Here is a 71,718-nt window from a genome sequence, read left to right as displayed (position 1 = left end):
TTTATCATGCACTACATACAATTACACATCTCTAATCCGCAAATCCTCCCCCGACACCAGCACACGTGCCAAGCCTTTACTTTCCGCTGCCGCCGCATTAAAGGTCTTTTTCTTTCCAGGCTCCTCGCGCCACGGCATGGGATGCCCTCCGGTCCCCAGCAGCTGCTATGCTCAGACCCCAAAGCAGCTCCCACCCCAAGCACCAGGACAAAACCCTTGCAGCGAGGTCCCGGAGAGGCTCCTGCCCCCATGCCGGGTGCAGGGTGCTCAGCTCAGCACCTCTCAGGTAGCGACGGCATCTTGCCCATCTCCCACAGCGCGTAAACTCACCAGGCAGAGACGAGCTCAGCAAAAAGCGGCAGGCAAATGATCTAATTAATAATCAGCACTAGCAGTGGCTCCCGCTTTTCGCAGGCAGCCAAGTACGTGGAGGCTTCTGGGCGAAGCGGGGTCCTCGCTGCACGGCGAGACGAGGTCGGAGGGTGCAGGTGCTGCTGGTGATCGGCACCCAGGGCACCTCCTGCAAGGCTTCGGTGGCCCTCGTGACACCCGGCCAGGCTGGGGCTCCCCAGGGAGCTCAGCTGGCCCAGATGCTGCTTTCCCCTTTCCAAAAGGCAGGAGGAGAGGAGCTAAGGGCTAGCCCCACGCGCACACCACCTATAGGGTCTCACCTGCAAGCACCAAGCCCTGGAGAGGACCTGGGTCCTTCTGGCACCCAGCCCCACGGCAGCACCCATGGGTGGGGGCTACTGAGGGCTTTTTGAGCAGAAAGACAAACAGCCAGGGGGGAAACAAGCCAACAAGCAACTCGGAGCCACCAGGATTTGCCCCCAGCACAGCCCTGGTCCTCTGCAATCAGCAGTGCCACTTGGGGAGCCGCACGGGGAGGGTAAAAGGGGACGGCAGAGCAGAAGCAATGCCCCCAGGAGCAATACCGTCACCAGCAGAACCCTTCCAGCTGCTCACTCCCAAAGCAGGGGCTGTCAGAGGCAGTGCTTCATCTCCCTTTATCTGCATCTCGCTTCCCTCTCTTCTCCCACCTCTGCCTGTGGCTCCCTTTCCTCCCCTGCCACCCGGTGCTCGGATCCCATCTGCAAACCACCAGGAGGCCACGGACATCACCAATCACCCCCCGGAGACAGCATTATCTCCTCCCCACAGCAGGAAAAGGGGAAAGAGAAACCAGCTGGGGCTTTATCCGGGGCCAGGCCACCGCTGCCAGGGGAGCTGCGACGCCAGCAGCTCCTCCCGACCCCGCGCAGGTGAAGGAAATAAGAGAGACATCAATTTCCAGAGCTCAGCGCCAAAATCCAGCCTTCGCCTTTGAAAGTATAATTTATTCAAGCTGCTTTATTATTGCCGAGCCCAGCATAGACGGGGGATTATGGAGAGGTCACAGCTGGAGCAATAACAATAATAATAAAAAATATTTAAGTCGGAGGAGAATCTTGTACGAGTTCATCATCCATTGGGGAGATGCCTTTTTTCTAGCCAAGGTGTTTCAAAGAAAATGAAGAGAGAAGGCAAGGGAGGGTGCTTGTGAGCAAGGACAGGGGAAAAAAAGTCATCCCACGGCTCCTGAAGGCATCCTGAACTAAATTCTTGCTCAACCAGCACACGCACATCCAGGCTCGTGTACTCAGCTCCCCTCTTTTTGCCCTTTTTCCCCCCTTTTTTAAGCAAACTCTCTTCGCACGGAGAAGATGCCAAGGCTCAGCTCCACGCACAGCCAAAACCCAGCCAGCTGCGGACAGCACAAACCCCCTCCAGGCTTCGATTTCCCCCTTTTCGGCTCCTTTCCAAGCTTGCTGCTAATTTTGCCCCCCGAGAGCGCAGCCCGAGCGTGCTGGCCGGGCGGGGGGAGCAGCAGGATGCGGCCAGCCCCAGCTCACAGCACGCCAAAAAACTTCACCACCAGCTCCCCAAACTCACCCAACTTAAAGATTTGCTCAGTGCCACTTCTGTGTTCTTATTTTTAGGGGGGGGACCCAGGCTTCGCACCCCCTCTGCTCATGAACCCAATTAGGCATATGCTGAGGGAAGGGTGCATGTATATTAGATTTTAATTAAGCAGTGTTAATTATAATCTATGAGATGTGCTTACTGCTTATCTGATAATTATGAGAAAGCCAATTTGGCTGCTGGCTTGTGACTAATTAAGTGGAATTAGTAATGATAATTATAGATTTAATTTTTGTTTGCCTTTATTGGCGATGGGGGTAAAGCAGCTTGGAGGGTGGCGCAGGGCGGGTGGGGAAGGGGGAGAAAACACCCCAGAAAAAGGGCATTGCACCATGGGTTTGGCCCAAAGACCCACCTAGGATTTCCCAAGAAAAGTGGAATTTCAGCAGAAAAATAGAATAATTTGGGGGGAAAAAAAAAGTTTTGTGGAAAGCACTTGATGCGCAAAGAGCCTGCTGCTAAAAGGCAGCCGTTCCTGGGAGAAATTGGGCTGTTTTTTTGCCAGCCTGTAGGCAGGCTGCTGGGGTCTCAAAGAAAGCTTGAAAATTTGGGTAACCAGGGGAAAAATCTGGTCTTCCCAGCCCCACAAAGGGAAATTCCCCACAGCCCCTCTGGGACAAGGCAATGGGGAGCTCCACTGCACCAGGGGAAGCTGCAGCAGAAACCCCGGGTTTGGGTGGGAATTGCCCTTTCTCAGCAAAATGTCAGCGTCTCCCGTTTCTGTCCTGAATCATCAGCAGGCAGTTTTGGGAAATGTCAGAACTCAGACTTTAGGGATTACCGAGGGAGGTGAGAAGAAGAGGCTGCAGCTCCGAGCTCCCCTCCATCCCACACTGCCCCGGCTCCTGCTCACAAGCTGCCAGGAAGACGACGACAATTTGGGGGTGCTTCTGACGTTTTCCCGTGGTGTAACTGATAGGATGCAAAATAAAACATTAAATATCACTGCCTGGCTGCAAGGCTCCTCGAAATGCATCTTCTTCCCCCTTCAAACACGCTGCCAAAGTGGCCCAAAACGTTATACGATAGCAAAGCTTTTGTAAGAGGCAAAGAATTAAATCACAAGGAAATGGGGGAAAAAAAATCACTGCAGCTGGATTTTTTTAAAAGGCCCAGCTAAACTTGCAGCTGCACGACACCACGTGGAGCTGTGCAAGCTAAGCTAATGATAATTAAATCTCCTGCTGCAGGGGTGAGCAGCAATTTCTGGCCGGGCTCTGCCACACACGGGGTGGCAGCAAGCCTGGGATGCGCGGCAGGATCGGGGCCGTTCAATTCCCTATTGCTGGGGACGCTGTGCCCTGCACCCAGTCCTTCACAGGAGCTGTTTCTATTCCCTAACAGCGAGCTAAATAACACAGGACAACGCCAGGGATGAATTATAGGCAGCAGCAGAGGGAAGGCAGCGCTGGCTGAGCGCATTAAGGTGGTTGCAGCGTGGCTCATTTGCAAGTGCTGCTGCAAAAAGCGGCGACCACAGGGCTGCTGGCTGCACGCAGGACAAATCCCCACTGCTGATTGCCGTAGCCCAAAATCAGCATTGCACCCAGCTAAATTCAGTGCCCAGAATGAACCAGATCACTCGTGACACATCAGGAGCCTTCAGCAGGGACGCAGCATCCCAAGGATGACATGGGGGTGACGCTGCCTCTCCAGGGGCATCACAAGACAAAAGCCACGTCCTGGCCCCTCGTGAGCACTGAAGATTATTTGCAAGACAGGCTATCACACCGGGCTCGGCGGCGGGTTATTAGGAGCAGCACAAGTGATTAAGTGACAGCAAACTCATGATGTTTTTTTCATTTCATTCCAGCAGCAGCTTGAAAATAGCCTTGTTTGCGAAGGAACGCGGCTCTCAGACAGAAAAATAGACTGAAATGACCATAACACGCTGCTCGAAGGGATGAAATTTGACTTCGTGCCTAATCGAAAAATGACCAGCCATGAGCTTGTTGCTACAGACACAAACCCAGTGGTGGAAGCCAGTGCCCCTTTCCCCAGGCTTTTCCAAAAAGGCCAGGAAAGCCGATGCTCGGGGCTGGTTTCCACCTGAAGCTGTGGCCCAGCAGCACAGCGTGACCCCTCACAACAGGGCTGAGCATCAACTTCAAGTGTATTTGCTGAATCACGTCTTCAGAGCCCTGCACTTAATTCCTGCACAAGGCGTTTAGTGCCTTCGTTCTGTCCTAAAGAGCTCTGGGACTCACTGCATGGAGAGCGCAAACAGCTTCGGCTCTGACCTCGCGCTCAGCTTTGCAAGGAAATCATTCATTTGGATTTCCCTGATGAGCATTAAGGTAAAGCAGGTCAGTACCCAGCCCTGCAGACATAAATAATAGTTCGGGGACGAAGCAGCTCCATGCCGGAGCATCCAGAGGCTGGGATCTCTTGCTGAATGCTCCTACACGTGGCTGGCGGAGGATGCATTGCTGGGTGCTCACCTGCCCCTCTGAAAAGAGGAGAAATGGAGTTTTGAGAGAATAATGCTTCATAATACCAGACAGGCTGTTGGATAAAGAAAAGGCAAGGCAGGAGCTGGTAAAAGCTACAGCTTGTAATTTCATTGCACCTTCTCTGCTCGATAAATGGGTTTCAGGCAGAGCATCTCTTCCACCCGACCCAAAAAGGAGCTGAAGGGGGAGTTGATTGCATCGATCGTGCACACATTTGCCTGGCAGGGAAAGTGGCCCCGTCCATGGCAGCTCCCAGCCGAGGAACTGTTGTATTGCAAGAACATCACCAGCAGCTCCAGGGCCAGGGAGTGGGACACTGCAGGGAATTCATGGCTCCCCGAGGGGTAGGAACACGGAGAGAGGGGCAGAGCAGCAGGGCATGGCACCAGAGGAGGCTCAGCCTTTTCCCCATCACTGCTGCTATGAGTTTTGGCAGCCCCATGGGATCCTTCTCACCCCGTTGCTGTTAAACCTTCTGAGAGTGGCGTGGAGCAGTGTGCCTGCAGGAATTGCAGGGTGGATCTCCAAAATGAACAGTCCCCACATAGCTCCTGCCCAAACCCTGACCAGCATCTCCTTTTACACCACCATCAGATGCCTGATGTACCTGCTGATCCTCCTCTTCGCCTAGCAAAAGACACTTTCATCATACCCGCATCCCTGCTCCCAGCTGCGACAACGCTCAGGCATCCAACCCCACAGCTAAAACATCTCTTTTCTGCTCCCACAGTCCCCACTGCCAGTGTCCTATCCCCATCCCCATCCCTAAATCCCTACCTCTCCTCCTGGAGGGTGTAGGAAACAGTGTGAGGAACTGCTGCTATTCCCAGCTGGCCCCAGCTCACTCTCGTTGCCTTATCTTCCTTGCCTGCAGAGCAGACACGGGGCAGGAGATGCACGAGAAGCACGGCAGGTCCTGGTCCCAAATGTGGACACAGCTCGGTGAGCTCAGCACCCACAGGTACACACAGGCTGGATGTCACTGCTGCCATCACCTAGCCTAAAACCGCCACCCCGGGGGGGCTAGCTGCCAAAAAGATAGCTCTGAGCCCAAACTGGGCGTCAAACCCCAAAAGAAGAGCAGAGGGCTGAGCACCCGGTCTCCCACACCCTTTGCTTCCACTGCCCGGTCACGGCACCTGCAGGAGGTGACAAGATGCAGCCGGGGGTGGCAGACGGGCACAGGAGATGGGAAGGGATGGGGACATCCCCAGCCTGGGTAGGAGCTGAGGCAGGGGCTGGCACTTTGCTGGTCACCCCCGAGGAAATCCCTGGCAGCAGCAGCAGCAGCAGCAGCGCGCTCCTTCCGAGCCACCTCTGCCTTCCCTGCAAGAGGCTGAGCCGAGCCTGCTGTGGTGTCTTCGAAGGAGAAGGCTATCAGCTCCACACAGCCGAGACCTTTAGCTCAAATCCATTAATCCTCTTTATTAAACCCAGGTCACCTCTGAGTCCTGGCAAATTAACCAGCGTCTCCCCACTGCAAGTACATCAAGAGGAAACGCGCTGTACAGCGCCTGTAATTTTCATGGACCAGGGCTCCGGGGTCAGAGGGCTTCCCGGGCTCCTTTCTCTGCCTTTGTCAATTTAAAAGGGAACATCGGCTCGCTCTTGTATAAATTACGGGAGAGGCAGAGCTGGGGCCGGGGCAGCCACGGGGCGCCCTGTTGCCTCCAACCACACCAGTGCCCTGCTCCAGCCTGGGATAGGAGCAGGACACAACAAGGCCACGAGCACCAAATCCTCCAGGGGATTAAATAAAAGGGCTCGGGGACATCCCCCGAGCACAGCCAGCCACAGCTCCTCCAAGCCCAGCGGTGGCTGGGCAGCCTGGCACCCGCCAAGGCTCCCTTGGCCACCTGCCTCCTCGCTGCCGCTACGAAATGCCACGTCCCCCGTGCCAGCCCAGCTGGGGAGCGAGAGAAAGAGGCTGGAAGGGCTTTGCTCCAGCTCCGAAGTGGGTGGAAAATCGGCCCCTTGTTCCCTGGAACGTCTCCATTCGGAACTTCTCCCCCTTTCTGCAGCGCCCTGGTGGAGCCACTCTACTCTGAGTGCTCGCCAGGCCAGCGCCGCTCTACTTCTGAAGAGCTGCAGACATTTAGCTGGGCTAGGGAGGATTTGGGGCCAAATCCCTTAAAAACCCTAATTATACACCCGGTAGGAGAGCTGCAGCCGCTCGCCCGGCCTGGTGAGAGACTTTCTGGGCTGAGGATCAAGGGCAGAGTGGGATGGGAAGCCTGGGACAGGTCTCCTCCTGCTCCTCGAAAGCGCGTCCTCCAGCCAAGCAAACTTCCCAGAGCCCAGCAACTTTTGCCAGCAGAGTACTCAGTGCTGATACGTTCGCTGAGCGAAGAAATACACATTTTTCAAGGAAAAAAAATAGTGGGAAAACTTCCAAGCAGCGCTGTAAGAGCTCTAAGCTTCACATCCCTTCCCCTAAAACACACCGTCGTACAACGCAGCGATCACCAACACCTTGGCAAGGCACAGGGCTGGAAACCCATCAGATTTAGCTGAAATTCTCCAGTTTTACACCCAGAGGAGATGGCGGGGCTGAGGATCTGCCCTTTGCTCAGCCTGACAGCGCTGGGGTTGGAGTCAGGGGCAGGATCGGAGCACGGCACTTTGCATCTCCTCTCCACCAGCTTGCGTCGCAGCTTCAGCCTCGTTTCCTCCTGTTATTAATCACCGCAAGGTCATTTCGGTGACAGTTGTCAGCATCCCAGCCACGGAACCGGAGGAGCCGAGCCCCGTCCCGCTGACCAGATAAAAGGACGGGGTGCTGGGCCTCATTTCCTTGTTTTCAATTGCGAGGTGCCCACCTCCCTGTGCGGACAGAGGTGTGGGTGGGCCGGTGTCAGCGCCCCGCGGGCTGCGCGGGGAAGCTGCCGTTGTCTCTGCTCATCAGGAGCCCCGAGGAGAGAAATTGCATCGTTCCCTCGGCGGCCCTCTGCCCACCTTGAACCAATTTCGCCTCCTTTTAATTCAATTCAGCTCCTCCTGACCTTGGCTGGCTGGCGTTGCGGAGTTTCTCTCAACAGATAGCACCAATTACAGAGGTGTGAAAATGGAAGGCTTTCAATTCGGAGAACAAACCCAAGGAGCGGCAACTTCACTGAACTGCGAAACAGGGGGTGGGGAAAGGGGGGAGCAGATCAGGGCACGGGCTCAGCAACACCCCCAATTTTCACATCAGACACCAAATGCTTGGACTAACCCCTCTGGGGGGGGAGAGAAAGGCTTTAGGGCAGGGCTGTCCCAAAGAAGGGGGCTGCGGGAGGCTCGTGCCGCATTCAACCCAGAGTGAATCGAGCCTGCAGCCTTCCAGCCCAACCCATACCATTACACAGAGGCACTTTTCACTCCAGAAGTTCCCTCCCAGCCTCTGCGCTGCCTCTTTGGAGTATCACTGCTTTCTTTCCCCCCCCCCGTCACCGCTGCCAGACCAAGGCTGTGGAAACGCCAGCCCCGAGTAGCAGCAGGAGCCCGGTTAGATCTGGGCAGGAGGGCTGCTGCGGCTCGCGGAGCTGCCTGCCTCGGCAGAGATCAACGCAGGGCTGGCCTTTGTAAGAACTGCCTTCCTGCTGCCCCACACAGCTCGCCGTGATCACAGAGCCCCCGCACAAAGGCAGGGACGTGCAGCTCGCAGGAACAAGGCACGGAGAGCAGCGCCTGGCCAGGGCGCACTGAAGCTCTGTGCCCAGCATACAGCAATCCCGAAAAAATAAAAAAGAAAACAAGTCCTGGATATTACCAGCTATTTCATGGGCTGAAAGGGTAGAAAAAAGCCTTGCTCGGACCTGAAAGCTCCTCTCTCCATCCACCTCCACCCAGCTGGTGGCACCACGTCGATCAGCGCAATGCCCACGTGCCAACCAAGCCAAGTCCTGCTTTGATGCAGATGCGACCCTTCCCCACTGCATCACCAAGGACAACCTCACGCTGCACAGCTCCAGGCTGCCAGACCCCAAAATCCCAAAGGTGCCAGACCCCAAAGCTGCCAGACCCCTGCACAAAGAGCAATCAGGCTCTCCCAGCCTGGATTCTGGGCACCAGCCCGGCTGGCTGGCACATCTGAGCGGCTCAGCATCCTTTTTCGGAGGCTTCCTCCCAAACCTCAGACCCTGGGGCCAACAAAGCGCCAGGGCAGCTCGCTTCGGCCTCTCTCTCAAGAGCTGCCACGTCCCTGCAGGACTCTCAGGGCTCAGAGGCCTGTGGGTTTTTGTGGTTTTGCAGCCAGTGCACAGCACCTCCCGGATCCCTGGCCAAGCCGCGACCGCAGCTCCCCCCAACGCCTGCCCATAAATCCTCCAAGTCAGTAAACAGCCAAATTACAGCTCCCCGCCATTGCTTAGCTGCTTTTGACACTAATTGCTCTGCGGAGTGTGTGCAACTGGCAACACCTTATTAAAAGTGAAATATATTACGCTGTCCACTTATTGCTACTTTATAAAGATAAAGTGCCCTGGCCGCAGGGAGAGGCTGGCGAAGGCACCGAGGAGCGGCCCCGAGGCAGCCGGCGGACACTTGAGCACACAAAGCAGAAGCACGACAGGCACTGCCGGGACAAACGTGTGCTCTCGGTTAAATTGCAGAGAGTATTTCCATTTTGAGCCCAAGGGTTGGGTGAAGAGCATGCTTGAGATTTCTTCTGCATTCACCTCCCGGTTTCGGCTCCGAGATCGGCGCTTTCAAAGCTTCGGGAACAGCGGACGGAGGCAAGGCACGGAAGGACGGGGGGATCAAGGACATGCTGCCCTCCTGGTGACATCAAGGGGAGAAAAGGATGCCCGTTGACCCGAAAAAAACACCGATTGCCTGCTGCTCATCAGCTCCTGCTCGCCTACCTCCAGACATCGCCTCTCCTGCTGGTGGCACTGACCAGGGCATCGCCGGCTCTGATGGTTCCCAAAGCGCAAGCCCAGGAGCCCCTTCGTGCCCCAGCTCCATATTATCACAGCACAGGAGCCTTGGGCTCCAGCGCACTGATCTCGCAGCCTTTTCTCTCGTGGTTCTCAAAGGAGGAAGCCGCAGCTCGCTGTTTCACAGGGAAACACGTGTAGCAGCCTCCTGTAGATTTGAAGCTACAGCAAGGACGCATCTTTCAACATGTGTCTCCATGCATGCCTTAGGCAAGTCATTTTCCCTCTTTATTCCTCGGCTTCCCTGTCTGCAAACACGGGGACCATGAAATTTCTCTTCTTTGTGAAGTGTTTTAAGAGCTACGGGAACAGCCGCTATACACAAGCAAGACCTGGTACCACCACGTTTTAGAAATGCTTCAATCCAGTCCCTCAAGCCTTCTCTTTCCACCCGATTTGGAGAGAAGTTTCGTTTCTTATTTGGAATTAAAATGAGATTTCTGGTTGGAAAAATCACAGCCAGCAGAAGACAAACATGGGGGATGCCATCAAAGACTTTGCAGCCTGCAGTTCTCACAGAGAGACGAGGGCACAGAAAGCCATGGGCGGGGGAGAAATAAATCAGCTTCTGGACACTCATTTTCTGCAAAATGGAGACATTCCTCACGTACATCACGAAAGTCATTACATCCCCATCCCTCCCGTACTTCGGGGAGTGCAGATGCTATTATTTACCACTTTCTGGTTATTTCCCACGGGGCAGAGACAACAGCCCCCCTCCCACCGGTAGTACCGCGGGGTGCAGGAGCTGCGCTTTGATTCCTGAAGGAAACGGCACGTCCTGAGCCACGCGCCTGAAATACCCGGGCTCTTTGGTTCAACAAGTTCAAATCCAAGCAGGATCAATACCTTCTCACTCCTGAGGTATCAGCAGGTAATTGGGTATCACGCAGTGATGAGCAACCTAGTTTGCTCAGAAGCTGCAAACTTTAATCTTCATCCGTTCCTGGTACACAGAATGGAGAGGGAGGAACAGATCAAAGGAGAACAGATCAAATTCAGCTGCATTTGGGCCCAGATTGCAGAAAAAAGGGCTCATTCTTAAGCAAAACGGCTCGGGCTTCTAAGGTTCAACATCTTGAGAGGACTCGAGTATGACATATCCCGGAGTTACTGCCTCTCCTGCAGCCACCTGCAAGCTCAGTACCACCTCCCTTTGTTTGGGGCTGATCCTGACACCCAGCTCTGCAGCCAGCACAGTCTGCACCACAGCATTCAACCACCTCTGCAGCAAACCTCTACATTTACTGACTTCCTCCTCATGCCACAGCGGTGGTACCATCCCCAAACCATGGTGGTGTGCATTAGGGGCATCCCATTTCATCGCTCCAGCAGCACTGGGGAGGGCAAGGAGATGCTGGCCCCGGCTCTGTAGGTCGCCACCTGGCCCTTCAAGATCTCCACCTTGGCCACAGAAAGGAGAGGTGGCAAGGTAGATGGATGGGCAGAGACAGACAGAAGAACGCCCCAGGCAGCAGAACGACCTCTTTGACAGATCACCCCGCTGATCAAAGCTAACTTTGCTCCGAGGTTTCGACACCTGATTAATTACGCCGCGCCGGCTCACTCCAAAGGTCCCCTTTCGGCAGCCCTCACCTTCCAGCCTTGTGGCCGAGCCTGCTCCACAGTGCCTGCAGGATGGCAGGAGGGTGGCTTTGGCAAATGTCCCATCCCTGGGTGCCCCAAGATAAGGAGGGGAGGGGACAGCCGGGGAGGGAGCCCCTTTGTGTGCCGTGCCGCTTGTGGCAGGCAGATAGGAGGCGGCTGCCTTGCACTGACATTTCGGTGCCCAAATTAACATGCACCACCGCGGAGACTAAATGTCATTAGCCTCATTAGAGGCGATCACGTTAAAATAAATAATATGTAAAAAAAAAAAAAATTAAAGTGGAAATTAGCCAAAGCCATTAAATAAAATAAATAAACGGGCAGATCCAGCCAGGAGCGGGCGGCCAACACCGGCTGCCAGCGCCTGGGACTGCAGGAGGGAAGGGGCAGCGTGGAGGTCTCCAGGGGCTCTGCTGCCACCCAGGAGAGGGGAAAAACAGAGGTGTAGGGTCAGGCCCAGCCAAAATTTGCCCCAAAGCGTGTGCCAGCACAGCCAAACGTGGCCAGGCTGCTACGTGGGGTATGTCTGCATGCGGCTCTGTCAGGGACTGTGGGTTTTTTATAGCAGCATCCAACTCCAGGTCTCTCTCCGATGCTTCCCGTTCAATTACCGGCCACCACCGCCCGCGCTGTGCTTATGTGCAGTGACAGGACTGCTGCACAAGGTGGAAGGCTTGGTGCAAGGAGCGCTGTTTTGTCCTTGTGAAGAGAGGAATTTTTCCTGTAACCCCTCTTGCTATGCAAACACCATTTCCTTTGGGGAGGGAGAAGTCATCAGAAGGCCCTCGCAAGAACCTGCTTATGACAGAGCAGATTTGAAAGCCCAGAGATCTCCTTCCCCCTCCTTCCCTTCTGTCAAAATTTATAATCATCATTTTCCAGCTTGCTGAACAATCAAAGTGTGGCCTATATTCGCCGGCGCTCCTTCCACACGCTGCATGCATAGCAACAAGTACGGGAGACAAAAGCCAGAAGTGAACAGTTGCGGGAGGAGAGGTGATGGGCGGGCAGCTGGACGGCACACCAAGGCTCCTGGGGGAGCACACAGGGCACACATGGCCTGGTTCCTCCCAGTCCCACCAGTTGGTGCTGTTCTGGGAGCCCCACACGAAGACCTCGTCGTCCTTCCATGGTCTGCAAGGAGGGGATGAAATATGCCTGGGCCATTTTGTGGAAATGGCAATGCTCTTGCCATCTTCCTAGAAGTCCTCCTGCTGCAGGCTTGCTTGGTCCCCAAGCGGCTGAGGACTTTGTCTCCATAGCGTGAGCCAGGCAGGACCCCACAGCCACACCAAACACAGGTAACCCCACCTGCACCTCAGAAAGCTTCTATCCCCTATTAAATCCCACCAACACCCCAGCTCTGGCTCACCGAGTGGACATTCCCCATGGTTTTGCTCTCCAGACAGGTGAGGTCCAGGCTCAGCATCCCACCCGAGCTGTGGGACCCTGCTGGGGGAGGTGCTGGGCTGCCCCTTCCCCACGGTGCGCAGAGCGCTTCCATCTCCGGAGCTGTCAATCCAGCACTTCTCGCTAGCGCTGAATTCACAGAAAAGTAAACCTAAAAATAACTCCTCTTTTCCCCCTTTCCCTTGCCTCATCTCACACGTGTCCTGCAGGCACACGGCAGTGCTGCACAACACCAAGTTCCCATCCCCTGCATCCCCAACACGGCTGCCAACCCCACTGGGACATGGATGTGCCAAGGTCGCTGCACCCTGATGCCCGAGGTTGGGGTGCCCTTTTGGGAAGCTCAGCCCACGGAGACAGATCCAGGACACAAGATGTGAGAGGCACCACGTGCCCTTTCCAGCCTGCTCCTTGTTTTAGATGAACGTGATCAAACACCTCCTCCGCTCACCACGCATCCCTGACCCTGCCAGAGGAGCATCACCTCCACACAACCCCAATCAATGCCCTACACCACCACCCTCCACCACCCCACTAAATTAGGGAAAGCCACCAGCCCCAAGGTGCTGCTCAGAGCCCACCAAACCCAAATTCACCATCAGGTCACAACAGCACAAGTGACAGCAGCACATCCCCTGCCGTGCTGACCTCTCTAGACCTAGCAAGCCACCTCACCTGGTCACCTTTGGAGGGTGACAACCCCGTCCCAGCACTTCTGGGAAGCAGGAGCGAAGTATTTCCTTCCTCCGAGTCAGAAGCAAAGAGGAGTTCCCTGAAAATCCCACCCATCAAGCAGCAAGTGTCAAAGCCACCTCTGTACGCGCAGTTGCTGCGTTGGTAATTATAAGCACCGTGCCTTCATTACGGAAAGGGAGAGATGACTGGAGGGAAGGAGCTTTGCAGCAGAGCTGTTATTATTTTCAAGTTTAAACAAAAAATAAAAAAAGAAGTGTGACAGCCGAGATCACAGCAACTGGGAGCATCTCAGGGGAGAGTTGGGACCAGGGTCCGGCACCGCCAGAGAGGGGTGGGAAAAGGAGAGGGCTGCAAAGCCCAGGTTGGCCACAGGCAGCAGGGAAAGCAGCCAGCTTTGCACCCAGACAACCCTCTAGGATGCTACGGGGGAGAAACAAACCAAAAAAACACCCACACACAAGCATTTGGCTTTGGGGATAAGGTGGGGAGTGTCCTGCTCGGAGCGCCTGGAGGTCTCCCCTCTCCCCGCAAACGCACCAGGGTTCGTGCTCTAACCCACGAGCACTAACTTCAAATTGCAAATTCAAGTATAAAATACGAACACGGCTGTTTATGCAGCTTGAAATTCACCATAACCAAATATTCAGGCCTTTGGGGAAGATTTTCAAAGGCACCAGTTAAGGTACCCAGCTCCCACTGGTGCCTTTGAAAGGTTTCTCAGCCCCATCAGCTTTTCCCAGGGACTCACAGCAGCAGAAGGCTCCTCCACCCAGCTGCCTGCAACCAGCAAACGCACAGAGGGGGCACTAAGGGAACCTGCTGGAAAAGGCAAGGCCAGATTCACCAGCTTGGTGCGTCCTGGAAAGCGGCCGCTGGAGAGAGCAGCCCCAAAGCCCCTGGAATTAATTCTTATGAAAATTTGCACTGCGGGGATTTGCACGGAGCAAAACCCCGGTTAGGAGTTCTCCCATCATGTTCCCTCCTGCTGTCATCTGGAAAGGGAAGAAAATGGGAACCGACCAGTGCTGGGACCTCTCCCCAGCATCTCCAAGTGACGGAGGGCAGATGGCAGCAGCTCCTTACCCACTACCAACCCTGGCCTTGGGGAGAGCACAGAAAATCCCTTTAAGTCCCTCTCACTCACACTGGAATGACACTAAGGTGGAACTAATGTGCTCCAGGTACTTATCCTCGGGTTTAGTTGCAGGGATCAGCAGCCCTCCACCAGTCCTGCATCTCCCGCTGCAGAGGGGTGGCAGCCAGGGGGGTGCAGAGGGGACCAGGAGGCAATTTTGGGGCCAGGCTCAGCCCCGTTTCCTGGCTGCCTGCCTGCTCCATGGCACTGCTTGGGGACAAGCAGACTGCAGCTCCGGAGAGGACAACAAAGCCATCACTCAGCCTCCAAGGGAAGCAGCTCCCGAGCCCAGCCACCTCTGCTGAACAGGGAGGGAGAGGCATTTTTAACTCCTGCAGTGTAAATTCCTTAATTTTAGACCGAATTTACAATCAGCACCAAAGCTACGCTGCCCATGAGGGGCTGCAGGGTCACCAGGGGGTGCAGAAAGCAGGTCCTGGGTGCAGGGGGTGACAGCAGAGCCCTGGGACAGCTCTGCAAGCCTCACCGGGCTGCCAGATGCCCAGGAGGACGTCTCGCAGCCTGCACTGCCACGCTTGTGAGCCTGCGGGGCAGCACAGGCAGCAATATAAATGTCTAAAGAGCCTGATGTGCATTGATTTTTGCCACCTGTAGAGCCATGATGTCACACCACGAGTGCAGAATAACCAAAATATCCCACCCCACATCGTTCCCCAGCACAACCCACCCCAGTACAACTCCCTGCTCAGCACCCAGGGCACCCCAGCAGCTCAAAGCTTGGCAATCACATTGCCCACTGCACCTCCCCGTCCTGCAGCTCCTTAAAAACCCTCAGCATCCTCCCCATCAGCAAGAGCCCACCTCAAAGAGCAAGCGATGCCCAGAACCCGCCTCCCCCAAGGCATCGGATGCCAGCAGCATTAGGCTGCGGAATTATTTTGGATGGGAGCTTGTCTTACAACGAAATAAAAAGGCGCAGAGCAAGGCGCTGTCTGTGACCGGAGGGGTCAGGGTTTCATTACTGCATTAACCTTTCGTGTCTTTAGATTCCAGAGGAGTGAATTGGTAACGAGACGACACGAGCCCCGGTGGGAAAAACGCATCTTTCCTACCAAAAGTAAGAGGGGAAAAAAAGGGAAAAGAAAAGAACAGGGGTGGGAGAGAGAGAGGGAAAAAAACCTGGCAAATAAGCTATTACAGCTAATAATAACTTTGCAATGCTATTTTCTGCAGGAGCCTTCAAGTTGTGATGTTTCCCTTCACTCTAATTACACCTTCTAAAAGCAGGTTCCCTTCTCACTTTAACCACCCCGTGCGAAACTCCCGCAGGATTCACACAAAAATGGCGAGGAAAAGAGTTCACACTTCACAAACAGCCTCTGCATATCCCAGGGGAGCGTCACCTGCACAAGACACGTGGGATTACGCCTGCAACTAATAAACAGCCCTAAAAGCCTCCGGGAAGGTGCGGGCCCCACGGGTCGGGAAAGGACCGAGGAGGCAGCCTGGCACGCTGGAATATTTTCCTTCCTCTAACGCAGGCAGCAGGTTTCGGCTTGATGGATTAACAACTGAGCCCAGCTGGGCAAATTCCTAGGCTGGTTTGGCTCAGGGGACATTCAGAGCCCAAGCTGATCTTGCTGCTTAATATAAATAAGAAGGGAAAGCTACAAATGCAAAGTGCAGATCAAGGAACCTCTCCCAAGTTGCCGGAGGATTAAACGCGCGGTCCTTTTTCCTCCCTGCTGTGCGCAGATGGCAAAGCCAGCACGAGCTTCGGGCCAGGCACCCGGGTCCCAAGAGAACTGCAGCAGGGCACCCAAACCCCAAGCACTCCTTGCCAGGTCCCTGCCAGCTCCTGCAGGTTCAGCTCACCTTGATGGCAGCCCACCACGTGCCATTCGCCCTGCCTCTGCCTGGTCCACCATTTGAGCTACCTTGCATCCGTTTCTTTGCCATTTTGACCCAACTGGAAAGAGGGTGGAAGAGCTGGTGCCCTGCTCAGCACAGCTCTGGGGAGGCAAGCTGCCCCCACGCCAGGAAAACCTGCTGCCTTATGTTGCTCAAGGTAAGGCATTGTCCTATTTTCCATCAGACCCCCTTGATTTCTCCAAAAACGAGCAGCTCACGCAGCCACGTCATCCTCACGCTCTCCGCTAAACCACGGGTGCACCATTTTGGCTCCAGGAGCTGCTGGAGAGCCGGAGGCAGCACGTGAAAGGCTCTGCCACGGGAGGTCCTGCAGCCCACGTGTGCCCTCTGAGGGCTGGTACACATCAACCCCGCTGCCATCATGCCAAACATCACTGGGACCTGGCCCCTGGCTCTTTCCCATGCTGACAGCTCGGGTTTTAGCGTGGCACCGCTCTGCCCCGGGACCCCTGGATGTGGATGGTCCCGCGGCACGAGCCTCCAGATGCAAGTCACAGGCTGAGTGCCCCCGTGCTCATCAGAGCCACGACACTGCCAACCTCTCCCCCTCCAGCCTCATCTTCCCACACACGCCAGCCCCGCACAGCCAAGCGCTGGATCCAAACCACGGGAAGCTGCTGAAATTACAGCCGTGCCTCGTCCCTGCCCTTCCCAGCCCGACATCATTCTCGCTGGCAGTCGTGGAAAACACACGTTGGGTCGAGAACGGGTCTGAGCCTCACCACACAGCCCCTGTCTGTTCGAACAAGGACTGCCATCTATTCAGCTGCCAGAAGTGCACATCGCTGCCCAGAAATGCCAGAGACTTCTCCCCCCGGTGCACAGCCACGCTCCCCTCCCCTGGATGCAGCACGGGGCTGCGCTCGCTGCCCCACCACCAAGCATCAGCACAGAGCCAGTGCTCGCTCCAAAGCCCAGCATCTCCCCCTCGTCCTCCCTGGCCTGGAGGGAAGCAGGGTTGAGACCAGCCCACGTTTTGGGAGCCACCTGCTCAGCTCACAGAGGTTGCGGCACCTCCGGCGCAGCCAGACGAGGTTCCTGCAGGTGCCCGCAGCAGCGGGGGCTTCGTTTGCACTTTGCAGAGGGGAGCGAGGGGCAGAGGCAGGCTGGCACCCGGCTTTGCAGGCAGCAATCAGCAGGGATGCAGGGGGAGCACGGGGAATAGCACAGGAGGGAGGAAGGCACACAGGAGGTGCCCAACTTGGAAGGGGAAAAAAGCCGCACGACCCCATCGTACGCAGCCAGAGGGGACCGGCTCCCCACAGCCAGGGTCTGTGCATGCCGTGCGCTGCCAGCCAGCCCCCGCTGCGAGTAGCAGCACTGCCGGGACCCGGCACCCACCCGGGAGGCCAGCCCCGTGCTCTGAGCCCCGCTGGAAGCGCTTGGCAATCCCTGCTGCAGAGCAACTCGCTGCCTGCGGGCGTCCGTGCGCTATGGGCATGAAGTCCGGGTCCCCTCGGCACGCACCGCCCGGCTCTCCCACCCTCTGTGCCGCTTCCCTCGCAGCCCCCCTGGAGAAAAAAAAAGCTTTTCGCACTACCTGGGATGAAGAGCAGGGCAGTTGTGGCGGTGAAGACGATCCAGCAGGCAGGATGGTACATCTTGGAGCTGCGCTAGGCTAGCGGCTGATTTGCTTGCTGCTTGCTGCTGCCGCCGCCGCCGCTGCTGCTGCTTTCGTCTGCGCTGAATTCTGAGCAGGTTTAAATCCAATGTTTGCAGAGGGAGGGAGACTGAGTTAGCGAGCTGGAGAGAGAGAGAGAGATGGGAGCAGGCAGTCAGCGTCTCCGGTTTTGCCTCGCACACACGCGCACAGCTAGCAGAAGGAGCACCAGGCTCCGTCGGTGCAGCGGGGACGCAGACCTCCTACCAGGCACCCATTGGTTCGGGTTGCTGACTGACGCGCACGCTCTCGCTCTTCTCCGGGGCTCCCTCTGCCACCGGGGACCTAAATGTGGGCATCGACCCCCGGGCACCCCCCTCCTGGCACTGTGATGGGGATGGGGACGTGCTCGTCCCGCCGGTGCCCTCGCTCCTGCAGCCTGGTGCCGCGCTCTGCGGCGCGCACCGGGGGTTTGAGAGCTCTTTGCCCCTCGGCTCGCCCCTCCGCAGGGTGCCCTCCCCGGGGACACGCCGGCAGCTCTGCCTTTCAGCCGAGGGAGGAGAGTGCTCCCGGCTTTTTTAGCGTGAGTGGGTGGTTTTTGCAGAAAAATCTCTGGAAGCAAGGAGCCGTCTCCGAGCATCCCAAGCAGAGCTGTTTTTCCCCTCCCATGGGCTCACCGAGCACCAAAAGGACACCGAGCCCGGGCTATCTGCTCTCCCTGACCCCAGCCCACTACCACCCAGCCTCCACCAAGAAACAGGAGAGTTTTGTCAAGCTTTTTAACACAATCCTCTCCTTCCCAAGCCTCCCTGATCCCTGCTTTCCCCCAGACCCTCTTCAGCACGTTCCCACATCGAGCACCCCCAGCGCACAGCACCGGCCGCGGCCGTCCATCTCCCTGCCGCGTGCCATAGCTCCCCGACTGCATCCACAGCTTCCTCACGGGGGCTGAGTGACATTTTCCAGCTGAAATGTCCCCCCCCCCACCTCGCACAGCCACCCCCAACTCAAAGCATTTACAGGCTAGGGATTGGTTTTGCTGCACTGCCAAAAAAAAAAAAAAAAAAAAGGCTCCAAGTAAAAAAAAAAAAAATCCAAAAGGAATACTTATTTTTTGACATTTTTTAAAAAACAGAGTTTCTTATTTCATATTCATCGCAGCTTTGTTAAAAATATATTGTAAGCATTTTAAAATGCTTAAAGGCAAACTAAGATGGTTGGTTTTGCTCAAAAACCATCTCTTTCCCCATTTCCTTGGGGCTAAGGGTCTCTTTTTGTTGTTGCAGGTCTGCCCAAGCGTGCTTTTAGGCCAAGATTTTGTAATTTCAGCTGCAAACCCACCAGAGTTTTTTGGCACCAGTGGTGGTGAACTCCTCCACCTCATCCTCCCCCATCCCAGGGCTTTGTTCTGCTCCTCCCCTTGGGTCCCTGTGCTCATCAGCCTGGGCATCCTTCCACCACCCCTGGCCCTCAAAGACACACAGATGACTGTTCCCTGGGCTATTCTCCCTCTAGACCCCTTTTTGCATTAAATTCATTAGCTGAAGAAGAAAAAAACACCCCAAAACCAGAAATGTTAGCCCAGAGCAGCACCCCGAGGAGCAGGATGGGCGCACCCCATGTCCAAAGCCACCCCGAGGATGCTCACCCAGCGAGGGCTGGGAGCCACCCGGCCAAACTTTCCCCTGTCTTTAGCCCTAAATCTCCATTCATTTGCTGCTCTCCATGAATAAACCACAAGTTTTAAAAAAGCTTTTAACTCAGCCTTGTTCCCACATCATCTGCTGAAGGCAGGCACCCCGTCTCCCACATCTTTCGGTGGGTTGGAGCATGCTGAAGCAAACGTGCCCAGGGACTTTTCCTTTCAGCAGGAGTAAAGCTACATTGTTCGCGGCAGCCTTGACCTCTGGAAGAGCTAAATCACTGCACCGAGGGAAAAAACAAGCAGCCTTGTTCAGCGTGAGACGAGCATGGCAACACTTCTCTGCTGAATTGTCCCCTCGCTGACACCCAACGGGCTTGGATAATCCAACCCAGTGAATTTCCCCTCATCTCTGTGTGCACCACGGGAGCGAGCCCAAGAGGCTCAGCACCCCTCGTCCCAATGCGAGAGGTATTTGGGGGCACAGAGCAAAATCCCTCAGGTGAAGCAGCTTCCCCCAGCTCCTTCCAGACCCCAAAGGCATCACAAGGGGGTCGGGGAGCCAGCTTCTTGCAGCACGGAGGTGTTTGGGATTTCCACGGCTCCACTTTGAGCCCGCGGCTCCGAAACCTGCAGCGGGAGCTCGGAACCACCCGAGGCAAAAGGAAATATTGTTATCCTCCAGGAACCAAAGGAAACGAACAAAGAGCTCATTTCTAATTAACAGCAATGTTTGATGGGCTCAGAACAAACATGTTGCTCTGCTTTCAAAAACCGGAGTTGAAAAGCTATATTTGGGCAAATTTCAAAACAACACATTCTTACTTTTTTTCCCCTCCCACAGCATTTCTCCCGCATGCTTTTTTTTTTTTTTTTTTTTTTTTTTCCACCTTGCAGTGACTATTAAACAAACCCAAGGCACATTTAGCTCGTCTCCTTGTATCTGTTTTGGCCAATTAGGCTGGCACCTAAATTACTGAGCACAGCACCAAGGATGACCTCGGACCAGACCCTCAGCACATCGACGCCTTCCCACCTGCAAAACCAGGGCTCAGCGGGGCACTGGGCTGTTTTGTCTGATTTCCAAGACAAAAGATGGATAAATATGTACTTAGCTGGCGGAGCTCTTCTGAATATTTGGGGATGTTCGGCCTTGTTTGGGTTGTGCTAACAAGCAGGGGATCTGAAAGGTACACTCAGATTTGACAGGGTCTGAAAGGAGGCATTATGGGCTGCTGGGCACATTTCAGCACGGTTTGGGTGCGTATTTTCAGTGTTTTTTTCCAAGCTGGGTGCACATTTCCACCCAGGCCCACCCCAATTTGGGGGTAAACACCTCACCAGCTTAAAACCCTTTCCCAAAGCTCTTTTCCCCTCACCTCTCACCGCCTCACCACCAGCTGCCCCTGCTCCTTCCACACCTCGCCCTGCCCACAGCCCCCACGGCTGCCTCCATGGGCATGGGGCGAAGGGATTACCCCAAAACCTGCCTGCCCATGGGCTGAGGGTCCCTCTCCCCATGGCAATGCCCCACAAAGGCACTGCAGCAGCTGCAGCCCCATGGCCTCAGCCCCAGGAGCAGCCGGGCTCCCCCCGGTCCCCCCCTTTCTTCCTGTGCCCTCGCTGCTCCCTCCTCCCCTTCCCCCGTGTTTGTGTCTCTCCCCGAATGAAAGGCTACCCTTTTCTCCTTGACATCTTGTTAGAATGTGAATACGACATCTATTGATTTGCATTTCATGCAAGGAAAGACGAAAAAAAAAAAAAAAAGTAGTTTAAAAAAAAAAAAAAAGGCTCTCTGAACTCAGAGCTACTGAAGGAGTAAACAGAAAATGCAGGCAGAGGCAGCTGAGCTGAGGACTCGGCTCTCTGCACCCAGCCCAGAGGACGAAATTTCAGCTGGGATACCCCACGGAGAACAAGGATCTGCCAAAAATTCCTGCGGCTCCACCGCTGTCCCCAGCCACGGTCCCCAGCAGGTCCCCATCCCCTCGTCCTGCTTCGGCTCCAGCCACGGCCAAGGCCAGGACAATTCAAGGTTTCCTTGTTTCCTACAGGTGCCACCACAGGAATAACCCATCCTGCCGGCCTGCCCGAGAGGCTCCTGCTCCCCAAAATCCAGGTGAGCAAAGCAGCGAGGGGGGACACCCGAGAAACCCCACGGCGCGGCGGGGATCGACACCGGCACCACGGATGAAGGTGAGCATCTCCTCGCCTCCCGCAGCGGGGTGCTGGGAGGATTAATTAGGGCTCGTAATAAAGCACTTTGAAGATAAGGGCGGCCGGAGGAGCGAGGTGGGGACGGGGGAAGCCGGGCTCCTTATCGGCCGCTCAAGCTGCAGCCCCGGCTGGGCCAGCACCATGCGGGCTCGGATGAAAGGGAGAAGGGGAAAATTTCCGCAGCGTGAAGGAAGGGGAAAAAAAAGAGAAAAATCAAGCACGTGCTGCTTGGGGAAAGTGAGAGAGAGAGAGATGAAAAGACTGGATCTAAGTCTCTAAAAGCTGGAGAGACCTGCTATTGATTCTGGCTTGGGAAGAAGGGGCCTGAACAAGAGCTGGTGTGTTGTTAAGTGCACTTATCTCCTTTTGTTAGATGGCAGAATGGGGCCAGACGAACAGGGTACTAATTCCCGTCACGAATCATTACCACAAGCACTGGATGAGGCACCTCCAAAGGACCAAGGAGCTTCCAAACGAGCAAGGAGCAGCGGCACAGCGAGGACAGGAACCCACAGCAGATCCCAGCACTGTGCCCATCGCCTCCCACAGCCAGCCTGGAGCTGCTCATGTCCCCAAACCATCAGCATGTCCCCAAAGCATGGGCACAGCCCCGCCTGAGCACCTTTCACACCTTTCCACAACCCCAATGAAGACTTTCATGGGGTAAAGCCATATTCACATTAGAGCAGGTCGCCCAGGACCACATCACTCCTGGGTATTTCCAAGGATGGAGACTCCACAACGCCCCTGAGCATAGCTTTGATCAAAATGACTCAACTTCAGGGAAAAAATTGAGGGGAAAGAATAAAAAAGCAGGAACAGTACGTACTGATCCATTAGGTGGCTGAAAGATAACTCAGGTATCAATTACTGGTTGTGTACTTGGGGTGGGGAGAGTGGGGGGCAAGGGGAGTGTTTGTATTTTTGAATAAGAAGGGGAAAAAACGCATTTTTATTTTTTTAAGCTCTGCCCCTTTCATTTCTCCCTGTGCTCAGTGGCTGTCCTTGTCAGTCCTCCGCAGCTCAGGTAAGAACAGAGGGCTCCAGATTAAAGGGAAACATGGCAGCAAACTGAAAACCATCAAGGTAACAGAGGACAAAGTCAGGAAAGATGAAGAAGAGAAGTCTGCGTTCTGCAAGATTCCCACTTCGGGCTTTTCTCTGGGTTAACCCAGAAATGGGGACCAAGGCGCACATTTCAGACCCCAACCTCTCGGGCCAGACACGTGAATGCAGAATAAAGCAGATCAGGAGCCCCAGCAGCAGGACTCAGCCTGTCCTGGGCTCACAGACATTTAATAATCCCTGGATTTTTATAGACATTTAGGTGGGTGGACAGACAGACAGCACGCTAGACTGACAGCTCCAAATACCTCTCTGCACGAGCGTGGGTAGCGCAGAGCTCACGTCCCAAGCACGCCCCGCCGCTGCAAACCCAGCCCTGCAGCATGCCCCAGCCCTCGCTGCTGCACTGAGGCACCCAGCAGGGCTGGGGACACAAAATTTGGGGACATCAAGCTGAAATCCCGACCTCCGGCATGGCTCAGGTGCCCTGCTCCAAGGGCACAACCCCGGTCAGGATGCGACCCTGCGAGCGCACCGCAAAGCGAGCAGGTGCCGGGAGAGGGGGCACGGCTCCCTCGCGCAGCACAGAAAGTATTTTCCATATGCTGCCTGATCACTTATACGTTTCTTAAAATGCTATTGCACAGATATTTCAGAGGCATCATGTAGTGCCATCTGGTATGTTATATATTGCGCTGAGCCCGGCCAATTCTGAGATTCTGTAATTTTATCTCCTCCATTTCGTATGCGGCACATTGCGAGGCAAGTTGACGGGGAATGGGAATTTGCAGAGGGATGGAGCGCGAGTAAATCAAAAGGCGAGGCCCGCAAACGAGCGGCAAGAGCCCAGCAGTGCCAGCTCTCACCCATCCCTAACGCCAGAGCGGAGATTTGGGGCTGGATTTGGCCATTTTTGGAGGGCCACCTTGCAGCAACGCCTGCATTGCCCTGGCAGAGCGCTCCTTCCCCCAGCAATCCCACTGCCTCCCTGCCTCTGACAGCAACGCCGCAGGGAGGAGAGACGCCTCCAGCATCTCCCAGATGGCCCTTTCCCTGCCTCCCCCAGCTTTTCCTGGCGGCACCACAGTCCCCCCACTCCCCAGCACACCAACAAACGGCGCCGGAGCTCCTCTCGCCGTGCAAACCCTCCCAGCAAGGGAAGCTGCTATGGCAAGAAACTACCTGGAGCCCGTGAACAGGGCAAAGAGAGCAAGCCCTGCCCCTCTAGGATAAGAAATCACAAAGTTTCACCATTTAAAGCGTGTGCACCCATGGCACCAGTCGGGCGCAGTCTCCAGATTTTTACCAGCTCCTTCACAAGTGCCAGACGCCGCGTGCGCAAAGCTTGGTGCCGCTCCGATCCATTTATCCTCATTTTATTAGGAAAAGAGACGTTAAAAAGTGAAATCTTTCAGATTTCCTGTGTTTGGCTGGCTCCCTCCTCTGGCACTCGGAAATATTTTTATTTTGTAATTGGTTTGGCCATGAAGTAAAGGAAAATACATCCGGCATCCTCCTTGGCCCCACTCTTCGAGGCGACGGAGCCTTGCTCTGACTCACCGCGTGCCGTCACTGTCTGTTTTTAAAAGCTGCTTTTTCTGTCCCGGCTACAGCAATTAAAAGGAAAGGACAATTCACCACAAATATTATCCCTGCCTCTAATGCTAAAAAAGGAGCCCTACACTCGGAGAAATGGGATTGCAAGCACCTGACCACATCCCTGCTGCATTTCTTACCGCCACCCACTCTGAATGCTGTGGAGGAAGATGCAAAGAACCCCACAGCCAACCCCCAGGGCATTTCCTACCCAGAAAAATCTCCTCCTGACCCTCATTAATAAGGCAGCACCTCAGTTCCCCAAGCCCCAGGGCTTGTTTTTCCTCACCCCGGAGGCACCTGCCCAGGTGCTGCAGCCCGGGGCCATTCCCAGCATTTCCAGGGCAGCCTGTGGCCACGCAGCAAGCGCAGGAGCTGGGAGCGGGGGCAGATTTGGGGCCTGTTTTTGTTTTTAAAAAGAGACACAACCAGCTCCTGGGGAGATCTGTATTCTGGCTCAAGCATTTTCACAAAGGTTTTGGCACCAGGCTTATTTTTCTGCTTTCCACTGTATTTTATTTTTATTTTTTTTCTTAGTTCATTAATAAGCATTAATACCTTGTTTTTGTGCGTGCTTAATATTCTTCCCAGCACTTCGATTTTTCATTTGAAAGGGACACTTCAAGGGCTTTTTAAACATTATTTTGTTATTGTTCACAAAACACTTCTGATGGAAAAACAGCATTTCCATTCTGTTTTAAAACTTGTAAACAACCTTTCCCCTTTATAAAGAAATAAAACATGTTTATCCATCTCCCAAATACTAACAAGCCGAGAGCTACAGGGAGCCTGTTAGCTCCAGGAGCTCGGGGTGGTAGGTGTTCAGAAATAATAAATAACGTTTGCTTCTCCAGCTTTCCTCTAAAGTTTCAAGGACTCTTGGCTCCTCTGCCAAACTCGAGCGTGCAGCCCCCAGCCAGCGTCCCCGTACCCTGGTGCTGAGCCCTTGATTTTCCTTTGCTGCCAAATCCAGGCCACCATCACACAAAGGGGGGACCCCAGGCTCGCCTGCTTCCACCCAAAAAAAACCTGCTCCAGTGGCACCAGCATCTCCAAGAAGCTGGGGAGGCAGGGAGGGACTCCATTTCCGCACATTCCCAGTAACACCATGAGAAAGATCCAACATTTCCATGGCAAGTTGGCACTGCAGGTGTAGCACCCACTTAAAACAGCTTCTGTATTAAAGCGTGGTCTTAGTTTGGGGCCACGCATCCCTCCTGCATGAGCGTGCACCCAAATAACCTCAGCCAGGGCTGGCACAAGAAGATGGAGCAGCTAAACCCGCGCTCTCCAAAATATCAGGAGCTCACAGCAAGCACATGGTCTCCTGGCTAAAGCCTTTCCCAGAGGAAAACTCGTGATAGCCCTCCGGAGAGGGGATGGAGAAAAGGAAGGCGAGCTGCTGCTCCAAGGCATGGCAAAGTCTCTTGAGCCGATCCTGGAGAGTTTCCTCTGAGCATCAGGCATTGCCCACGCTGCTTGGGAACACCCAGCCCCGTACACACTACATAAATATTGGCAGGGTGCGTTATTAAATAAATACATCTGTGCACGCGTTCAATATTGACCACCTGGAGAAGGCGGAACAAGGCCTGGGGGACAGCGGTTTTCAGCCAGCCCCAAATCAGATAAGCATACACGTGGCCGGTGCCCCGAGTAGGGCCATTTGCTCGTGCCCTGAGCACCAGCTGTGAGAGGAAAGGGAGCGGAGGCCCTGGAGAGACAGCGAGGTGAAATTTAAGCCTGGCAGTGATGCCTTGACAAGCCATTTGTTTGTCTGAGCCTGTTCCCTTCTGGTCAAGTAACTCAAAAATTCAATAGCGCGCACGGAGAGCTGGGGCAGGGAAGGAAGGGAAGGGAAATGTATTCCTCTGGGGACAATCAGTCGCAGAAGGAGGGCCCCTGGCTGCTCACATGCACTAATGGATGGGATTAGAGAGCTCCTTCTGGGGATCAAAGGGAAGCTCTCCCCCAGGAGCACGCTGCTGCCTTCAGCAGCCCAAGTCCCAGCGGACTCCTCCTGCAGGAGCTCCACAAGTGTTTGCTTTGGGGGTCACAGTCCCCCGAGCCTCATTAAGGGCTGGGAAAGGAAACAAATCTCCGAGCAGGACTTAATTTGAAGGAACCGTGCTTCATCCAGTTTCAAGCCAAAATTACACGCAGATGCCTGCGTGGTGCTGTTTCCTTGCAAACCTTGGGTCTCGAGCCCTAACCCCATCGCTTCCCAAAAGGCGACCGCTGGCACGTCCCCTCCACCCCCGTGCTAATTAAACTGGAAGCCACCACTCTGCGTGGCTTCAGCTCCTGTGCAGCACTCATCTCTCTCATACCAACCCATAAAAAAATAATAACTACAACTGAGGCTTGCTAGGGAAAAATCAGCTTTACAAGTCATCTGGTTTGGATCACAGGAGATCAAAACCAGGAGTGGCAGCAGCCTTGCAGCTCGTGGCCCCGGTAATAGGAACTTGCCTATTTCATGAACTCAGAAAGCAATCCAAAGGAGAATCATTCTTTATAATTGTTTTTCAACTTCTCCTCCAGCTGGAGGAATAATGACTGCACAATTCTCTTAACAACATGATCATAATCTATCAGTTCTATGAACTATAGAATGAACCCAAAGAGATAATTGGTGCAGGCACTGAATGATAAACATGTCAAGATTATGATTTCTTTGCTTAAAAACGAAACGAAGATATGATTGGAAATGCCATGCTTGGGGAGTATGAGCAATATTCCCATGCTCCATCATCTAAATTAGTTTATAATTTGCATACACTTGTATTTTTAGGCATTGTTCGAAGGCAGGGGAGCTGTAAAACATTAAGATCCAAACATTGTCAGGCTTTGTCCTTCAGTGGCACCTTCCAGGGCACATCTCAGTGAGCACCAGAGCCCCACCGGCTGCACAGGGGGGCAGAGGTGCGGGTCTGCTGGGGAGCCTCTGGGTTTATCACCTCCTCTCCACGGGGTTTACAACCTCGAGGACCTGCCTGAAGGGCAGGGTTCACACCCACGCCAGCGCCAGGCAATGAATTTCACTGCTGCACCTTTCCGTCTGCCGCTCCCCGCCGCTCCCAGAAGGCCAACAAATCCAGGCTGACATTCAAATCACAGCGAAACCTAAAACACTGCAAAAATCACCCGCTTCCCTGGCTGGTAACGCATGCTGGGTTGGCTTTACCAGCACGTGCACGGCTGGTCCAAGTGCTGCTGCACCGTGCACATCATCACCCCGTGCAGAGCTGCTACCGGGAGGTGATGCTTCACCCCAAAAGCTCCTGCCAGGTGCAAAGAGAACTGGGAGAAAGAGCAAGGCCCTGCAACCTCTGCCAGCCCCAAAAGCACAGCAGGGTTTTGCTAACCCCTCTGCTTTACATCCCCTTCAACAGGTGCCCTCTGCTTGCAGGCAAGTCCTGCCTGAAGTCCTGCACACCAAGGGACAGCTTGGCACTGGAATAAGGACCATGGGAAGGGACATTTCTGCTCTTGGACAGGTTGCATGATCCATAAGGAAAGGGGAAAATCATAAAGGAAGCAAGAAGGAAACAAAAATGAAGCAAGAACCGAGCCCGTCCTTTCTGTGCTAAAATAGAAAGTCCCTTAAAGCAAGCCTAGTGAATTAAAGAGGAATCCCTCGAGAGCCTCCGTGCTCATGAACAAATTCAATTTGCCATCTCATTTTGAACTTCGGAAAAGCAAAGCTCTCTAAACAAGAGGCTGAGCACCGCGCTCTGCCTCCTGCCACCGGGGAGCAGCCCCATAGCCAACCAAACCCCACCTCGCTGGGCACCCCTACAGCTGGGGCAAGGAGGGAATTTGCATTAAGTCTTGCTTATTTTATTTTTTTTTCTTTTTTCCTCCCTTCTTTTCACTTCATGCTGCTTTTATCCCGCATCACAGTGATGCAGTGACTGGGGGGCTGGCCGGCAGCTGCATAGGCACTGCTCCCTCACCCACCGCCTGCCAACAAATCCACCTTTTACATTAAAGCACATCAAAATCCATCCCAAAAGAGGACCCTGCACAGACACAAACCCCAGCCCTGTCCCTGTTAGGGCACAGACAACATGTTTGGGGTCGTGCACAGGCAGCAGCAGGGTGGCTGGGGCCAAGCCAACCTGCAGGCATCCTCCCCTCCCTCAGCATCTTCACCCCAGCCCTAAGAGTGGCCATAAAAGCCCCGTTATTTGGGACACATCTTAATGTGTGCTGTGCCCCTCGTGTGCTGGGAAGGCAAACTGCACAGCCCTGCTGACTGCTCGGGAACCAGCACCGAGGCACACCACAAACTCAAGCCGATTGCGTTACGTGCCGCAAGTAATTCATTCAAGAAACACCGACGTTCTTGTCAAATTACTCACTTTTTTTTTTTTTTTTTTTTTTTTTTTAACTTTCTGACTAGCTCATCATGGGATAACACTCAGGAAGAGATCAGGATGATTTTTTTTTTCCTTTTTCCCTATCACTGCCACCAAACGAAGCTATTTGAGTACACGTGCTGGAAACCAAGCCACATGCGCAGAGTCTGTTCTCAGGGAGGCGAAGCTGCCGGCACCAGGTAGGGGCAGCCCCGTGTGGGGTCAGCTCGGTGCTCAAAAGGAGCTTGGGGAGAGCACAAGGGGAAGGCAGCAGGGCAATGCTCTGATGGCACAGCCCCAATAACGAGGGGAAAGCCATAACACGCAGGGACAAGGTGGCTGCTGTGGTAAGATGCAGGCTTTTTTGGAGTCTCCTTGTCCCAGCGCAACCCATTACTGTGTCATTAGCAACAAGGTAATATTCTAGCAGTTGATCATCTGACTAATAAGCCTTTGTGACAAAGGCAAAGAGAAGACAAAAGGCGCTGCTCGAACTGGCAATTTGTCCCCACAAACTCCCGAGCAGGAGACAACAGCGGGAAGCATCCGCCCAGGACGGTGCAGGAGCTGCTCCCCGCCAGCAACTATTTATACCTGCATCACACGCCGCACCTCCAGCAGTTATAAAAAATGGGAATTCTTTGTTAAGCACACCCACACAGCCCGTGCACCACCCCTACCCTCGTGGTCCAGAGCCAGAGGAGGATGCTGGACGTGAAGGCACAGCTCCATGGCGTGGCACGAGGGGACCAGGGCCAGCAGCAAGGGACACAGCTCGGGTGGGAGCCACGAGCCACCCCGAGGCTCAGCAGGGCCCTTTCCTGGGTTTAAAAAGCTTTCTGCTCATGAAATCTTCTCCCCAAGAGGATGCCTGGAATAAATTGTCATCTGATAATAGCTACCAGGTGGTGAGCGAAGAAAAAAGCAGACATGCACAGAATGTTTTGACTTCAAACTCATGTGGATTGTCAGAGAGGGAGTGTATTTTGTGTCCCTTCCTCTTCTCTTCCTCCCCCTCACCATTTTCACCCCTTCACAGATATTTTATTTCTTGGCTCTCTCCATGCAAACCCTCGGGGCAGCGGCTGAGGGCCAAAGGCAGAGCCTCACCAAACCCTCACCACCTTCCAAAGGGCCAGGGGTGGCCACGTCAGGGCCACCAGGCCAGCTCCTCGTCACCTCTGTAATTAAGAAAGAAGCTGAAGGAAACCTCCACAGCCACCACTGCTCCTCTCACTGCCTCATCTCCCACTGTCCCTACCCTCTGCCCCCTTCTCGCTGCAGCCCTCGCGCTCCGTCACCCCGTAACCTCTCCCATTAACACCAGCTTGGGCAGGGGGAAAGCTGCCTGAGCTGAAGGCAGCTGCTTTTCATCTGTTAGAAACCGAGACTTCCTTGGCCTCGGGCAAGGAACAGTCACACAGCTCCCTCCCGTCCAGCCGGAGAAACCAAGACGACGTTTCCGAGCAGGGCAGCACAGGGCATCCTCCACGCGAGCTTCAGAGAAGAACAAAAGGCAAAGGCAGCTCTCCCTGCCTGCTCTGGGGAAATGCACGGCCCTTTCTTCCTCTCCCAGCAATAGGCTGCCTCTGCACGAGCCCGCGGACGCGCCCGCACGGAGATTACATCTTGTTCTTACCAGGGAGGGATATTGACTTGGAAAATATCAAAACCGCCTCCGAGCCCGCAGCACCTCTCCTTGCTAAACAAGAAAAGGCAGCGTGAGACAGAGGCTGAATCGAAGCAGGAAAGGCGTTTTGCTAGCCAGATGATGTGAAGAAATTAGCTCCCGTAATAAGGAGGTGAGCGCAGAGAGCGAGGAGGAACTTTTTGAGGGCATCCTGTGCGTTCGGAGGTGCTTCCTTCCTCGTGGCTGCCCCTGTGGGAAGCGGCAGGAGCCAGCTCTGTCCCCAGCACGGGGGACACATGGCTGGTGGCACAGCACAGAGGTGTCCCTGCACACCCTGACCCCCACAGCCCCGTCCCTGCTCCAGGAAAACAAAACCAGCCACGGGCAAGCTCTAACGACGACAGCCAATGTAAGGACCCACGTAACGCAGCCGGCTCCGTTGCAAATGTAATTGCAATCCTAATGCAATCAATGCCGATGGAAACACCGTATTTATACAGGGCCTTTCATCACTCACATGTAATGCAGTCAGTGCCAGTGCAAATATGCCAGCGTCTGAAATAAAATATTTGCCATACATCTCGCGTGCATGCAGACCAAACACCGCGTTCCGGAGAGCCTCGCAAATCCGCTCATCAGGGGCTCGGGGAGGTTTCCGTGCATCCTAAAAACTCATTGCAAAAATAAATTCAAACCACAAGTGACTGCCTAGACGCAGCGTGCCCCACGTCTCACCTGAACCCCAGCCACCCAGTGTGGTCACAAAGAGGCCAGGATTTGGCCCTTCCCTTTTGGAAAGTTGGCGCGGGCTGGGAGGACGGAGCAAGCCCTCCTGCCCCAGCTCGCCGTCCCGCCTGCCCTCTGTGTTTGATCCAGGCAGTCCATCACGGGCCTCGACACATTTAATGTCTTCAGGAAAGAAAAACACGATGCGTCGATGCTCCCGTAAAGCTCTGACAACTGACAGCCTAATGGCTCCTTATTTTTTCCCAGCTGCAGTTTAGAAAATGAAATAAATTTAGCTCCTTAAGCAGGCTGGCTGCTCGGAGAGGAACGTGCTCGCTGCTCTCCTGTGCACCGAGCCACGGGACCAGAGGACAGCCAAGGGAAAGGGCAGTGAAGGATTGTTCACAACCGATTTACAGGTCCACATGTCCCAAGCAAAGAGCAAATATTCTCCACTATCCCCAGCAAGGGCTGGTTTATCTCATCTTGCTCCCATCACATCAGTATTTGGTGTCCCAGCTGGCACCAGTGCTCCCACAAACTGTTTGGTGGGAGCCAGGAGACACGGGCAAAGCTCAGAAATCCCTGTCTGCCTGGTGGCTGCAGCATATTAAGCAGTGCCCTGTAATTAGGCTGAAGCACTGCGTGGCCACGGGGCTGGGGCTGTGTGATGCAGAGTCCCGTAGGGAAGGGCCGGGTCCTTGCATGGCGCACATCGGTGTACCCAGCACTCACCAGCAGCTCGCCCAGACGACGTAGCAAGGCTCAAACCAGCAGACTGGAAACTGCCTGTGAAATGTTTCTGAGGCCAGGAGTGATTGAGGACGGATGAGCACAGAGAGGAAGCCTCTGGAGGGCAGGGAAGGAGGCTCTGGGGTCCGGCTCCTGCCTCTCCAAGCGCTGTGCCGCCAGAGGAACCCGTCCACCTCCTGCTGCCCGGGCTGCAGACCCCTCACTGGGGGCAGACAGGGGCAGTGGCAGCTTATTGCCTCTCTCCCCACACTGTGACACACAGCCTGGGCTGTGACACCATTTCTGAAGCATTTCATGGCCAGTAACCCCGAGCAGGGAGCTGGACCCCAGGCACTGCTTTTGGGGGATCTCCACATCCCCAACATCATTGAGGAGGCCCTGCAGAGGTAAGAGCCTCTCCGACTGACAGCAGAAGCAGCGTGGTGCTGTTGGGTTCAGCTACAAGCCTTTCCTCTCCCTTTTTGCCCCAGCGAATGAATTCCTCTTAGGCAGCTTTTCCTCCTGCCCACGAGGCGCTGACCGGAGAGGAAGCCGAGCGAGGGGCCGGGACAGTTGGCAGAGCCAACAAAGACAGATGGAAGGGTACGGCGACAGGAGGAGCTGTCAGCACCGGCAGCTCCTGCCTCACCTCCTCACAAACAAGCTCATCCATTCCCAGCCTGGGCACCAGCAGCCCCTCGGACAGGCACAGGCCGGGCTCTGTCCTGTATCCATCAGCAGAGGCAAGGACACAATCTCCTGCAGCCACCCATGGGGTTTTGAGCTCCGCAGCATCCTCGCACGTGTCTGGGGCTGAGCATCCCCAGCGCACATGTCCTGGTCCTGGGAAATGCGCACACAGCCCGCTGCCCACCCACATATCCCCCCCTTTGCAGCACGCCTGCCTGCAGATTGTTCCTTTCAGCACTTTTCTCACCCCAAATTCCCCGCTCTCCCCCTCCCCTTGCTGCCTGAGGCTATTTTTCTCCCGATCCAGGCCAGCGACAGCTTCAAAAGCAGGGCTCCTGCAGCACGTCTTTGCAGTTCGCTCCCGCTCTCCAGAGGAGCTAAATGTGCTCCTGGTGAGCAAATACGTGCAAAGGCCCCATCTCTCCCTGGAAGCATCCAGGAGCCAGAAAAAGAAGGAGAAGGGAGGATACCGTGCAGGCCACTCCAAGAAAAAAAGACCTTGAGATCTTTAATGAGCTTGTTAATTGCGGGGAAGAGGAGCCAGTGCTAGTATAGGGCTGGAAGTGGCCAGAGGGAGTAAAAGGGAGTGGAAGCAGCAGAGAAATGAAGGGAGCTCCAACAGCAAAGGCGGCACGGAAAGGACCCAAACAACCTAATTTCTTTGGCTCTGCTATAAATGAGTTTATCTCAGCTTAAGGAAGTTGTTTCCTTTCATTCTGCCTCCCCTCTTCCCCCATACCAAGCCACAGGGGCTCACCTTTCCCTGCGAGCACGGCTCATTGAGGAGAGCAGCAAAACCCGTGCTGGAGAGCCAGCGAAGGGGCAAGCCCTGCCAGGAGCACAGCGAGGCTCGGGGAGTGATGAAGCCGCCAAGAAGTTGTAATCAGGACTAATAGTTGGAGGTTCTTAATATTCCTGCCATCCGATAAATCAATGGCGCTAAATACGAGCGAAGGAAGGCGAGCACCGGATTGACAGGGCAAATTAGGCCGGGCTGCAGGGAGAGATTTCTCAAACAGTTTGTTCCATCTGAGCTCACAGCCAGCTCATAAACAACAAAAAAAAAAAAACTGGGAGCACCTGGAAAACTGCAGGGGTGCTGAGACATCCCTTGGCTGAGCTGTGCTCCTGGCCAGACAGCCAGAGGACACCCCTTGGGAACACCCAGACACCCCCTGGGGGAACCCAGACACCCCCAGGGACTTTGTCCCCCCCAAAAAGCAACACCAGCCCCCCCTTGGCACAGCAATTGTTGCCCAAAGGTTAACTAATTGTTCACCCTGCCGCTCCCCGGGCGCTGGGAGGATTAGCTCCATGTTTACCCATTGCTTTAGGGATGTGTGCAAGCCACCACTCGAGTGCCAGGAATTGTTATTAGAGATATCCAAGCGCTGGGGTTTACAATAGGATTAGCGTCCTGAAACAGAGCTGCTTCTAACCGGGGTGCAGGCAGCAGTGCCCGAAAAACCCCAGAAAGACGTGGGCAGTCTGGGGGGGAATTGGGATGCACAGCCTTCAGAACAGGAGAAAATGAACAAGGCTGCTGAGCTCTCTCGAATCATCCAGGAGACACCTTGCAATTTATATCACATCTTAACCAAATGCCACGGCTATAACCTCGGTTGAGTTATAAAATCGTGCCTGTGAACAACCCAGGTGCTTTCAGCATCCATTTCTGGGCTCAGGACCCGCGATGCCACACAGGCAGCCCCCCCGAATTAATCTTATTCCCTACTCAAGCCACACTTAACACAGCCCAAAGCTACAGAAACGTGTTAAAAAATGAAAAATATTGTGTGGACAGATGTGGATCAGTGCGTGTGTCCCCGTGCTACTGCTCAGTGGGACGTCTTCAGAGAAACAACATATTCAATGTGGTCATCTGCATCTTCTGCTCCATCCCTCAGGGAACGAGATGACCAGGCGAAATACACCACTTGCTGTATTCCTTGTCATATAGGATTTTTCCAGGTCCTTAAATCACTCTTGTCACCGTATGACAAGGGATTGGAAGGGCTGAGATTATTTATCTTAAAAAGGAGACAAATAGGAAGCCTTATGATAAATGCATATGAATTAATGAATGAGAGAGACAAAGTACATCTGGTATTTCCATCCTCCCTGCCTCGCAACGCAAGCAGTCCCCTTTGATTCCCCTGAAATAGTGACAAATTCAGAGCTGATGAAAAGAAACACTTTCCCCAACCAGCCTAGGAAATCTGTTGAAGCCAAGAGCTCGGAAGGTTTCAGAGACATTTATATCAATAACAGGGCTACCCAGAGCTAATGGCTAATACTAATGAAAAGGGGATAATGAGTTTAAGCCGATCTCTGATGACTGCATCGGGCTGAATACAAGTCGTGGAGTTCAGCCAGCAGTTCCCACCTGGAAAAGCTCTAATTCACACGATATTTGCAAGTTAGGCTTGGCAAGGGCTGCTTGGGGGTGAGGTGGGGGTCTCCCCAATTCCTCCACCCGTGTCTGTGGCTCAGGACCCATCCCACAGCTGCACCGGGCTGAGGCTGAGCTCTGTGAACTCCTGAACACCTCCCTCCGAAATATTTGCCTTCCACAAAGAGCTCAGGGAGCTCTGTTTGTCCTACAACAGCCCTCTGACAGCAGCTACCTGGGGCTGCGGTCCGGAGCTCTCCAGTGCTCCCGGTTCCTTGTTAAGTCCCATCTATATTCCTTACCCCTGAATTACCAATACGGCAGAGCACTGCTGCTCTATTTTTCCTGGGAATTGTTGCTTTCTCTTCGGTCTCTCGCTGCCGTGATTATTATTGATAACAAAAGTGGTGCCCAGAAACCTCAGATGAGAGTCAAATCTCGATGAAGTACACACTGTAAGACACACTCCTCGCCCCAGGAAGCAGCTTAAACACACAGCACAGACACAGGAGGAAAAGAAAGATTTGAAAACATCCACAAGGTCACACAGGGAGTCTGCAGCACAGACAGGGAAGGGAAAAAAAATACACAAAATCACCAGTGCTGAGACATCTCTGTCCATCAGCCTCGCCCAAAAATCACCCCTTCTCTTCCTTTTGTTCATGCCACCCTTGGCTGAGAGGTGACCATGACTTTTTTCTATTTTTTTGTTATGCTGACCAGGCCAACAGCATCTTCCTCCTTAAAACTTGGGGTCTGGACGTGCACATTGCAAGGGCATTGCTCTTAATTTCTACCATTTCTGCAACATCTTCCTCCCTTTACTTCCCTCGCATTCTTAATGCCTGGCAAGGACCTCTGCATGTGACAGCACCTGTGCCTGACCTAGATGTTAAGGCCATCATATTAAGGCCAGATAATTAAGGTTAGATCCCCATTAGGTCCTGATTAAATCGACAAAGCCAGAGGGACAGATTCCATCCAAGGGCAACTCACAGCACCCAAGGCAGGAGCCTCCTGTCCTCTGCTGACACAGTTTGGGACTTTTCCCATAGCTGAAAATCCTCCAGCACCTCTCTAAGCTCCAAATCGCAGCACAAACGACTTGAGCAGAATGGCATTTCCCTACCCAAACACATTGCAGAAAACCTCTGCATATCTGTCCTGGGCATCAACAGGCGCAATGATCACTGTAAAAGGTTTGAACATCGCAGAGTGTTCTTCACTCGGCAGTGTAACCTGCTCGTTATTAAGTGCTATATAACACCGAGCTCCCGCTGCAAAAGGCTCTTCAGAAATGACAACATAAAGAATAATGGGCTCCAAGCAGGACTCAGGTGAAACCTGACAGTTAAAGCCAGGAGAATTTTATATCAAAATCCTGCGAGTTCCACAGGAGCATAACACAGAGCCATAAATCACGACGGCTCGCCTTACAAGGTTGGTAGAACTGGGGAAATATAAAGCCCCAAAACTTTTTGATGAACATCCCAAGTCCTGAGCTTGCTACGTGGTTCTGTGCAACTGTTTTTCAAACTGTATTGACCCACATGTCCACAAATATTTCACCGGCTTCTACTTAGGACCCAATACAAGGTAAATAGTACTCAAGATAGAGTCCTTCCCAAAAAAAAACTATGATATTTAAATTGCACAGTGAGGGTATGTTTCATGATGTGAGAGGAATGAGTTCTCTGGATGCTGCGGGAGAACATTTCAGCCTCTGACCCAAATCCTATTGCCCAAAAAGCAGGGGCAGGACAAGCCTTCACAATCAAGTTATGGGTTTCACCATGGGAATGATGAGCAAATGCTCAAATATTAAATAAATACCATAAAAAAAAAAAACCTCTTCCCTTCCAAAAAAAATATAGCTCCGCTTCAAGCACCCAGAGGACTACTCAAGACTATTCTCCAGCAAACCCCCAGCACCTTCCTCCACCTTCCTCCCAGTGGAGGACCCAGCCCTGAGGAGCGCAGCACCGCGTGGCGTGGTCTAGTCCAACCCTTGCTACTTGTTTTATGGGAACACGTATATTAGCAAGCACAATTTAACCCAGGAATAAAGTTGGAGAGCAGTTTTAGTGGCTGCCTTTCGGCTGGGCTGCTTCCCCTCGCCGTGGGTTATTGATCTCTGCAGAGAGGAGTCAGCAGGCTCGGCTGACACGCCGTCCCTCAGCCAGGGGTAATGTACGACCCTGTTGGGAGCTGCCGTTAACTGATGAACCCATCTGGCAGGGGAACCAGAGCAGTGATTGATTCACTCTCCATCCTGGTACTTAGACTTTTCACCCTCAACAGGCCACGAAGCCTCGTTCATCATCTTCATCAATCAAATGGGTAAATATCATTAAATCTGCAGGCCACAGGCAGCATCATTTATATTTTCTTTTGCTTTTTTCTCTCTTTTGTGTTTCAAAAGTTTGCCAGCTCCTGTCCCCACACCCTTCACTGAAAAATGGTGCTTCCTATTGCTGGGGATTCAGCGAGGTGAAATGGAGAAGCTGAACCCTGGTAAGATGGGACATGGGAGGGCTTTGGGTCCCTCATCCCTCCCAGGATGCAGGGGAAGCTCAGAGCGTTCCCAAATGCAGAGATGTGGCCCCATGCAGCAGCAGAGCTGTTATTTGGTTCAGCTTTATGACAGCTGCTGGATGGGCTCAGGGAGTTTTGCTCCACGACTGACATGGGACACAACAGGAGGACCACGAGCAGAGCAGGGCACAAACCCGTGCTGCTCCACTGCATCCTGCGGAGTTAGGATCCTCCACCTGTGGTGTTCATCTCACCAAGCTTCCCGAGGACAAAGCCCTGCCACAAACACCACACTCTGGCTGTCCCTGGGCAGGTAGAACGAAGCCCTTCATAGCACAGCCAGCACCAGAAAGCCCTGGGCGAGGAGGTTACTGGTGAAGATTCAGGGAACGTGGCATAAGCAGCTGCTCAAGGTGCCCGAGGAGGGCTGGCTGGTGTTACAGGTACTTGCACCTTATCACAACTGTTCATCAAAGCTGTGACTCCTATCTCAATGCTCCTACAGAAGTCTCTTATCATATCACATCAAGATACCTAGCGTGGAGCCCGTTTAACAGCACACCGACACCACAAACCAGAGGACGAGCAGAGAGGAGACAGAAAACCCATTAAAACCCAAGAGGTTGGAGGCTGTCCTGCAGCAAGCCGCTGTGTTCATCCCCCTCCCTCCCATCAGATCCACACAGGTCCCCCCTACACAGCCGAGCGATCTGACAGCACCGCAGTGGAGGATGGATGGATGGGCCGCAGCCGCAGACAAATTCACCGCCCTCTCCCAGCAAGATGCTCCATCAAAAAAAGTTTCTTTTTTTTTAAAAAAAGTAGAAAACGCTAGACAAAATCATCTGACTCAGGGAAATTTTTTTTCCAGCAAGTTCGGAAAGGCCTTGAGTGAAAATCCTTGTCTAGCACGACTGAGAGCCGCACGAAGGAACAGATGCAGCAGCCAGCCCATAAATTAAATCACGGAGGAAAGGTTGGAAGAGCCAAATGAAATCTCCACCTGCCATTAGTCCCGAGCAGAGCGAGGGCCAGGAATGCTGAAGGAGGGCCAACACCGGCGATGGATGGGCAGAGGAGTCATCCTATTAGCCTTAATTGCCGTTTCAATACCGTACCCATGTCTCCACATAAGCCTTCATTTTGTGCAAAGTTGTCAGTTCGTGTCCTGAATGGGCCAGGCTTGTTATCAGCAAGCCATTTACAGCCCCTGGGCTGTGCATTAATTAAAAAGGCTTTGTGCTGAGGCTCATTCATTAGCACACTGCTCCTTTAATCACTGCCTCTTCAGCCACCAGGACAATCTATAAATCTCCTCAAATATGAAATGATGAAGTGGAATGGTTCCATTTATTACAACGCAATAAGTCAGGATAATGTGGAGGTGGACAGGGTGGTGCTGGAGCTGTCTCCCTGCCCAGTTATCCCTTCTCATTACTGACAGCGACCACGAACGAGAAGAGCAGAAGGGATGGGGACACGGAGGTGAGCACAAGGGATGGGGTCTTCCTACCTCCTGCCTTCCACCCAGGTTGCTGCGGCTGACCAAGGATCATGCAGAAAGCAGGACACAGTTTCTTGCCTTTGAGAAGAAAGAAATAAGTTCTGCCCTGAAGAAGTTGTAAAGATTTTGCTGTTTTATGCAGTCACCATCTACACGAGCAGCCACCTGCATGCACTCAGCACGGGGTGGAAGCCTGCCTGCTTTGCATTCCTGTTCTCCCATTTGCTCCCTCCTTTAAACGTTGTTTCATCATTTCTGGGTTGAGACAGGTAGACAAGATTGGGAGAGCATCAACAAGTACAAAATCCATGCAGGAACACAAAGCTTCTGCTTCTCCACTTGTGGCTCCTCTCCCAGCAGCGGGGCTCCCACACGAAGTTACCAAATGAATTACGACTGCACACGTTGGGTTAATGAACAAAGGTAGAAGGGGGAAAACCAGCCTGACTTCACATTTCCTAATTAAACGCATCAAGGATGCCTAACTAGCAAGGGCGATCCAAATTTCTCCATGATTTTCTCTCTTGCTGGCAATCTGGGAGTTATTTGGCATCTTGAGGATGCGCCAAGGGAAGCAGCAGAGCTACCAGCTCTTTGAGAAAAACAGCCGCAGCTTCCAGAGAAAGTGCAAAACGAGAACTGCCCATACAAAAGTTAACAAAAGCTAATTATGCTCCTAGATAAAAGGGAAGTGTTTAGAAGAAAAGCAGGATTTGTAAAGAACGCTGTGGTGTCTTTTGACAAACCACTTTTTCCTGTCAAAAAATACCTAATAAGAAATATCCAGTTCCCACTCAATACTTCTCCAATTTGCTACTTTATTTTCTTTGCTCTCTCTATTCAGCCTTAGAAAGTCTTGAATTCTTCGGCACCAACAGTTATATAATTAATGTGTCTGTTAATACAATTAAAACTGCAAGTTGATTTATCCAAGTCAAAATTTATTCACAGCAAAGTCAGTTGTGATAAACTGACTGCATGAAAAACTGAAATAATCAAAATATCATATTTCAACATTTTCTTTAAAGCTGAAAGCTGTTCCAAAGTCTCTCCTCTTTTCAAAATCCAGGTTATCATCGGTCAGGATTTTTTTTTTCAGATAAATGGTGGAACATGCAGGCTACAAACACACACCATTTTAACTGACCCAGCCTAATTTTGCAGGAGGGGATCTCTTGGCCCACAAAAATGCTCAAGGTTTTGATGTTTTGTTCCCATTCATTATCAGAAGAGCATTCAAAACGGTGCTACAGGATGGGGAAATTATTTCTTCCCCCACATTACAAAGGGCTGAGTGTGCACAGTGTTCAAACCCACAGATCTTTAATACTAGCAATCTGCTAAGTGCTAATTTGTCAACATGATACCTTTCATCTCCAGGCTTCCCAAAACACTTCATTTGCTCAAGAGTCACTTGTCCCACCACAATAAGGTTTTGGATCATCCACGCAGTGCCTCAAGGAGGAAGTTTGGGTTCCTCTGCCCCCCAAGAAGGGCTCCTGCAGCAGATGGGCCACTAATTACCACTCGAGTCAACAATTAACCCTGTCCCTGGCTCATCCATGAGCTTCGAGGAGCTTTTGAGAGGGAACAGCATGCCAGGGTCCTTTACCATCAGAAAACTCTATTATGCAGATCTTCAAAAAAGCTCATTACTACAAAGCTATGAGCATTCAATCCCATTAATAAAACACATCAGTATATAATTATGATATTAGGCACTTAAATTGCAGTTTTCATCTGCGGCTCTCAAAGTGTTTTACCATCGTAAATTAAGTCCCCCTAATTTGGGCTGGCCAGAGTTTTCCATTTGAAGCTTCTTCCTCAAGAGGAACCTGATTGTGTGCTCAAAAAGGAAATCGCACGGAGGGGCTGTTCTTCCCAAAGATGTTTGCATCCCTCCTGGGGAGGTGCACGCCAGGGGAAAACCCATAAACCCATAAAAATGCTATGGGAATGAAGAGGCCAAATGGCAGAAGAGGAATTACCACTCATCGATAAACACCCATGGTGGCAGGGAAATTGTTTTTACTGCAAGCTGCCGAGGACAGGGACTGGGGTTGATTGCATCTTAGCCCAGCACCCCTCTGGTTGTCCCCATCACACCGGGGTCACAAAACAAAAATACCTTATGTGAATAAAACCACCCCGAGACCCATCCCTTCTTCTCGGGACTCACCCAACCTTCCTATCACCCAGTTTTCTTGCCTCCTGGCATCTCCTTGCCGGGATGCTCAGCCTGGTTTGAGGATGAGGATGGAGCCCTGCTCGCTGCGGGCTGACAGCCGCGCTCGGGCACCGCTGCCCTTGAGTAGATGGAGGCTGACAGCCGCTCCTCCGGAGCCACGTCCTGGCCCACGCCGGAACAAATACGCTTCCAGCAGGCAACGAGGCTGAGTAAATCAGACATGACAATAAAAGCATCCAGGAAATTCTCCGTCTGGGAGGCAGAGCGCGCCCGGCACACCGGGTTCAGCTTTAATTTGTGAGCAGAGCCGCGCGCTCGGGAGGTTATCGCATGAGCACCGGTGTAAGCGATATCACCATGGGCACCAAAAGGCAGCCTGCTCACAAACCCGTCAGCTGGTAAACACCAATCTTCAGTAATTCCAGCTATTAAAAACAACTCAAGGAGAAATCACATCTCATTTCGCAGGGAGCGCAGGGGTCTCAAGGACTTTTTAAAGTTTTCCCGTATTTGAGCTAACAGCCTGTGACTTTTATACGTTCAGCTGCTGCGCTGCCCCCAGGTTTATTAAATTCACATCCAGGGAGCCAGGATGGCTTTTTCTTTTTCCCAGAGAACCCCAGGAGAAAGAAAAGTGTCCCAGGCATCCCTCCAAGTTACGGTCTAGGAAACTATGGGGGACAGAGAGCAGCAGACCACACAACAAACGAGGCAGATGCTGCTCCATGCACGAATCCAGCATGGCCATGCACATTTCAGGAAAGTTTCTACATGCCTGGTACCCACACATTTCAGACACGTAGCACAAGCTATGTTCATACCACAGGGACACAGCAGCTGACCCCTTCTCCAAAAGTCCCTTTCCTTAACCCTCTCATCTTCATTTGCAGGCTGAAGTCACAAAATCTGGTCTCCACATCAACTTTTAGCTTTAAAATACTGCTTCGTGCCCACCCCCTTGAAAACACAATGGGAAAAATGTATGTATTTTTTCCCCCACATATGACCAAAATCAGTTTTCCCCTGAAAATGCTTTTTTTCAGCTCTCATAGAAATTAAACCCATTTCATTGGGACTGGGGAGCTTTTCCAGTCTGCTCCCACACGTGTTCCACCACCAAGTTGCTCAGGGGATGATGACTTCTCTGGATTCCTCTTGGGATTTGCCACCTCCCTGTCACAGGTAAGAGGATTTAATGGTATTCATCCCAGACCACCACGTATGCTTCACACGATGCCTGGGTGAAACCCCATTAAATCCAGCCAGGTTTTACAAGCCACGACAAAGAAGAAGAAACTACACGACCAGGCACAAGCCAGGGAGAAGAGGGGTGCTCAGGAGATTTTTCTTTTGGCACTTATTGTCTTTCTAAACTCTGCAATCTGTACAATATCTATGTTTGTAATCACTCGAAAATTTTCAATTAAATGTAAAAAACCAGAAACAAGTAAATCTATTCTCTCTTTTGACTGTTTTATTGATTGAAATGGATGTCTGAGCTGCGGCCACTGAACCATGAAAAGCAATCTGTCTTAGATGGGTAAGAGATCGTTAGGAAATCGTTGTGCTGAGGCAAGAATAACGGCGCGTGTGCGCACCAACACGCGTGCACACACGTGGTGCATGTGCACAGATGGCTTATCCTGCAGGAGAATGTGCATCTGCAATGAAAAATATGTAGGAACATATCCTAATACAAAGCTTGAGGCAACCTGAGGTGTTGGCTCATCACAAGACCTATCTAAGTCTTATAACTTATGGAATTTTGCTCAGCAGTAGAGCTTTGCAAAAATGCAAAGAGGGGGAGCACGAATCTCAGGGTCTGCCCTTTGTTACAAGCACTAAGAGCAAGCAAAACGCTTCTGGGGTCACTGGGAGATCTCACGTTGCTCACAAGGAGGTTTCCTAGCTGGTGGTTCACCTTCATCTGCAGCCTTGGCCCCTCAGAAGGACAACGAACGGGTACCAGACGTCACCAGGAACATCTCGTTTTGCACCGCCTGGGTGGTTGGGGTGTGAGCTAGCCCCCGGCAAGGCAAAGGAGGGAAGGAGCTGCCCACGTGAAGCTTCTGCCTCATTTCAGGGTTCCCAGACTGCAGCGGAGACATCGAACACGGGCTGCTAACAGATTCAGGAACAGATGGATGACGCCTTGGTCTGCACTGACAATACTTTCCTTTTTTAAGCAAGAGTATCCTAATATCAACTCGACATATCTGAGCACCTCGAGTTCAAGCTTAAATTAACTGAACACTGTAGGGTTGTTTTTTTTTTTTTAATCATAACCCATCACCATCCCACATGCTGAGAGCCTCAGGGAGTTCAGCTCAGCGAATTCTCAGCCTGTGCAAGAACAAGACTGCATTTCTTCAAGCCAGCCCAGGTACCCTGGGCATGCACCCACGCTGGGGAAAAACCATGACAGGGCAGCTCTGGCAAGCCCCGCTGCAAAGGGTGCCTTTGGGGAAACCTACCCTAATAACCACCCTCCTAAATTGCCGCAAAACCCCTTCCAAAAAGCCCCTTTTAATGATTTTTCTCTCCCAGTGGCTGGGGTCCCAGCAGCTTCCTCCCACCAGCACGAGGCATCCTTGTCAAGCCAAGAGCCCCGGAGGAGGCACCGAAGATGTCAGCCTCATCCGGAGCCTTTAATATACTTTCTCTAATTAAGCTATTCAATTCACCAGCTTAAATAGCTGCCAATAGCTGCTACAAATTGATTTATCTTTTGATGAAGGTAAAATTTGCTGGAAAAATGAGAAGCAAACAACGTATGGGTTTGGGGGATTAAATTACTTTGTATTGTGTTACGATTGAAACATGTTCTGGAGACAGGATGAGTCTTTTACAAGTAAATTGTTTTTACACCATACATCCATTGCTATGTAAACAGAAGCACGCTAATTTACACATCCACCTACAATACCTGCTAGATAACAGAAGTGTATGCTTAAAAGCCAGATGAGATCCTGAGCTCTCCGTGGGCACACACACAAATAAGAAGCAATCCTCCCAAAACCCACCTCAAGATTGGAAAAAAAAAAATAAAGTCGTCTGGAAAAAGACACAAGGCACGATCCTTCCATAATAGATGTGGCCTAGAGCAGTCCCTACGAGAAAGGTCACAAACGATGAGTGTGCTGAGGGCTGGGTCTGGAAAACTGCATTTCATTTCCCCAGCCATCACAGCCCGTGAGCCGTACCGACAGCACCAGCCTGGAGAGTTCGCCACCTGCGCTTCGCTCTCTTACTTTATTTATTTTAAGCTCATCAATCAGGAACACAAGGTGAAGAGGGATAAATATTTAGAGTAAATCACAGCCGGCCTGACGAGACTGAGAAGTAGTAGCCTGCACCAGATAATTTGCTTGAGCTCAAATGAGAGGTTTCCCCCGTGGGATGGGACATTATAACCCGGCTAAGCAGGAGAGGCGAGAGGAGAAGCTGCCCTTTGCAGCTCCAACACCCACAGCACGCAGGGCTACAGGCAGCGATGCCCACACAAATCCACATCACCCGCCTGTTCCCAGCAAAAGCCGGGCTCGTCTCACCTCAGCAGTGGAAATGAAATTTGTCTGTGTGCCTGCTCGCTCACAACCAGCTCCTTCATTTCAGATCATCCCCGACATCAGTTTCTCCAGAGAGCGAGCTAAAAAGAGTTCAGTGCAGGGGCTGCAGCAACAGCCACAGAGGTTTTGCTTTTATTGACTGTCATTTCATGCAACCACTTTATATGCTATTTTGGACATAGGCATTTTCTACACAAACACACGGCTGACATCTAGGAGTGGATAATTTGCCCAGACAGGCAGTAAATACATCCCATCTCATGCCTCTTCCTAGAATAATTTGCTTGCCAGTGTCACCTGCCATGTAAATCATCACCTTGGAATTTATTCTAAGCTACATTTCTAACTGCTCTGGACCGACCAGAAAAAAAGGAATCCAGCAGAAGGTCCCACAGCCCTCACTGCCATAGGGGAACAGGGATGCTCCTCTCCTCGCAGTATTTTAAATTTATCACAGAAAAGACATCTGAATTCATGGCTCCCCATTTGAATTTCCAGCTCTTAGTTTTGGAGGAATCTTAGATTTTCCTCCAGCTACACAAAAGCCAGTTACGTAAGGTTTTGTGCCACATCAAGAGCTCTCCTTCTGTAAATATATTTCTCACTGAACGAGTATCCAATAACTACCTACCACGTGGTTACTGCACCCAACAAGTTACAGCTGGACTGCAAAATGTCACGAATCTCACAAGATATTGGAACTTTCTTTTCTCCCGCTGGCAATTTTTGTTTAAATCTTCCCCCAAAATGAGAATCAAGTCAGGGGTTAAGGTCAATTGCACTGCCCAGGCTGGAGCCTTCCCCAGGAAAGAGCAAAATGCAATGTTCATAGCACTGAGCCTAAAAATCAAGCAGGGAAACCTCCACTGAAACTTCCCATCTCAAAACCTGGACATTTATTGCAGACCTTTTTGACATTTCCAACAGAAATGGCTTAAATAAGGCGGGCTTGGCAGATAGGTTTGGGTTGCAGCTGGGGGACATGGTCCTGGGGAGCTGCAGCTCCCTGCCCAGCACACCCTGAGCATCCCTGCCTTCCCTGTCTTGTTCTCCAAACACTCGAGCATCTCTTTTGTTGCTCGACTGTCTCCCTTAATCCCTTCCTCAGTCATTATTCAATATTTGGTTTTGTGACTACATTATTTAACTTGGCAGAGCGTTTTGGGATGCAGCTTGCATGAAAGGCTCTGCTTTTAAGAATCGGGGGGGGCACCGCCATGCGGGCAGGAGGAGAGAGCTTCAGCAGTGACAACAAAGGGGAAACCAAAGCTTCACCCATCAAGAAGACTCTCCGGGGAAAGTAGGCTGGTAGTCACAAAAATCATCATTTGAGGGAATAAATCACCAAAGCAAACTCCACTGTCGGTAATTTTGTGACGCAGAAAATTGATTCGTGCTTTACAATCAACACACATCTTCCTCCATAATGTATGCTCGACATTTTAACATAATTATTTACGCAACAGTTTTAACATTTGCAGCCTTCCCCGGCTGTCAACCTGGAAGTAACAAAAAAAAATAAAATTTTAAAACACTCTTCTTCAGAGACAGGATTAAAGAAAAAAAAAAAAATCAATCTCAGAGCAACCTCCTTTGTATTTTGTTGTGACAAGACTGAATTTAAACAGCCTGTGAAGTCAAAACAACAGGAGAAATATCAATACACATTAATTTAATCAAGAAAACACTCTTCTGCCATTCCAGGCCAAGCTCGGCTTCGTTTCTGCCGCAGTTTCCGAGGGAGCCACGAGCATCCCGCTGCCTGCCCACCGCCTCCTGCAGCGGCCAGCGGCCTCCTGAAGGCAGCGGAGCCGCCTCCGAGTCCCCTCTCCATTTGCATGCGTTTGTCACATTCGCTCGCAGGCGCGAATCAAGATTCTTGGCGTGGCACGGCCTCGCTATCGCATCTCCATCTCTCCTAGAAAAAAAAAAAAAAGGCTCATTTCTGCCGGCAAACACGCCCCGGCTGGCCGTCCTGCGGCATCCCTATTGTCTGGCACGGAGCGAAGGCTGCTTTCAAAGGACAGCCAGATGAAAGGGTAAACATGTTAACAAAAACCACCCTCGCCACACTTGACTTCGGCAGATCCTGAGCGTGCAAGGCAACACTTTGAAACAAGAATCTCATTAAGGGAGGCAGAGTTGAAAGGATAAGCCCCGGCATACCAAATGCAGAAATCAGATGTACTTGACCTTTCAAATGAATGTACATTTTCTGACTGACTGTTCATGTCGGAGTAATTCAAACAGGCACCTGATAATCCTCTTAAAAGACTGAAATTTGGATACGGGATTGAGTACAATGCAGCACGGCCTGCGGGTGGTCTCGTCTCTCAGCTCGGCCCCGGCCTTGCCCCCAGTTTCCTGAGGCACCTTCAAGCTCCCTCCCCTCCTGGGCTTTCATTCCCCCCACGTGCACAAAGACATTTTGTGTCTGGGATTCATTAACAAGGCAGCGTCTTCAGTGCCAGCACAGCTGGAACCCCAGATCTGATGTTCCTTAACACAAATGGGTGATTAAGCACAATAAATGCCCCAAACTCAAGGTACGACAGCAAGGCCCCTGCAGATCCCTCTCCAACAGGCTCCAGCCATGCTGAAGGACCACAGGCCCCACTTGTCCCTACCTCTTGTGTATCAACATACACCACGTACACAGGCTTGCTGAGAACAAGAAACTACATGATTAAACCAAGAGAATCTCCAGAAAGCCCAAAGGCTTCACAGGGAGACACTCACACAGTGGATTCCTTACAAAAGGAGGTTCCCCAAGCTGAGGGGGAGCAGCTCCTGGAGCCAAAGGGACCCAAGAGGCCCATCTCTGTCTCAGCATCACACTGCTGGAGCTCCTTCTTCCACGCTGGCCCATGTGGAAGGCAGCAGCAGCAGCTCGAGGCCCTATTTCCCCATCAGAGGGTACTAATTACTACCCAAAGGCAATGGTAAGTGAGCACACAGAGCAACTGCAGGATTGTTTGCAACAACAGCGCTGCTGGAGGGGTCACCAGTATGAAAGCGATGCTCTGGGCACCTTCCTGGACCATATTCCCTTTGTAGGTTTTTGGCATCTCACAGATCATGGTGAGACCTGGCTGCCTGCTTTGCCTTATGGTTTAGTCTCCATCAGCTTCTCCTGGGCTTCATTTACCACATCTGTGGAGGAGAGGCAGGGAGGATGCCAAACCTTTTGATATCACACACCCTGGGGAGCCCACTCCCTTCCTTTGGGAGGGGAGTTTGGTACCTGCTTAGGGCCTGACCCTACAAACAACCATGTGCAGCAGCAGACTGCTCAGCAACTAATAATGATTTTTTGTTGAGCAACACCAAAACCGGGTAAAATCCAAAGCCTTTTCTGACCAGTAAGCAAGCTGGAAACACACCAGCCCCCTCCTGGTCTAGCAGGGAAGCCAGCCCAAGCCACACGGGGTGCACCACGCACCCACATTGCCATTTCAGAGCACGCCACCAGCTCCTGCCCGGGGCTCTCAGGCATTGCCATGCAGGACAGGTACACGCAGGCTGTGCATCCTCCGGCGAGACCTCCCCTTCCTCCTCCCCCTGAGCTCCCCCGCATGTAATATTAATTGGCTAATATTTGTTTAGACCGCTCCTGACACTTCGCCTTTGGGTTCCTTTGGGCTGCGGCGCATCTGCAGCAGGTTGCTGGAGGAGAGAAGCCTTGCCTTCACCGGGGGAGCAGGAGCCAAGCAGGGATGGGGGGCTGCAGGGGACCTCTGCATTGCTCCTTCATCAGCTCCTGCACCCACCAGACAGTCTGCAAAGAAATCCCATGGAGGAGTTGAACAGAAGGGGGAAAAACAGCTCAGACAGCACCCACACGGTGACTGCTGGGGGAGCTGCATGCCTCCAGGTAACAACACCTCCAGGTAATCATTTTGGGGGTTCCTGTACCAAGCCCCAAACCCTCACAAATTCCTATTTAGGAACAGCATCAGGGTCCCGTAGCAGGCCAAGCCCTGCTATTTCCAAGCACCCATCAGCACAGCATCCAGGCTCCATCCCTGGAAGCATTTGTTTAACCTACAGCTCTCCCAAGGCCAGCTGAGAAGGCTGCAGGGCCCTGCAGATCTCCCAGCCATGTGAGCATGTTTGGTGTCACCAGAGGAAGCCAATGTGTCCCTTTTCTGGCAGGGACCTGTCCCTCCAGCCCCCACCCCAACCCCAAAGCCAGCAGCCTCATGCCAGCGAGCATTGCCTCATGTGTTTTTTTTCTCATGTCATGCCCCTCCTCTCACCTCCTCCTAACAGCTCATGAATTTTGTCAGCTAAATTCACTGGAACCAAACCATGAAATTGCACATTTACCTCCGTCAACAGACAAAGGCTTGGCAGGGAGCCGGTGCTGCCAGAGGCAGAGCTGCCACACACCCAACACATCCCTCTGGGGGACACCGTGCCCCGCTCGGTCCCCTTGGCACAGGGCAGCGACACGGGGCTCTGCGGTGGAGGATAAAGGCTGGAGCATCACAGCATCCCCAGCATCACTGCCTGCACCTGATGCTTCTGGCAGCAAAGGGCATCCCTTCCCTTCGTGCCCATCCCCAGTACTGACCCGAGCAGCAGCACAGAGCTTTGACAACCCCAAAAACCCCTGCGCAAAGCTGTGAGGGCTCTGCTGTACCTTTTCTCAGCTCCCACCTCTCCCTCAGCCAGCAGCACCACACACTGCCCACATCCAGGGCAGCCAGGAGAGTCCTCGTTAAGTTAACGGCATGCTAATTTGCTTGGCAGACCAAGGGGAGGCATCAGATGTGCTGCCTCGTTTGCTGGGTGGGATTGGGTTCTGGAGATGGGTCAGTCACCGAGGCTGCCACGCTGCTTGAGGATGGAGAGGGGTCTCCCTGCGGATGTACAAAACTTTTTAAAAGCCCAAAGCAGCCCCTGGTGCAGAGAGAGTGGGGTCAAGGTGCTTCGGGGCTGCCTGTGCTGAGGACATGGAGCATCACCACCTTGTCCCAAGCACCTGCAGTCCCATAAGGGCTGGGCTGCACAACCCATACAAACCCTTCCTTCCATCACCCCACCACAGCTCAGCCCCAGAGGCTCACGCACAACCCCGCCAGGCTCCCACCACCATCCAAGTGCCACCTCCCCCAAAGCCAGCACTGCCACAGGCCGTTCCCATGGAAACCAACATTTCCCATATATCCAGCACCGAGACACCAGCACTGCTCCGCTGACACTGGAGGCGAGGGTCCCTCGGGGTCACCCTGCTCACGGCCCCATCAGGACTCCCAGGGCAGAGCCCAGCCTCATGAGGTTTAAAGCTCAGACTTCGAGGCACTCCCAGCATCACCACCTGCACAAAAATGCCCCCTGGTAATGGGGCCGGGGCTGCCCAGGCCATCAGTCACAGCCAGGCTGCAGGCGGCCCCAAATCCCAGCCCAGCCTCCCATCGATCGCCTCGGCTCCGTGAAATTGAGAAAAACGCAGGGCAAACACAAGTGAGAGTCCCTGAGCAAGGCACGGGGAGCGCCTGGCTGTGAAAATAGAAATAAAAAAATAAATAAAACCCTATTCCAGGATGAAGCCAGTCCTGGCTTACACGTTGTGTCCGTGGTCCCCCCAAATGAGGGGCGCAGTGCCCAGTACCACCAGCACCCTCACCAACCTGCAGTGGGATCCCAGCAGGCAGGGGAGGGAACGGGGCTGGCAGCCCCTCTACCATCTGTACGCTCAAACTCATCCTCAAAGGCACTGCAAAACTGCACAGAACCACCAAAAGGTCTCCCCAACCCCCCCCAAAAAATCAATTCCCGGAGCAGAGCCGTGTTTTAAGGATTAGAAGTGGCCGAACAAGTCAACACAACATTATTAATGTCTATTTTCGACAAGTATCTCCATTCCACCCATCTTCCTCCCTCTCCCCCTTTCTGTCTTTTTAACCATCACTTTAAAGTCTTTCCTTGCCAACTGTGCATTGTCAAAGAACATTTTTTTTTCTTCAAAAAAAAATAAAAAGAAAAAAGGGAAGGAATTTAAAAGCTTTAAATCTAGTTCTCTGGTATCTGACCCCCTGAAGATTCCTGCACAGCAAATAAAGTGCTTAGCCACCCTCCTTAAAAAGATTTAATCTACCCTATTTCCAGAGCTTGTATGATTAAACCCTACCTCTAATTCTGTTTTCAGAGCCACAGTTGAATCTGTTTAAAAGCAAATGGCATGGGCAACTCTTCTCCTCTCCCCTCCATGCTCGGGAGTACATGCAACACGCATGGGGGTGTGGGGGATGAGCTGGAGCTGGCGAGGCAGCTCCAAGCATCCCTGGCTCCGAGTTTTTCCTTACCAGAGATGCAAATACCCTGCTTTATGCAGGCTCCCAGCACGATTTAGCCTCCTCACGAGCAGCCCTGGAGGGATGAGCAGGGGAGGCAGCGCAGATGCGCGGGGTAGCTGCCGCTCCAGGTTGACTGGGGGCCGGCTTGCCAGCTCAGCTCACACTCCCCAGCATCGCTGGCTCCATCACGCCCACGGCAGCAGGAGGAGAAAGAGCCCCAAACCAGCAAGAAAAGGAGACCCCACACTTGATCTGGCAGGATAGAGGCAGCCCCAGGCTGAAAATCTGGCATGGGAGCAGGTGAGCAAGAGGCTTGGCCACCAGAGCATTGAGGAGATGCTCCCCGTCACAGCAGGGGGCACGCTGGAAGGAAGCTGCTGCTGGTGGACCCTGGTGGATTCCTGGCACGTTTGTCACTTATTTCCCATCATCTGCACATGACTGACTTTATACCAGGGTCCTCTGCCCAGGGTCCACGTCAGAAGATGGAGCATTAGCACTGAAACTGCAAAACCAGAAGCTCCACGTTGCAGAAGAGGCTTCAGAGAAAGAGGCAATGTCACAGCACCTCACTCCTTCATGATATGCACAGAGTGTGTTAAAAACCTGCAATAATAATGTGGTGCGTGTATTGAAAATCTAGAGAAATCGACTTTCCAATGAGACACCGCACGACGACCTTCACCTGCTAATAATCTGGAAGGAGTTCAAGACAAGCTCCTCAATTCGTCCAGCCAGCAGCCAGCATGTCCCAGGGCGAAATGGAGATAAATCCCCAGGGAGCGAGGCCTCACAAAGACAATCAGAGGATAATTAACCTACGAGTGCCGTAGCTCTCACCAGCAACAGGAGACTTGGGCCTGGGAACGGCAGAAAAACATCCCCTGACACTCTTGTTGGCAAACTTTTTCTGAAATTCCACATGAAACAACACCAAACCAAGTTTCAAACCTTCCCCATCCCCTTGTTCATCAGACTTTTATGCTGCCAAAACCTATTTATTTCTTGCAAATCTCTGCGAGCGACTGCTCATGAATAGAAATGCTTTTATCAAAAACTGCTTGCATTTTCCACTCTAAATTTTAAAATAAGTATTTTCGGCTGGTGGAGGGGAGGTTGCCTTCTGTGAGAAAACCACGTATAATGCCCCTTCTGAGCATTTTCATTTCAAAACCCAAAAGAAAATGTATTTTGAGATTGCCAGCCTATGAGGCAGGAACAAAACACCAATAGCAGCGTTCCCCAGCTCGGTTTCCAATAACTTCACCGCAGACAACCCCACCAGATGGGCTGCCTCCCCAGGGACCGGGGGTGATACCATGCCCGCAGCAGGACCCCACACCCCCACCCCACACCTCCGTGCATCCCCCGGGCAGTGCCGGTGCTGCTGAGCTCGCTGCCCAGCCAAAAAAATTACATCCAGAGGAGAAAGCGTGGCTGGGAGCAGGCAGAGCCAGCCAACAAGGAGCAGCGGGTCATTTATCTTGATTTCTCTTAGCAACACCAGCAAAGGCTGGAAAACATTGGCTTCGTTTTCTCGTTTTGCATTTCACAGGAGCCAAAAGCACCGAGCACTGCGGGGCCCCAGCGCCACCCTTCACCCCATCCCACCTGCAAAGGGATGGAGCAAGGACCCAAAACGCTGCTTCCCCTGGGACATCACCGCTCTGCATCCCCCAAGCCCACATTACAAGACAGAAAAATATGCAGGGGGCTCAGGGGGTGAATCCCAGCCCAGGCTGAGATGCTCCCAGCAAGCTTTTGGCAGCTGCTGCAATTACGGGGCCAAAAACTGCAGCATTTGCACAAGCAGCCGAGAGCTGCTGCACACATACCGGCTTCAGGTAGGTAATAACTGCAGTCTCTTCTCGGGTTTAAATGCAAGCCCAGAATTAGAGGCAAGCCTGCTGTCCTTTCTGAAAGCCTTAATGTACATGTCACTGCGCTTCGGAAATCGCTGCATCTGTTATATTTGGAGTGCTCTGAGAAAGAAATCAACTCCCTAACGCCAATCAATTTATTGTCTCCTCACCCCGGTAAACATTTCCATGCAGAAGAGGGGAAAAGAAAAAACACCTCCAGTCCCTGACACAAAAGATCCAAAGGGCAATGATATGTCTGGATAAATGAACAGGTAGATGTACTTTCATTAAAATCACCACATTTAAATTACTCACAGATGAGATTGAAGACATGAGGTTAAAAACTTAATTGACTAAATCAACTGAGACACTGAGGGCTGATTATATCATTTAAAATAAATGTAATATTGGCCATCAAAAACTACACGATGTATTATTACATATCAAAAGCCATTATTCAAGAAGCACAAATAGTCTCCTCCCAAATCCCCAGCGGATTTAAGAGCATCACCCACCCCGGTGTCCTGGGGTTGTTCTCCTTCTGCAGGCCAAATGGACAGAAGATTAGGACCATGCCCATGAGCAGGACCATGCACAAAGCAGCTCCCAAAAAAAAACCACTATATGGGAATGGAAATGGTCCTGGCTGCATCCTGCTCCCAGGAACCAGACCCAGGACTGGAGGGACAGGAGCAGGACATGTCCCCTGGAGCCACCAGGGCTGCTGCTGCTCCAGTCCTACAGCACCAGCCGTACCCTGACTGCCAGCTCAGGCTGCAGGGAGCTGTTTGCAGTCACCCTGTGTGACCCCACATGTAATTTGGGTTGTTTCCTCTCGTTTCTGTACCGCACGTCTAACCATGCGCTTCGCCCACGGGACCGTTCTAGGAAAACGTCCACTCGGGGGTGCGAGCGTTACCTCCTGCCTCACCCCATCCTGCTCTGAATGACTAGCAGCAGCAGCCCAAAGCCCGAAAACCCTTCAGAGGACAAGCCTGGTGGAAAGCCAGACCAGCTTGCAAATGATTTGCTAATCCAGCCTGGGAGCTCATTACAGCCAGGGTGTTATCAATAATGGATGGCTGCGGAGGGCCCCGAACCGGGACCTGAGGTGCCACAAGGAACCACCTGCAAACCTCCTTCCCCCTCATCTGCCCCTGCTCCCACCAGCAGGCAGGAGGAAGGACCCTAAAACCCACGCAAACAGGCAGGGGAAGGTTTGGGGCTAACCCCACAAGTCTCCATCTAGCATTACGAACATGCAAATCAGCCTCTACGAAGGGCCCCGGGCTCTCAATTACGCCGATTACATTATAATTACGAGCGGTGCCATCGAGGGTTTCTCAAAACCCACGTCTGTTCTTACAGGATCTGCCAGGGAAAGGCTTGCAGGGCACATTAGTATGCACGCACCATGCGCACGCAGAGCGAGGGCTCCCACGGGAAGCAGAGCAGCCTGGAAAAAAGCAGGGCTCCTGCGGGCACCCCGACCCGCTCGCTTTGCTGGGGTTCGCAGACATCCCTCACCTCCTTCCCACGAGGTCCTGGGCTGCATCGGTCGGGTTCACCTTGAGCAAATATTCTGGGGTCCCATGGCATCGCTCAGGGGCTCTGCCAGGTGCCAGGAGCTTCTCCCAGCGAGCGCAGCACAGAGGGAAGATGACACAGAGCAGGGGGATGTCAAACCTCACCGCTCCTGCTACCAAAAGCCCTGTGCAATGCCCACTGCTCAACGTAGCGGTCCCTTTTCCTCAAACCCAGGGAGCCCAGGATGGGGGGCTCAGGGCCACAAAGCAGTGGCAGCAGCTCCAGCACAGCTGCAGCCCCTCCACGCAGCCAGCAGAGCATCCCACTGGCTTTTAGGGCATTAAGTACATTGCCTGCCCCACAGGGAGCGCCCCGCAGGGGTCTGCATTACAAAGCCATTTACTGAAAATAAAAAGCCAAAATACCCAACCAAATGCACCATAATTACAGGGTTTTCAGGCACCGGGCTTTCTTACTCTGCATACGAGCGCTGTGATAAACTAGGCTTCAGGAGCCCTAGCCAAAAACAGTCCTGTGTGCTGCTCAAAACACCTCCCAAACAGGCACACAGCTCCGTCAGTCCTACCTGCTTCTGGGTCTCCAGAGGAGAAAAGGTGGTGGCAGAAAGCACGGGGAGGGAAGGCAGCAGGGCTGGGTGCTGCACGCCTGGCAAAAGGGTCCAGAGAGCATCCCTGAGCAGGGTGCTGCCCCCCTGACCACTTCTCCCTGGCCCAGGAGGGTTTGGGGCTGCTGGGTGCTTCCTGAGGCAGGAGAGGTGTTAAGATTCCCCACACAGCCCAGGAGGAGACATCCCCAGCATCCCGCCTCCGAGCGAGCTAATCCTGCCAGGTTAATTCTCTCCCTTAGTTCATTGCAGCTTATTAAAGCCAGCAGGCACCCTGCAGAGGATTCATTACCTGTGTCACTTGAAAGCAAGGCTGGGCCTTAATGAGCCGAGAAACACCGGGAGGATGCTCCTGCACCCCAGGCAGCTGGGATTGTCCTGGAAGTGGGGAAACCCACAGCCCCCACACCCCTACTTCCACTGCAATAAACAAGAGGAACCCAGCAGCGAGTTTTCCACGTCCCAAACCCCATCCAGAGATATCCTTGCTGTCTTCTCTTTCTCCACACTTGCTCTCCCTGGCTTGCACCAAACACCCCAGCCATACATCACGCACTACCCATGGAGCTCACCCCGCTTTCATTTATCTGCACCAGAGATCACGGGGAATTACTGGCAGAGGGCAAAAGGAGATGAATTTTCAGATAGGTGAGTGAGCACGGAACCAGAGAGATGGCAGCTGCTGCAGTACATCTTCATCCCTTTAAATAGTTCCCAGCCTTCCCCCACAGAGCCGGGCTGGCTGGGTAAAAAGAGATCTCTTCTAATTAATCAAGTCCTCTCCATCGCGGTGAAACAGAGCCCGAGCCGGCAGATAAAATATTGCAGGAGCTAACAGAGGATGGCAGGCTTGGGTTAGCGAGGCAGAAAGCAAGTGGTGGACTTCAGCTGAAGGGGCACAATTATTTCACCACCACGCTATGCTTCTATTCCCAGCCCTGTCTGGCACACTCCAGCACCAGCCTGCCTTTTTCATCTGGGTTTTATCCCCCCCCAACCCATTTTTCACTCCGATTCCTTTCTTCTCACCGGGTGGCTATTTAATTTGTTGTATTCCATGCTTTCCCTTTCATGAGCAAAAACTTGCATCTGGGCTTGCTTTCTCTCCTTCTCTCTCAATTCAATTTGAAAAAAAAAAATTTGCTTTTTATAAAAAAAAAAAAAAAAAAAAAAAAGAAATGGTGGGGAATGCTAAAGGAGCTGGGAGATAAAAGCAGCTGTTACACACATTCACAAGAGGAAGGATGCAAAGAGGGGTGGAGAGAACATCCACAGCCACTCATGCCACGGTTTCTGCCATGCAGGGATTGCAGCTCACCTGTCCTCAGGGAGAAGTTGGGTGGCCACATCCATGGGACAAAACCATGCCCAAAATCACAGTGCCTTCAGAACTAGCTGGGAGAAAGCCACTCACCTCTGCACAGGGCTGGGCTGCTGCTCCCAACAGCCTACTCCACACTGCTGTCCTTCCTGGAGCTCCCCCAAATCAGCATCTTCAGCAGCAGCAGCTCCTCTTCACCTCCCTGCCAGCCTCCTTTTGCTGTATTTTGGGGGGCAGAACCCTTAATATGCCTACCCCACAAAGCAGCTCAGCAAACCCCAGGCACCCCACCACACCCCGTATTTAAGGCCAGAGCACTAATTACGGCCTCTGGGGCAGACCAGAACCCGAGCAGGGCCAACCCAATCCACCTGAGCAGACACCCAGTGAAAAGAGGGCTGCTGCTGATTCGTGTTATCCCCTACGAAACCCTGCAGACAGGTTGCACAACCAGTCCCCACCCGCTGCTAACTCGTTATCTGGAGGCAACCTAATGAAGGTGATGACTTCTTGCCTGCAAAACCACCTGGACAACCTCCCCCTGCCACCTTGCACCAGCACAGGTGGGACTGGGGAGGGATGGGGCTGCTTGAGGTGCTCACTGGGGTTTCCTAAAAGAGCTCTATCCCCTCTAAGCTAAGAGGTCTCTCCATCACCAGGGTCTAGCAGCTCTGGAGGACCTGCAGAAGTCCTCTTTGGCTTGCTCAGCATTGTGTAACTCGTGGGCACCGAACGCATCGTGGGCGATGTCGTGCAGCTCTTGAGAGTTTGCCCCCAGGAAGGAGCAGACGCAGAGGAGAAATGATGCTGGAGTCTTTTTGCAGGAGCTGGAGGCTGTGTGAGACACATCAAGCACACCAGAAAGGGCTAGGGAATATGGCAAAGCAGGACTGCTCAAGGAGGAATATTATCTGCAAGAAGCAGAATGGCTAAAAACCATCTTTGCTGGTGATCAGAGAAATTGAGACAACAAACAGAGCACAGGAGGGATGCAATCAGTCATTTAAACCTGAGCACGGGATCTGGCTGCCAGATCAGAGATCAGCTGATGAGAGTATTTAAAACCCAGCAGGAAGGTTTGCCATATGCAGAAGGCCAAACCCAGCCTGGAGCAACTCCCCTGGGAGTCACATCTGGTTGCTCTTTAGCAGAAGAGGAGGCACGTAACCACGACCAGGGGCTGCTTCAGAGGGAGAAGAAAAACCCACCCAGAGATGGTCTCATGTGCAAAAGTTACACACTGCTGTCCCCCCCAGCCTCTGAAGCAGCCCCTCTTATCCCACACATCCCCGTTTTGGACATCTTTTCTGCCTGCTCACTTTCCTTTACAGCCTGCGGCTCCCTCTGCCTGTCACAGCACCATGCGTGCTGTCCCCTGTCCCTGGGGATGCTCACTGTGCCTCACCTACACCATGCTGGGCTCTGCTTTTTTTTTTTTCCACCAGCCAGGCAGGTGGAAATGGGAATGGGGCACAAAGCCACCGAGCAGGGAGCATACCCGCAGCCCCAGAGCCTGACCCTACAACAGCACATCACTGGTGGCTCCCCCAGGATGCGTCAGGCTCCTTCTTGTGGTGCAGTGACAAGCAGAAATTTGCTTTTGGGACCCAATTCACTGGTGGTGGGACTCGAGGGTCACGTCAAGTGAGTGCCATGACCTAGCTCAGCTAGGTGCTTCTTGTATCGCCAATGGAACTTGTATCGCCAAGCAGGGATATGCTCTTTAACCGCACAGCCAGGAGAAATTTTACTTAGAAAATGTTAAAACTTTGCAGCAGATGAGAAAATGCTGCTGAGCAGGAGACGAGACACGTTGCTGTGTCTGCATGGGCAGCCCCCATGCACATCGGTGCCAAGGATGCTTGCACACCCCTCGGGGAGCCCATGCTCATGTTCAGACCCCATGAGACGAACACAAACCCAACCAACACCTCTCATCCTGCTTCAGGTACTGCAGGGAAACCTCCCTCTCTACGTGCACCCCTCTGCACCCACAGATGGCACCCATGGGAAACGCCAAGCATTTGCTGATTGCTCTGTGCTGCTGGCAGCACCTCTTCCCCGGGAGACCACGCACGTCCCAGCCACGGGGGCCATCCAGGCTTCGAGTTGCAAAGTTCTTCGAGTTGCACATGCCTGGCCGAGTTGCTTACCCATCAGATGTTTGGATGATTAAAGTCCCCCACAAGAGCCAGCAGCTGGGATCGTGAGGCCATTTCCAGCTGCTGGTGGAAGGCCTCGTCCACCTCCTCCTGCTCTGGTGAGCTGTGGCACAGCCCCACAGCCGTGTCACTCACACCAGCCCGCCCCTTAATCCTCACCCACAAGCTCTCCACACATCCTTCTCCCTCCCCCAGGTGGAGCTCAGCACACTCTCACGGCTCCCTCACTGCCCCCTCAGCCTCAGACCAAGGCAGCAGCCATGTGCCAAGGCCCAGAAAAGGCCCATTTTGCGGTCATACAGCTGTGTTTTATGTCTGCAGCTGGCTGGGTCCCCCAGCCTCCCCCTCCACCCCTCTGCCACGAAGAGGAGCAAACCTTTTGCTCAGGCCCCCAGCTCCTCATTCCCATGGGAAGTGATAAGCCCGTCACTGCCATAATTAGTTTGCAAACGCCATCCGCCCGGTGCCATGATTTCCCCTTGATTTCCCCATGCCCCGAAGGCTGCTGCATCATTTCCATGCCGCAGTGCCAGCAGCTGTCCCTACTCCGTGGGCTTCCCCGCAGGAGAGGCCTGTGAGGATTTCTTACCAAAACACCTTTCGGGTCCTCCCTCTGCAAGCCCAGGGTCGGCAAAAGCAGTGGCACCGTGTTTTGGGGTCCCTCCTCTCCCCAGTCAGCGTCGGAGCATCCCAAGCACGGCCAGTCCCCAGCCTGGCTCCCTGTCGCACCTTGGCAAGATAAAGATGGGAAAAGAATTTAAAATGCCGCCACCGCTGTCTATCAGCAGGATCTGAAGTCCTTTGAAGGGAAGAGTATGATGAATTCACCCACAATCACAGGCACAGAGTGCAGGGTGACGACTTATCCTTCACCATACATACAGATTTATTAAAAATTTAAAATTGCTACATAGATCTGAAGAGCCGGGTTATTTATTTTTGCAAGGGCTGATCAATCACACGTGTCCCCAAAGGATGCCAGACCTTTAACTACTCATCTGATTATGCCTGCTGTACCCGCATTGCTCCAGCCCCAGTGCTTAATATTTTATCCACACGGCTCCTAGGCAAAGGCGGAGTGGAGTCTGATTTCCTGGCGGAGCCCAGGCCTGCTTTTGGATTTTTATCAGCTCCTACTCGAGGGGCGAGAGGTGGAAGGGAAGAAATAACTTTTATTCTGCCCTCTGCCCCTCCTTTCAAAGCAACAGATTTACTTAAATCATTGCCATGCTAAAAATACAGGCTTTTCCGCCGCGAGCTGACACCTGGCCTGCGAAGCGTTTAGCAGCACGTGGAGGGGAGACCAAGGAGGCTGCCACGGGCAGGAGCTGCCTCCGACCTGGCCTTGGCACCAGCCATCGCCCTGCTCCTGCATTTTAACAGCAGGCTTTCAGCAGTGAAGAGAGGAACGTGTTGGAAAAGCTTTTTTTTTTTTTTTTTTTTTTTTTCTAGTCTATAAACTGCTAGGGAAATAGCACACCGCCTCCCCAAGCTGGCTACAGCCCCATGTTTCATCGCAGCCCCACTGCCAGCTGCCCACCCCTAAATGCCGTGAAGGCAGGACGAGGGCACGGCCACGGGTTTGGGGTTTGGGGTGTGAGGCTGTGGCGTGGCTTTGGGGGCGCTTGGTCCGAGCATCCCCTGGAGCTGGAGGCACAGAGGCACTTCTCCACCCTGATATACCCATTTGTCCTCTGGGAGGATGAGGATACCCAAACCACCTTTCCAGCCAAATCTCTAGAAACCGCATATCCTGACGCTGGAGGGGAAACTGAGGCAGGGAAGGAGGAGGGGAGAAGCAGCTCCCTCCAAGCTGTGCTGCTCGCCAGCCCTAAATATCGAGCACCACGGCTCAGGACGTGGCTCACACTCTCTGCTGAGTGCTCAGCATCGAAGCAAAGGCTGTGTTATTCCAGTACATCTCCTCCGTGCGCCGGGGCTAATTGAATGGTGATGGCGCTACTAAGCAGCCCTCGCCATCCAAGACCAGAGTCAGCTGAATCTCCGAACTCATGTAATTTTTTGCATGACTGAGCGTGCAGATGTAATAAAAAAAAAATAAAAAAAAAAAAAAAAAGGAGGTAGGGAATTCAGGCCCTTAAATGAATCGCAATTGACAAAGATGCTCGGCTGGAGGGAGCTGCGCTACAAAGCACCCGGTGGGTAATAGTCCTGCTCTGACCACAGTGGGGATGAGGCGGGTCCCCTGGTCAAAGCCGTGCCCCCCTCAGAGCAGAGGCTCTCTGCTGAGGAGCAACAGGCTCATTAGCAGGCCCGGAGCTTGTTAGGGAGATGAAGAGATGGGAATCACCCCTCCAGCCACGCCATGCCGAGTGTGGATGTGATATCGCCCAGGGGAAAATGATGGCAAAGCGACCCAGAGAGAGGAAAGCCAAACCCAGAGGGCTGAGACCTCTGTAGAGCTGCAGGTATGCAACCTCGCCACCGACACACAGCCACTGCATCCAGATAAGATTAATAAAGTCTACAAAGATTGACAAGGAAGAGCATGAAGGGAAAGAGCTAACCATTATTATTCCAGGCACACCGGGTGCCCACATTGCCTGCATCAAAAGGAACAAAAAGAGATTTCAGAAAAATCATGGTCAGTTAGCTAAAGATTTATGAATTTTATTCTTAGTGCACTTTAATTGCACCTATAAATTAGAAATGAGCTAATTCTGTACTGTGTAAAGTGACTGCATTCACCTAAAAAAATTGCACTTCAACTTTTAATTCCACTTCAATTGCACACATGCACAAAGTTAACACTGTGCCACGTGGAAATCTCGGATCGTGCACTCTGGAAATTGCCATCGCAATTTAATTCCACCTCGGCTGCACACATCCATTTTTTAAAAGTTACTGCTGTGCCGTACGGAGCGACATTAATTGAGTGTTAACGAGCTGTCTGATCAGCTTCCCACTGTCCTTATTACTGGACATCAGGGTTTCTGCAATGTCCCAATTAAACAGAATCAAAGAATACTTAATACACGGTAAACTGGTTCCCAGCCACTTGAACCGATTAACCAGATGTTCTCTTTCTGTGGGCCCCTGTTCGACAGCATTGTGCCGCCTCTACGGCCCAGGCAGCTCCTGTCTGGTGGCAACGAGGAGGCATAAATGGGGATTTAGTGGGGAGGCAGATCAGCTCAGGACAGTGCCTCTGTGCAGACTCATCCTGCAATGTCCCAGAGCAGGATGATGGAGACACAGAACCAGGCTGGGTGTCTGGGGTATGATTCAAACCAGGCACCCAGCATCACAAGTCGTTTTGCAGGTTCTGTTTTATTTAACCAGCTCGAGTGATAAAGACAGAAGAGGAGAAAATAGATTGGATCAATGAAGAAGAAATCCTCCCATCTTAATATGACAGAAATAAAGGACCCAGAAAAACTCGTTGGCAATACAAGATCAGCTCAAAACATAAGGACCAGCAAAACCTCCTTGCACATTCACTCAGGGCTGGATGGCTGCTTTGGCATAAGATAAAGTGCTTTCCTGCATTCGCATTAGCTTGTGTGGAAAGTGCAAGTGCAAGAGACTCCCCAAGAGACTCCCCAGTTCTCAGCTGTGGGGACACCCTACATGGACCCTTTACACTGCCCTAACACCATCCTGCTTTCTCCTGTCCTGCAATGCAGCACTGCACCAATTCCCACCGTGTAATAAATTCAAACCTCATAATGTCAGGGGGCGGGAGGGAAAACAACTTTACATAGCACCCAGGTCCCTCTTTGAATGGATTATTTTTGTAAGGCTCTCGCTCTGCCACCTCCAAAGCCCCCAAGCCTCCCGGGACACACACACAGGCGCAAGCAAAGCCGAGGTGCCAAGGACCATCGCATCTGCCTCGACACCAACCCACAGCACCTCAGCTGGTCCAACTGGGCCGTGAAGCTGCAAAGGTGCTGCTCTCAGTGCAAAAAAAGGGGATGAGGATGGAGCAGGGAGCCCCACGCACCCAACAGGGCTTTTTCCAGCTGCAGGCAGGAAGATGCTCCAGCTGCCTGCAGGCTTGGCGGTGACACGAGTTGAGATAAAAGAGAATTTAAGGTGCAGAGGAGAGCTAAGCAGATCCTTGTAGATTGGAGCCGAACAAGATAAGGGAGCAATGATGAATATAGACACATTACGCTAGGACAATTCAAAGCACACGCAATTTTGGCTCATGGGAAAAAGCGATAGTGCCATGTACTTACAGTCCCCGAGCGGTTCGCAAAGCTGGCGGCCAAGGTTTGCCTGTGTCAATCTCAACCAGGCTCGGGCCGTCATGCTCTAAGAGGCAAAGAAAACACATGCTAAAATCATCAGCATCTAACCTCAGGAGAGGAATTCTAGGCTTCAGCAGCAAGGGCATTCCTCAAAGCCTGGGCAACAACATTTTTACTTAGTTATTTTACAAGACGGACATGGAGCACACAGCACAATTATCAAAGCTTTCGGCTTCCCCCACTCCTAAATGGAACAGTCAAGGAAAATAGTCTAATTTGACAATTTTCAGCTAGTTGAAATGATACGTGGAAGAGACACAGAAGAAGGAAAGTGTATTATTCACTGTCTGATAAATTATCACCATTACACGGGAAGCAAACCGGGAAGCAAACCTGAGCGCAAGGGACGCAAACCACTGCTGTGGGCTGTGCACATGTTTTTGCCAGCCACCAAAGGGCATCACCAAGGGGCACAGAAGCCCTCCTCTGTGCTCAGCCCTTGCTCATGAAGCCATAAAATAAGTAAAAGGAGCAGGGATTAATGTTTGGCAGATTAGGTCCAACACTGGTCACCCACCCCAACATGCTTAGGGCAGGCAGTGCGCAACCACCAGCAACACTTGGGGCACCCACGGCAGGGAGATGGGGACAAAATAGCTGCAATTTTATATGGAGATGAGAAAATAATACACCTTTTCCCCATGTTTCACCCATTTCCTCAGTTTGTAGCACCAAAGGTGTGAAGGCACGGGTCTGGGGCAGCGTGGCAAGGGGAAAGGTCGATTCCTGCTCCTCCCAGCCCCAAATGATGCTGTGGGCAGGCAGGGCTGGGACTCATGCCCTGAGGGGATGGGGTCATGGAGCCATGTGAGCATGGATCCCCCAGCCCTGCGGTCCCACCTGCACCCCAAAACGCCGTCCCCATCACTCCCAACCCGCACAAATGTATTCATGAATTCGTTTAGAAAGTTCTCTCTGTGCTCGAGCGGGTGCTGCTTGTAATTGCTGGCGGCCAAAATCTGTTCTGTTTTTTCTGGCTGAGGTACCAGGCAATCATCAGCTGTAATTATTTCGAGTCTTGTTACAGATGGATCTCCGAGCTTTCAGTCTTAAACAGAATTCATTATTCAAATGCCTGCTCCAGCCTTCTGCGGTGGGCTGGGCATGGGCGCCGCGGGCTCCCCGCAGCCATAGCGAGCAACAAATGGTTGGGGGAAGGCGAGGACGATGGTGGGATCTGCTTGTCAAAGCTGCCCCTCTGCCTCTCCCATGGCTTTGGCTGGGACTGGGGGAATTCGTGCCCTAGAGGAGCTTCATCCCACGGGGCTGGGGGTGGTGGGGGACCAGCTCCTGGGTTCTGGTGCGGGATTGAGATCGGGATGCGTCAGCAACCCAAAACCACTCGGCCGTGGGCTCGCCTTGTGCCGAGCTTGCTTGCTCTGCACCCACCAGGGTCTCCAGCAGCCAAGGTCACCCCACAGCCGGTCCAGAAAGCCCCAAACCCCAGCTCTGCCCTACCTGCCAGCTCCTGAGCTCATTTCAGATGCACAACAGCACAATTTGGGAGCGCCACCAGGGCCTCAGGGGCTGGGGAATGATCAGAGCCCTGTGCAGCGTGGTACGGAGGGGCTTGGCCTCAGTTCTGCTCCTACCCCCAAATTTCCACTTGATCAAATATAAAAATGTAGTGGTAGAGGTAGGCTGAATGGCAAAAGGGTTATTTGAAAAACAAATCAATTTGAGCTTTTTCTCAGCTGAACCACCCATTTCAGCACTGTTTTCAATGAAAATAAATCCAGTTTTGCTCCCTTTACAATGTCTTTCTGCTTTCAGAATGGGTATTATCTTATAATAAAGTGCTTCTGAAACTGCAGAAGTCAAATGTTTGGGGGATCCTAAAAACAGGCCAGGATTGAAAACATTCCCCTACTGAGGACAAACACCTGCAGGGACTGCCAGGGATGTACCAACAACAGCAGCACAGGGATGTGGCACCAAAAAGCCCCAAGGCTGCCCACGGTGAGGTTTGCAACCTGGCTCAGAGAGGTTTTGGCACCGAGGCAGCAGCTGGCAGCACACCGAGCGCCCCTGTGGATGATGCTGGGTGCTGGATGATGCACACACAAAAGCAAGGAGGGTTTGGAAGTTCAGGTGCTGCCTTAGGGGTGGTGAGATGCGCTTCCCAGCTCCTCCCTGGTGCTAAAGGAAAGCTCTTTTCTCCCTTCCCTGCAGTCCCCTCCCCAAATGGATTTTGGGTTTATTACAACATAAAGATTTGCAGGGAAAGCGTCTCATTTCCTTTCAAATTTTCAATTTTTGTATCGGAAAAGGAAAAAAAAAGAAGAAAGAAAAAAAAAAACAACAAAACGGATTGTTTCCTGGCTGCCTTCCAGACCAAAGCTGGGGCAGTTTCCAATTTAAAAAGTCAATATTTTCCATAGGAAATTTCAATCTTTTTTTTTTTTTTTTTCTTCCAAAAAAGATAATTTTGTCAAAGTTTTCCACCGGGAGGGGGAGAGGCCCACTCACAGCAGGCAGCAAAGTGTTGCTAATCTTATGCACACACAAAATGGAAACGCCACTTCCTGGTGGGATTGCTGGTATTTTGTTTTGATAAAATTTTTAATCTCTGTATCCTCCCGCTACTGTTTGTATTTTTTGTGTGTCTATTTGAAAAGCAAACAATATTGCCTGCTCTCGTGGCGCTCTGGGTTTAGTTTTGCTTTACACTTATTTATTTTGCTCGGCAGTTTAAATTATTAGTCCCCGACCCTGCAAATATCTTACGGTACGTGTGGTGCAGTGCACACAAGCAAAATGTGCCGGGCTGGTGGCAGGATGGGGCTGTGGGGTTGTTTGCAGGAAGGAAACATGGCTGCTTTGGTGTGAACTGCTCAGCGTGTTTTAACCTGAAATGCAAAAGAAATGGGCCCATCCATTTTGGACCCATGCTTCTGGAGAGCAGGGAGCCTGGAGAACTGTGGGGTGAAGCAGAAGCTGTTCAAAGTCCCAAGAGCTTAGGGAAGAGACAGGCAAGGAGAGGAGCCCACGGGCACCCAGAAAAGAGAACAAACCATCCCTTCTTGCTCTGATCCATCCCAGCTCAGCAGCCTTCGCTAGCTCAATGACTGGATGGACACGAAGAAAATGGGAAAAGGAGCTGCTTCATATCGAGCTGAAGCAGTAAAGGAAAGGAGAAAAAAAGTCTAATTTTCTTTCCTGAAATGAAAACCTAAATAAAACAAGTCATTCCGTGGGCACTGGAGCAAATGAGCCCTGCTTTCCTCTAGATTTATGCCTCCTGGATGAACGGTTTTCAGGCCTCAGGTGTGGGTAAGAGTGGAGACCATGGTGAGGGCTCGGGGAACTGGGGTTGGTTTTCACTGGGCGTCATTGGATGTGCTTTTGGGATGCCCTGAACTTGTTAAAACGGGGTCAGTTCAGAAGCCCTGCAGGCCCAAAAGCAAGCTAGAGCCAGGTTCAAACCTCACTGCTCACCTTCGCCTTCAGTCCCTTTCCCCACTAAAGTAAGCAGACCCGGCTCTTTCCCAAACCCCAAAACACCCCCCCACCCCAAAAGGGTCTCTCCTTGCAGCTTCTGGATCCGACCCTGCTACCCCAGGGAGCAGGGACAGAAGGGGTGGACCCCAAGTACATGGGAAACCCCAGGGGTGCACCCCAACAGAGAGAGGCTGGGGAGCCCTGGGAAAGGGGTGGGTTGTGGTCCAGAGGAGGAGGAATGCTGCTAGGAAGAGTGCTCTCCCCATCCATTGCTCACAATTCCTTTGGGAAATGTTCACTGCACACAGAGCAATTCCCCAGGGACATGCAGGACACCTTGATATCACCCCGTCCCTGCCTGCCCCAAGCCAGAGAGTCCGTGCAGCCAGAACACCTTCCCCAGCATCACTGCCCAGGAACGCAGCTCTCACCTTTCACACCCTCCAAATATTTTGGTATCAGCCAAACCAGCCAGAATTGGGGAAAATACATTATCCTAGGGGGTGGTAAAGGGCAAACCCAGCTCTGCTTCCCCCTGGACACCCAGCTCTGGAGCAGCAAGGTTTCACCTGCGGGCACCTCGTGCTGCCTGGGCAATGCAGGGGGGCACAGTGGGACACGAGGGGAAATCGCAGGCACCTTGGGTAGGCTGTAGTAAAAAGCACCTAAAACCAGGCGTGTTCCTGAGAGTGATGTGTGGGAACACTTCTTGGTAACCCTATAAACCCCATAAAATGGCATTAAGGAAAAGAAGCAGGGGGATGTCACCCCAAAGAATCCCCCAAAGCCCTGTCAGAACTGAAAATGCAGTTTATCACTTCATTTAGCATCCATTTGTCGGTGAGTTTCTCACAGAAGGAGGGATAGTGTCAAGGACAGGGCACACATCATCCCTGCTGCAGCACCATCCTGCCCAAACCCTGATTTTGTGGGTTTGGGGGCAATGGGGACAGACCCCAAAACCACCATAATAAAAATGCCATACAGCTGCAGCAAGGGGCATGCAGGGAAATAGGGGATGTACTGCCAAAACCCCAATGTGAGGAAAAGGAGCACGATTTACCCCTCTCTCCCCCTCCACGATGTCCTGGTGGGGCTAGGGGGACGCATCCTGCTGGAGCTGGCCCCGACCCCAAAGATGCTGAGAGGAGCCCTGCAGCCTCCTGCCAGCGTGCTCCGGGGCCCAGCTGAAGCAGCACCAGCAAGGATTGTGTTTTCTCCAGTTTGCAACGCTGCCTTTGTCTCTTGCAAAAACAAAAGCCCTGAAGAAACACAATTAAAATATTATAATTATTGGTGGTGGAGTGTTTGCTTTTATCGGCTCCTATTTAAAAAGATGCAAATAGAGGTGATTTTAGCATTCCAGTCAGCCCCGCTCCCTCCTACAGGGATGGAAATATTTGGTTTAGTCAACTTTGTTGTGCTGATTCTCTACTTTCTCTCTTTTTAGTGCTGAACACACTCACGCTCCTCCAGCAGCTGAGCCACCCCGGGGGTGCTGCATCCCCCTGCTGTGCTCAGACTCACCCTACAAGAGCAAAACTCCTCCACCCCATCCCCAAAACCCCCAGGGTGAGGGGGGAGCAGCAGCAGGACACCACCCCAATGGATTTTTTTTTCTCCCAGTGCAATTTTTGCAGCAGATGCTGCCTGTGAGCAAAGGGCTCGGGGAGCTGGGTGACCCCACAGGGAGGAAAGAGGAGGCTGGGGGTGGGGGGAACACGAGGGTTTGGGATGGGATGGGTTTGGGGTCACTTTCCTGGATCAGAATGGGGTCTGGGGGCCGGGGGGTGGAATTATAAAGTGCTGCTTGTGGGGCAATTGTGGGCTTGGAGCACCCTCATCTGGGCAAAGCGGAGCCCTGCACCTGGTGGAGAGCCGGGACAAGGAGAGAATGGGGTCGGGCCGCGAATTGGGGTGACCCCAGACCCCTCTACCTGTACCGGGAGGCTCTGCAGCCCCCCCGTCCCTGTGTCTCCCCAGCTCCTGTCCCTGCGAGGGAGCACGGAGGTGGCACAGGAGCAGGGACCGGGATCCGAGCCTAAATCCCTGCCCAAACCATCCCTGTGCAGCACTACAGGGTGATTAAACCCGATTATTTGGGCTGCGAGCAAAAAAAGAAGCAAAAAACATCAGCCGAAATGAAGAGAAAGGTCTTTGCCTTCTATCACACTCACAAAGCATCTTCATCCCGTGTCCAATAACTCCCTTCACAATGCAGTACACAGCTACTGAGGATAATTAGCTGCCTAATTAAAGATTAGAGCACTGCTGTTATTTCCCCCCACAGGGACAGCCTTAAATGCGACCCAGATAAGTATTACATGATTTGGTGGCAGTGGAGGTGGCCACCGTGCACGGACTTGGAGAGGGCATTGCAAAGTCCAGAGATGGCAGAGCCACTGGGAAGGGCACACTGCTGCTGGCTTCTGTTTTGCACTGAATTTGGGGGTAAAAAAAGAAAAAGAAAAAGTGGAGCAAGAGTTTCGAGCACTTTTTGATGGGAGAAGTTGGTGACGTATGTGTTGGGTTAGGGCCAGAATTAGGGTTAGGGTTTGGAGAGAGAGAAAGTGTAGTCCTGTTGTGTGTGGGGTTGTGTAAAGGCTCCCAAAGGGAGTTCAGGTCTACCCAAAGGCTTTTGTGTTAATCACTTTCTGATGGGAAAATTTGGCTATGTATGTGTTGGGTTAGGGTCATAATTATCGTTAGGGTTAGGGTTCACCTCCGGCTTCCCAGGGTCCACAAGCACCACCAAGCCTCCAGGTGGTTTCCAGCGTTTTGGTTAACAACTTCCTCAGAAAGGGAAGGCACAATTAGTCTTTTTATTTAACTAATTTAAAAGTGGTATTTAGGATTAAACACAATAGGACCAGACATTTAAACAGCCGAAATAGATGTATGTAAAATATATTTTATATGACATCTGCTTATTAAAAAATTCCCCAAGAGAAATCAGACAAAGGAGCAAAAGTCTGGGAGTGGAAATAGCTTTGCAAATAATGAATATGTATTTGAAAAATTAAATATATTCACTTAGAAAGTAGAGTAGTTGCTAGGCTGGTAAATATCAGTCTATAAAGAGAAAATTGCTGTACAGACTTGGTTTATGTAGTCTGATGTGAGGTTTTGTGAAGGCTCAGGCCAACCTACTCAACAGCTCCATAAATGGAATTTTCCTTTTAATCTGAAAAAATAAATAAAAAAAAGCACGAGCTGGTAGTTGAGGAACAACATCAGCCTTTTTTATTACTTTTGGTGGAACAACACAACTGGGTTCGTTGTATTCTCAAGTCTCAATGAAATGAACAATTTAACCGAGATTTACGCATTTCCCTGTAGCATGGGAAACTTAGCGGTCTTCTGACAGCTCGTGAGACCCTGGCTCCAAAACGAGAGTCTAAGCAAGTAGAGCTCGTATCTGTATTCATATTTGCCTAAAAAAAATAAAATAAATGAATAAAATATATATAAAAAAAAAAAGAGCTACACAAAAAGGCTGGAAAACTAGCGTGCATATACAAGAAACGTGAGCTGGAACAAATTAGCGAGAGGGAGGGTGATGTAAATTCTGCCAGAATTCACCATTTTGAAGAGCAATGATGCCTCCTGACATTAAGGAGAGCTGAAAATATATCACCACCTCGACTCAGTTTTGGATCCTGCCAGCAGGCAGCCAGGCCTGCTCAAAGCACACATCCCACATCACCTTGCCACTCCTGCACCCCTAGAGCATCCTCCTGAAGGGACCTAATAAAGGCGAGGGGGAAGCTCCCACCTCCTTCCCCCATTGAAGCTAATTAGTGAGAACCTCTAACGAGCCTCTGCCAGCAGCTGGATTGGGCCTTCCCTGCCTTTTGCTGCAGTGATTTTGATCAAGGACTCCCCAGATCTTACCTGGGGTAGAGGAGAGCAAAAGGCAGAGCTGGAGGAGCTGCCCTCTGCCAGGCTCTCCCAAGTCCCAATTCCTCCGTACTTCACCACTAGGTGCGGAGTCCTTGGGGCCACAGAGAACGAGGCAAACTGGTCTCCCAGCACTCAGCTTCGTGTTTTCCTAAAGGGACAGGTAGTGCTGATTATCTCTGCAGGAGCTGAATGCGCGTCAGTGCCATTAACCACGAGCAATCCCAGTACCCAAACGCTTCTGCTGGTGGGGATCCAGGGCTGCGAGCTGGTCCCTAATGATCTGCTCTCATCCCAAGGAAGCCCGGTGCTTGGCTGGATCAAAACAAAGAGGTCTGAGCAGCAAGAGCTCTGGAACAGAGAAAAGGAGAGCTCGACGGGCCTTGCACACGTGTATGGGTTGCGTTTGAGGTGCAATATTGCAACCCGTCCCCACACCGGCACGCAGCTGGCACCGCGCCGGCCTCGCGTGTTGCTGCTGGTGAGCGTAAGGGCAGATCTGATATACATAAATCAACATATTACTCATTTTCGAGCATTGCAGCCTGACAGCTGTTACATGAGCACATTGTTAGGAACTGTCAGGCAGTGATACATGGTGTCTTTTACAACATATGTTGACTTTTATCTGACGTTGTTCCATAATTAGCCCCAGGGAGCAGGAATCTGGGCATCCGGCTGGCTGTGTGATCCCAGCTGACCTTTGCTGTGGGGGGGAGAAGAGCTTCGAGCTGGGGCAGGGGAGGATGGAGAGGGATGAAGGAGGAACACCGATCCATGTGGTCCCCTTGGGCTTGCATCCACAGCCTGGGGACGGAGCAGCACCATTCTCTTTTGGGTTCCTGAGTGCTTCAGAGCTGTCATAAGAGGAGCCCCATGAGGCTTGTGAGCTTTCCTCCAGGATGGAGCCCTGAATTTCAGCTTTAAAACAGGGTCATGACCATAGGGCTGGGCTGAGGAGGGGTCCCAGGTGTCCTTCCCCAGGGGACACATGTGCAGAGGGAAGGGGACGGTGCAGTCAGGGAGCGAGTCCTGGTGGGGAGAGCAGATAAAGGAAGGAGCAGATGGTGGAGTTAATGAACGGAAAGGATAGATGGATGGACAAAAAGGCATTTTTGTCGCAATGGATGGTTGCACTTCTATTGGGATGAGGACAAATGTGCCAGCGATGCTCCCCGTGGAGGGTGGGCTGCCAAGCAGCTGCAGGGCAGGCGAGGAGCAGGGCATCCCCACCAGGTGGGAGAGGGCTCTGTCTGCTGTGTGTGTGGCATTACAGCCCTGCCCTGCCTCTCCCATCGGTCCAAAAGCCAAGTGATGGCAAAGCAAGGAGCACCCCGATGTTCCAGAACCAGCTGCAGATCACTCCCTTAACTCCTGTGGCTCTGATGCTCAGGATCAGAGCCTCTGGACCCCAAAAAGCAGGGATGGGGGCAGAGGGACAGATGCCAGGAGCAACCACAGAGCCTTTGGAGCCCCTGGGCTGTGCACGCCTTGGTGGAGATCTCCTCGTGCCTGCACTTGTTGCAGTGGGCAGCACACAACAGGCAGCATCGTGCACTTACCTTGCTTGGATAGCACAGCGCGTGCTTGGATTCAGACACACGAATGCAAAGCAAGCTCCAATCCCTAAATATCCCAGCTTAGGAAAGACCCCAAGCCTCTGCAGCCACCACCCTGCTCATCCCCAGTCTTCCCTGCAATATTCCCAGGCCCCTGCTCCATCAAAACAAGCACCAGGCTGCTCAGAGGACTTCTCTCTCTCCAAGGCAGCGCTG

Source organism: Aythya marila, assembly GCF_965140915.1.
Source record: "Aythya marila genome assembly, chromosome: 23".
Lineage (NCBI taxonomy): Eukaryota > Metazoa > Chordata > Aves > Anseriformes > Anatidae > Aythya > Aythya marila.
This window is presented reverse-complemented; position numbering follows the sequence as displayed.